Here is a 72,089-nt window from a genome sequence, read left to right on the forward strand (position 1 = left end):
TTGGCAGAAAGAATTGATCTAGTCAGAACAAATAAGTTAATTTTCTGTATGTTTTGGAAAAGAATCATAATCTTAATCTTAAATCAGAATCTTAAAAAAAAAAATTATTTTTTTCCTGCTTTAAAAGTGATTTATACTCGACGATTTATCTTTTTTTGAAAAAAAAATTCGTCTTGGTGAAATTTATTTGAAAAAATGGAAGAATTTAATTAAATTTTCGTCTGCTGTTTTGTGAAGCGTAATCAATTTTCCTATATAATTATTTGGCAAACGAATACCCTGGTATGCACATTAATTTAACACGTGTCTTCACGTTTTTATATCCATTTAATATTCGCTCCTGATAAAAATTAAAATGATGATTTAAAAAAAAAACTAATCGATAATTTGTGGATTAATCTTTTCAACAAATTTTTTTTGTAGTTCAGAAATGAACTCGTATCCTGATTATATTATTTAACATGTTGAAAATGGAAATCCTATCTCGAAAGTTCTGAATACATTGAAAGAGAGTTCATCTTAAAATTAACTGCAGTTTTTATATTTTTGCATGGCTTTGTTAAATTTGATTTGTTTCGAGTTTGTAAAAATGGAATGTTGCAATTGCTTTTCATTGTCTTACTTATGTGCTAGAATTTCGAAATTCTTTTCAGCAGCATATATTCGATTGCAATTTAATATTTTTATAATTATCAAGAAAAATCTAAATTTTATTTAGTACTAATTTAGGTTTGAAAGGCTCAATTTAACAGTGAATCTGAGGGCAAAAATGTTAGGAAATCTTCAAATTAATTATAAAAAAGAAATATGAAACATCTTTTAAAAATAAAATGTATAAAATGATGCAAATGAAAAAAAAGATTTTGAAAAGAATGCTTCTTTTAGTGCTTTAAAACGAAGAGGAAAAAAAAAAAAAAAAATGTGGAAATAAAAAATATCTGGAGATTAAAGCAAAAATTCTAACAGTCTGAAGCACTGAAAGTAGAACAATAAGAAAATCAAACAACAATGAATATAAAAATTTTTTCTCAAATATTCATTAAAAGAAAGTTAAAGTATATTATAAATGAGATTGAAATTATAATGTAGGCTCAGTTAGGGTAACTGGAGATGATTTTTGCAGGCGTTTTCATACCTACTTTCTCAGATACAAATTATAGAGAAAGAGCTGTAATAATCAAAAAATTCGAGCACTAGAATTTTCACCAATCTCCACGTTTCAGACCACCATGAGTTCGAAAAACACATTTTTGGCATTATGTCTGTATGTGAACACGATAATAAAAACCACTTTCAGCTAGACGGATGAACTTCGGTATATGAACTTATAACCGAATTGCAAACAAGTGAACTCTATATATATAAAGGTAAATAAAATTTGTTACAGAAGTTAAACATCTAAAATTTAGAGGTTAAAATACAGAGTCTGTACTTTCACAAGCATGTTGTTGTTGTTTCTTATGGCACTTGCCATGGACAAGCCCGCTGTTCGAAGACAGCCGATTTAAGCCTGAGGGGGAGCGCCTCTTGTTTCTATAGTAGCACCATCTAGGGCCAAGAAAACGACTTAGCTACACACACGTCACAACCCTTTTTACTGGGCGGACTTCATTCACGCATTTCATTCACTCAACCACAGATCGTAATTTAGACCTGAATCAGAGAACGATCACCCCTGATCCAGTACCCCCAGTGGTATTACTCTCGACATGGATGACTTTGTGACCACGACAGATTTAACGCGCGTCAGCCACCAAGCACGCGGGGACGACACTCTACCAACCAGGCTATCCCGGCTTTTCACAAGCATGTGAATGTAGTAATTCATAAACTCGATGGCTTACATCAATAAAATATTGTATATTATCTTGTGAATACGAATGTAATTCCGCGCCAACTTTTGGTGTAATTGGTCTGCAAAAAGGCATCCAAAACACGTATTCTCACGATAGATTCTGTAAAATTGCTAGATTCAAACCAAAGATCTATATTTCGTAACTACCTTTGAGCAATGCCATGCTAGAAATTCGTAGTCTTATTCAAAGCCCAGAATTTTAAGCGGAGAGAGGGGAATGAAAATTTATTTTAGTGTGTGCGAGAAAATTTCAAGGAGACTACTCCCGCTATTTTCAATTTAAAAGGATTCTATGACATTAGGAAGAGGTTTATGTTTTTTGCGAATGAATAATCATTTTTTTTTCAAGTTTTATTAATAATTGCCCTATTTTTAAAAAATAAGTTATTAATTATCCAATCTCATTTATAGGAGCATTCTCAATTATGTAGGCATAATATCAATTATACAAAAGTCTGACTTAGTTTGGGACACGCGTTTCGGCTTCTAATCCTAGTAATGAATTTGTGTGATAAGAATAAGTTTGAAATGATGAGAAATATTCTTTAATATTGTCTCAGGCTTCATTTTATCTTTTGTGTTTCCAGTTATCTTCAAATTACTTATTTTTTTACAGTTTTTCAGCAAAAATATTTTTTTGTTTCTAGGAAAATGATGTATTAATTATCATAACTACTTAAGGCAGTCATAAGATTCTTAAACGAATTACTGTTGAGTAAGAGTTATCTTTCATTTATAAACAGGTTTAGAACTGTAGTGTATTACAACATAAATTGAAATCACAATTATTTCTAACGAGTGTCCGAAAATTAACGCAAGATATGAATTTGCCACCATTCGTGCAGTAAAGTGTTAGCAGCCTTATTTAAAAAAACAAACTGACAGCTTATAATTTAAAATTAGTAAAAATGGAGTTTTATAACATAAAACAAGATACTAACGCGAAATTTGAATTACATAAAACACACACAGTTTTTCTTTAAATCGTTATATTTTTATTGAATCGTAAAGTACACTGAATAGGGTTATGTATGGAATAACACATAGGGCAAATGGCCTCCACGACTTTGCCACATATACATTCTTTTGTCAAAATTTTCCTACACCATTTTGCATAAATGTGGCTGAATTTTGTTGATGCAGTGTTGACTTTTCTCTTTCAATACACACGTACTTGTGGACTTGTTGGCACAGACCCCTGACTTCAGATAATCCCATAAAATGAAATCCAACGGTGTTAAATCACGTGATCTAGGGGGCCAATTCTCAGATTTTTGAACTGTGGTCGCCAGACTTTCATTATTTTTGAAAAATTTTTCACTATGAAAACACGTTGTTCTATCTCATCGCTTCATTTTTACTAACAACAAACTATCAGCTGACTAACATTTTTTTAAAAATAGGGTTGGCAACACTTTACTGCACGAATGGTAGATAGCAAATTCAAATCTTGCTTTCATTTTGAGACGCTCTTTATAGTGGTTAAACAATCATATAATCAAGAAATTATATAATATTAAAATTATCGTTATATATAAATAATCAAGTCTAGAATTATAATCATAATAATTAGTTATTATTATTAGATTCTGAAATGATCTATGAGTCAAGAATAATAACTCATATCTTAATTTTTCATCTGACTTTCAATTTATCAGCATCACAAAACTGTTCTCCATAACATCTGTTTGTCTATTTTTAGTAACATTAACTAATTTCTAATCCATTAATCAGATAGACTAAATTAATGCGAATATTAATCTTTTGCAAGCTATACGTCTAGAAAATAAACTACTTCGGGAGTACTAGTACATTTCTACTACTACAGAAGAGAAATCGATGGAACTTCTAATCTGTTTTAAACGTTAACGAATGAGGCTATTAGTCAGTCTTGGAAGGGCCATTGAAAGGAGATTAATTAGGGGGAAATTCCGATGAAAGAAAAGTAGTAGACAAGTCCTCTAAATATTGTCCCAAATTTAATGAAATATTTGAATTTGTCACCAATCGTATAGTAAAGTGTTGCCAACTCTATTTTTTAAAAAAAGCCAGCTGATAGTTTAGGGTTAGTAAAAATGGAGCGTTATATGGTAGAACAAAGTGTTTCCATTATTTGAACAATATTTCAAAAATAATGGAAGTCTGGCGGCCGCACATCGAAAATTTGAGAAATGGTTGTCTAGTTCGTGTGATTTAACACCATTGGATTTCTTTTTTTTTTGGAGTTATTTGAAGTCCAAGTTCTATGCTAACAAGCCCACAAGCACGCGGGCTTCGAAGGAAGAAATTCAACGCTGCAGCAACGAAATTCAGCCCCATTTATACAAAATGGTCATGGAAAATTTTGCCAAAGGAGTACGTATGTTTCAGCAAAGCTGTGGAGGTCATTTGTCCTATGTGTTATTACATACATAACCCTATCCTATGTACTTAAAGATTCAATAAAAATATAACAAGTTAAAGAAAAAATAACCTGTGTTTTTTATTTAATGAATTCAATATTATTAATTTTCTTGCGTTAACACGTTACTCTATCGTGTAATGCTCCTTTTTACTAACCCTAAGGTATCATCTACCAAACAGTTTTTTCAATAGGGTTGTCAATACTAGGGTTAGTAGGGTTGTGTACAAATAGGGGTTCAATAGGGTTGTGTACAAAAGGTACTAACGCAACTATGCACAAGCGTACTTGCACAATACTATGCACCAACACTGCATAATTTTTTCTTTATAGGGTTGCCAATACTTTGCTGCACGAATAGTGGCAAATTCACATCTCGCATTAACTTTGGAACACCCTTTAAAATTGTAATATTGCATTTCCACATTTTGAAAGGAAATACGTATCGAACCAATGTTCATTTTAAGAAATACAATTGGTGCATTTTCTGTCGTTTATAATTAATTATAAATTACAACCAACTAAATTATAAATACTTTGTAATTTTCAAAAAAAAATCATTATTTTGATGATGCCATTACAAAATAGTAATGATGATCTTTAAAATGTATTTATTATCTTTTTTCATGCAATTAATCATGCATGTTATTAATGAGATTCATGCGTCTCGCTTATTTAGAAAATCTGTATTCCAAAGGTTAGAAAGGATATATTGGAGTGAATTTTATGTATAAAACAAGAGTGTTAGCACTTTGTTCTCTTTCATTTGCCAATCCCGTTGTTGTCTTCGAATCATGTATGCCCTCAGGTTAGTGGGGATGTCCTGACGAATTGATACCTTCCCTTCAGACAACAAAAGCAAATGGAAATAAATTCTTTTTAAAATGTCATGAATATAAAGCTCAATTCGAAATAGAAAAAGAGATATTTTATCATAAGATAAAATTCAGAAGAAATCCCATAATTTTTATTTTTGGGGTAGGAATGAAGAATTAAAACATGAAATTAAATTTTTTTTAAATTTAAAATTTTTTAAATTAATTAATTTTAATTACATTTTTAAAATTAATTTAATTAAATTTTTTTTAAAGAAATTAAATAAAAACTTTCTTAAAACCGGTAAAAGATACTTTCTAATATAACATTTCATGTTGCTTAATATTTACTAACAAAAGTATCTTTAAAAACACTATTTTTCAATCAGCCTACTTTAGTCTGAATTCTAATTCTTACTCCAGATATTGCTCTAGACAATGCTACATACAATTTACCGTGTGAGAATATTTCATTTTCATCATTAATTATCAGACCAACTTTGCCAAAACTCTGACTTTCTGATTTAACTTTTCTGCCAATGTAGCAGCTTTTCTTTTACATTTGACAAATACTAGCTCGGTTTCCCTTCATCTGAATGCCCCATTATTATTTAAAATGCAGGGATAACATGTGCATTGATTAGGTTTCAGAGGATTGCTAGTCGAGAGATGAAAAATCTCCGTTACTTGAAAAAGATAAACAAATCGGAAAGCTATTCATCCGTGTAGTCATAAATTATGTGTCTAAAAGTAGAATTGACAAATAAGACTGTTTTAAATTCATTTGGTAATAACAATAATGGCAAGACAAACTTCAAATACCATGTGACTCAATATCTACCAATCACAAGGCGAATAAAATGTAATATTTACATAATATTTTTTAACGTGATAGAAAAATATTCTTATTTCTATTTATTAAATAAATGAGAATTCGAACAAAAATGATTGGAATTTCCTTTTTAAGAAGAGATAAAAATACTATTTGAAATTGTCAGACGATAATTATGAACAAAATATTCACGCAAAGAAATGTTTTGATGTTAAACTGCTATAAAATATTACCTTTTCTTTTTGTAAAATGCAAAAAAGAACTGAAAAGAGCGTTGTAATAAATTTAATAATAAATTCTTTTTTTTTTTACTTTCTTATATAGGAAATATATGTACAAAAGATAGAGTTATCATCGTTCATTTGAACTTGAGACTAAAGTTAAAGCATACGTCTAAAATAATCTGTATAGCTGAAAAAATATTTTTGGAAACCCTTTTCAATGGTTATAAATACCAGAACTAAACATTTCAACAGGTGAGATGACTGGAATTTGGTATGTTATCTATATTCCATAGGCCCTTATCAAATTTTGAATGAAATTTATCAATAGCTTGTTTGTCTGTACATTTTAGATCATAAATTTGTTCACCAAATTTTATCTTCCTTTACATGTTGTAGTTATCGAATTCGTTTGTACTCGGATAGTAGGTTAGAAAGACTTCATCTGCATGGATTTCGTTCAAAACTTTATAGAAATCTAAAAAAATTTTGTTAAATCCATATGCCAAATTTCATCCGTCTTACTCGAAGAAACCTTGAGTAATTGTGTTCACAGACAGATAGATATAACTCCAAAAATGAGTTTGTAGAAAGTCTGCAACTTGGAGATTGGTCAAAAACTCAAATTCGACTTTTCATGACGATTACAATATTTTCCCTTTATATACGACGTATACGAAAAAATGAAAATGAGCAACGCTTCATCACTGAGAACGAACAAAGGTCATTCCTGAGCTTTCCCCTCAAGAATAACATATTATCATATATTATCGATCATTGCATAAGTGATAAATGTCAACTGCGTATTAAAGTTAAGTAACGTGTTCTGATATGTTGAGGACAGTAATTAACCTAATGGCAGGCCAAATATGACAAGCGGATTATTTGTATCAACGAGTTGACCATCACAACTTTAAAGATCTATGAAAATTATATATCAATTAGAGAAGGTAATGAATGAAATATTTTCTTTCGTTCAAGATGTTAAGAATTTTGATGATCTTATTTTTATTTTGAACGCAATTTTCAATTTTCAGTCTTTTTAGGATAAATTTTATTTAACATAAAATGAGTTAGGTTTCGTACATTTCAAATTTTGTTTGAAATATGATTAATATGCATAATCTTTTGATTATTGATATGGATAAGTATAAAATACGAAAATTATTATTTGTATTACAGGTGTATTATTTTCTGGCAAGTAGTTACATTGTACTCTACCTAATGAAAAATATTTTTAACCTGTACTTACCTATAAATAAGATATTTTTTGATAATTTAAGTAATTACGTTGTATACTGTACCTAAGAATAAATATTATCAACCAGTACTGTACGTTTAAATAAAACATTTTTTTGATAATTTTAGTAATTACATTGTACTGTACCTACGTTGTACTTACCTACTGTACCTAATTATGCTGTAAGTACCTACCTATCTTTAGTAATTGTTGTACTGTACAATCAACCGGTATTGTTCTACGAACAAAACGTTATTCGCAATTGCTATAGCTATATTTAAAACATTATTTGAGGGTTCTATACCTAGGAATAAAGCATTATTAACTGGTATTGTATCTACGAATAAAAACAAAAAAAAAAAAAAAAAAATTTAAAAGAAGGGACCCCAGGTGCACATTCCTGGCCACCAAGTTATACATGTACCAAATTTGGTAGCTGTAGGTCAAACGGTCTGGGCTGTAGAGCGCCATCACATACACACACATTGAGCTTTATTATAAGTATAGATATAGATATATGAAAATGAATGTTTGTTTTCTCGACTTCTATTTGTTCCTATATTATTTCCTATATATTATTCCTATATATATATATTATTCTTCAGATTACGGTGAAACTTTGGTGAGTTATTGTGTGCGTGCCCATAAACGTTTCCAAAAAATATTTCGTTTAGGCTCATCGTAATATTTTAACCATTTCGAGAATATAAAGGGAGGCATATTTTTTGCTAGATGTTAAAAATCTTTAGTTTTGTTTTTGCTTATATTAGTTTAGTTTAGTTATATTAACGCACCATTTTAAAGCAACCCTAGGGCTACCGGCGTAATTTTGAACTGCGGTCAGATGATGAGAACGATATCTGAGCTGGCACCCCCTCCAAACTTCCGCACCACACTAACGGAAGGACGTTTTTCCCGACGGATGAAACGTGCACTAGGCCCGCTTGCGTACACGAGGTTCTTCAATGGAATCGGGTCTCGATCCGGAAACATTCCAGTTCCGATGCGAAGACCTTATCACCAGGTCACCGCGACCCTTAGTCTAGTCTTTGCGGTCATTCATTAATTTAAAGTGCATACAAAATATAAAGATAGCATAATAATAATCGGGATATTCTAAATATTATAAAAATATTACATGAGCCAAAGTAGGTTTCTTATTAGTTTATTTATTAAATTTAAAGCGTTTTAATTTAATTTATTTATTGAATAAAAGTTTGTTATTAAATTTGTTTGCTTTTGAAATTTTAATATTTTATTGATAAACATTAATTTTTAATTTTTATTTATTTTTGCCAGAAACCCTCGAGAGCGCCCACTACAACTCGTCTTAGCATAATGGGATGAATAGAATAGGAAAGTGCAGAAATTGAAATTCTCGGTCTAAACAGTATTTTAATAATGTAATATTAAAAATAGCAACGATGGTGCCACTAGATAATATTTCTGATATTGAAGTTCGCGAAGTTGGAAATATTTTCTCGCATGAGCAGAGGCAATCACAAATTGTCTACTCCGACCAGCCCTAAGAGAAAAACCACTCCGACCAGACACGGAGGAAAAAAAAAAAAAATTTAATGACCGTATTACCGCGACAACAATACTGGCGTCAACGGTTGTTGAGTCCAAAGGCCATCATCGGCCACAATATAACCCTTCCCTTGAGAAGTACGTACCGTCATTGATAGGAGATAGCCAGCCCCCACTTTTACTGTACCCGCCAGGATGGCGAGAACCAGCCACCATACCGGAAGCCATCTTAATTTTTGAGTTGCCCCCTCCCCCCCCGTGGGAGATGCGCAGAAGTAAGCTCGTGTGCATTTACATTTTAAATTTTATGCAATGGAAGTTAAATTTTGTGAAGTTCCATAGCGTTAATTTTTTTTAATGTTTTGCAAATTCCTTAATGTTCGATATTCATTGTGACGGTTTTGCTGAATTATGAAATCAAATCAATCATTGGAAATATACGGACTGAATTCGGAGAATCCATGCTTTTATCATGGACAATTACAAGCTGCATGCTCCGTGTAGGAAAACCAAGTGATTTGTTGGTAAATGCATACACCAAATGGAACCACCAAAAAACATTATGTATCCAAGAACATTACAATGAACTTAAAGCTGAATGCAAATTAATTACAATTTATGTAATCTAAAACAAAAAAAATAATTTATAGGCAAATATCTAATTTTAACGAGATATAATAATTAATATCAAACTTCCAAAAGCATCCATTTATTTAATCTATAAACATACTTAAATTTAGCAGTTACATAAGCTTTGCCGGGTTCATCCAGTTAAATTATAGAACAATAAAAAATTTCAATGAAGCTTTATTTTAATTACACAGTGCGTTTTTAGTAAAAATTTTGAAAGATTATACCATATGCTTTACGTTTCGTTTCTGCATTTATTTCAATTTTGATGGATTTTTAATAAAGAAAAAATTTCTAGAGTTCTTAAAAAATTTTTCTCGAAGCGTCTTTACGTTATATTACTATCCAATTAAATATGATGAGTTTTATCTTTAAAATAGTTTTATGAAGCAGCGATGCGTGTGCATCAATATTAAAATCGACGAAGAGCAATTTGTGATAAATATAATGCAATGAAAGAAAGCTTAAAAATAAATTTTGTGAAAATGTTTAAGAATATATAATGTTTATTCTAGGATTTCTCTCAGTTTAAAACGATTTTATTTACTTAAAATGGAATCATTCTTTCAAAAATAAATTGTTTACTTACATCTAATGCCACATAATGCGTAAATACACATAATGCGTAGACGCATAACTACATCTAATGCCACATAATGCGTAGATAAATTTAAATGCTTTTGGAAAAATCGTTTTCTCCTAAAACAAGTAGTTTTTATTTTCCCTTACATAAAGTATACAAAAAGAAAATATTGTAATCGTCAAAAGTATTCACCTTCAAGATTTTGCTCAATTTTACTGATGAGAACACCAAAAAGTATGGAAAAATATTTTTATAATTCAATCCGTCTCTGAATACATTAACTCAAAAGCAAAACAAACAACTAGTTTAGCTTCGTTTAAATTAGTTAATTATGCCTACATGATGTTTCGAGGTAACATAGGCTTATTTTGGGATAGATCTCGTCATTTTGAACCATAGGTAGATAATGAGGAAGCCACTTGACACGGTAATACCTGCGTCTTAACTTTCGGGACACTCGATGTAAAATTATGTTTAAATCTTATTTCCTTTATTACCAGTGAAAAATTACCGTAGAAAACAAAACAAAAAAAAAAACATATTTCAAATCTTAGATACCTGATTTTTTTTTTCATAGTCAAATGAATATCCGCGATATAAAAGAACAAATTCTTACTAAATTCCCACAAACAGTTTTTCAGGCGACATATTAAAACCACCGAAAGGCTGTCTAAGTTCTTTTTTTAATCTAGTTATTCGACTTCTACAAGTAAGACGTTCCAAAATGTTTCCATTGCTCACATATCAATGTGGAAACGTTCTAGTAATAGAAATAAAATTATCAAAATTGAAATTTCAAAAATTAAAATGTTACTGGAGCTTCAGACCTTTTTAGATCATAAATCAAATTAAGGTGAAAATTCTAGGGGGAAAATTCATTGTTCCGAGTGTTTTAACCCTTTAGTTAGTATTTGCTTTTAATACTTTTAATGCAACACTCAAGATGGAATTTCAAGCAATACTCTGCGATATTTGTTTCCTAGTCACATAAAAGGAGAAAATATGCCAAAGTTTTTTTTTTTTTTTTTTTTGTAATATATGAACATACAACGATACTTTTACGATATAAATTAAGCTAGGAAATAAAATATAGCATCCTTAAAAATAAATTTTGAATACAAACAAAAAATAACGAACAATCTCATGTTAGCTAAGGTATTTTGCTTTCAGAAATATTTGATAACAAATAAAAACAGAAAGAAAGAGCCACAAGAATTATATATAATTATAATGTATATCTGAAAAGTATCCCAGAAAACCTTATAATAGGCAGAAAAGATATAATTCTGAAACTATAAAAATTATAATGAAAAAAAAACAATATACAGATTAAAATCAAAAGACCAAATTTAATTATTATTTTCAAAAAATGTATATGTTTTATTCCTCTTACTTATGTAAATGTATATGTTTTATTCTTCTCATGTATTGTTATGTAAATGTCTCATTCCTCTTACTTAGGTATATGTATATGTTAATGTTATATAAATATTTTATTCCTCTTACTTATGAATGTGTATATGTAAATGTTTCATTCCTCTTACTTAGGTATATGTATATGTTAATGTTATATAAATATTTTATTCCTCTTACTTATGAATGTGTATATGTAAATGTTTTATTCCTCTTACTTATGAATGTGTATATGTAAATGTTTTATTCCTCTTACTTATGTGCAAGTTTTATTCTGATTTATATATATGAATATGTTATGTTATGTAACAGTATATGTTTCATTCTTCTTACATATGTATATGTTATGTAATTGTATATGTTTTATTCTTCTCTCCTATCCACATATAAATTATATTTTACATGAAATTGAGTCAAAGAACCTTTAAAATAAGTAATTCAATAAACTTTTATCAAACTATTAATTTAAAAGAAAATTCTAATTGAGTTAATTCATGATTTAGATACACGAATCAAGAGAGGGGACGGTTTATAATTTTAGAAGCTACAATTTTAATAAAAATGGCTGTACGTTATATGAAAATGTTTATTTAAAGTCACAAGAAGATAAGTTCTAATTCGAATCTTTTTTTTAAATTTTTTTTTTATTTCATGATTATTTCTTTGTTTCCCCCCCCCCACTTCAGTTCTTTTTATCATTAAAGTGATCAGATTTTCAACGCAACAGCTGTTTCAAACCCAAAATATCGATTTTGAATTGTACAAAACATTTAATTTCATTTTAAAAAATCCTTCCAAGAACTTTATCAAATATTATTACAAGTCTCCTTCCTTTCACCTACGTGTGAGACTTTAATTCTTACTAAATCCGTACCAACCCTTTTCTTCAGAATCAAGAACCCTTTTCCCAGAAACAAGATGCAATTAACTTTATTACCCAAGACAGAAATTTTCCATTTTTCCCGTAGCTTCTCCGAAGCACGAAAGCTGGCTCGCTATTTTTAATTTCTCCCATACCAGTTCCCGCCGCACCAATATCATCTCTCCAAATAAAACACGCCGCGTGCCCTTGGCCGAGAGCACTCACCACTCGGTACGGGTACCGTTAAGCCAATGCTCCCGCCACAAAAACGACGCAGAAGCCACCTGACCTTGCGAGCCTTCACCTTTTGTTTTTTTTCACTCAGGAGGGTTGGCAGTCGAAGACGCAACAGCGGAGCGCCACGAGTTTTGGTTTCGCTGCGCACAGATGTTGATTCAACTGTTGGCTTGGGATTTATGGTGGCACGACAAACCCAGAACGCTGTGGGTGAGAAGGAATGACGCCAATGGAAAAGGAAGGAATGTCCTGGTGTAGGTTTCTTTTTTTTTATGTAGCGATCGTGGTGCCAGTAACCTGGAGAACTTTAACATTTGGTAAACATGTACTCCAGTGACGTAAATTTTAGTGTCGCGAAAAACAGTATCCCATATCTATAACTAACCGCATATTTTATGACATGCCAACATAAAAATTTATAATTGCGAAAGAGCATTAAAAAAATATGCATTTTGTGAGCCAAATGTTTTTTAGGAGAAAAATAAACATTAATCAATCATTTTAGGAAAAAGAAAAATTAATCACGGTTATTCTTTTTAAATATTTTATAAATATAAATAAAGAAAAATATTTTCTAAAACAGACTTTCCAACATATTTAAATATGGAATTAAAAAAAATTAATTACTTTTTATTTTTAATTTATTTTATTGATGAAAAATTATGCTTAAAATTTTGATTAATAATTATAACTAAAATCGATTTTGATGAAAAATTATACTTAAAATTTTTACTAATAATTAATGCTGAAATCAATTTGATATAAAGTTATACTTGCACATTGATTAATAATTGTATTTGAAATAATTTTGATGAAGAATTATTATATTTGCAATCTTGATTAATTATTTTTCTTGAAACGAAGTGGGATGAAAATTATGCTTGAAATTTTGATTAAATGTTATACATCAAACCAATTTTTCTGTATTTCACGAACAAGCGGCACTATCATATGAAATCAAATATAAATCATTTAATCGATTCATTAATAATTAATGATAAAATAATTTTAAAATGTGAAAATGGGGTGATTTTATTTAGCACACGCAAATACGCAAACTTCTAAAACTCTAAGCACCATGAGTAAAAAAGAAAGTGACTAAAAGATTTCATCTTTAAACATTGAAATAAACTAACAATATGCTAATAGAACAATAATTACAAGAGGAGAAATATAAACATTAAAAAAAAAATTATAAATCTTTTTTTTCAGAGCACATACTGACAAAAATGAAAGAAAAACTAACGAAAATGGTGTCCCCGAAACTTTCTCGCATATTCTCCAATAAATACGTTATTATGAAATATTTCGTTATAACGTTGTATTCGTTATAACGAAATATTTCGTTACGTTATTACGTTCATTTTCGTTGACGTGAATCTAGCATTTACTGAATATATGGAGAATAGGTATTCTGGATGACTTTTGTCGGCCGATTGACACTAAAATTTGAAACAGAACTACAGTTGTGTCTCAAAATAACAAACCGAATTAAGTCATTGCGTTTTTGAATTATTGAGTTTACATGCATATGAAAGTACAGACCGACAGATGGTCAATCATTTGACAAATTTGGCCCAGAATTTGATAAGAATCTACATTTTAGATGTTAAACCTCTGTATTAAATGTTATTTACTTAGCTCTATATGTTCGGTAATTATTGAGTTCACTTGCATTCGAACATCTAGACAGACAGACTTGCTGGGAATGGATTTCGTTCACAATTCGATAGAAATCTACTTATTTGATGAGGATGATTATGTCGTGTCCACGGAAAGGGGATGCAGTAGTTTCTGTGGGTAAAGGCCCCTGAGCACCCGAGGGCAGAAGCCTGACTTCTAACTCATATGAAGATGAAACTCACACATTCGCTTGCACAACCCCTTTTTACAGGGGGGGGGGGTATATTCACACACCTCACAGATAGAACACAGATGAAGAACAACCATGCCTAAACAGGGATTCGAACCCGGGACGCCCAGATCACGGGGAAGATGCGCTACCCCTATGCCAGGACGCCGGCTACTTAATTGATCATAATTCCTTTTTCCAAATTTCAGGCGTCTGACTTAAAGCATTTTTGAGTTATCGTGTTCACAGACAGTCAGATAGATATTAACTGGTAGACAGATAGGCTGACTGACTGACAGACGGACAGACATAAATTCAAAAATAAATTTTCGGATTCAGGGAAGTTTGAAAAGAGCAGATACGTCAAAATCTTCAATTCGAATTTTTTTTTACGATTACAATAATTCCTCTATATTTCGTTTACGAGAAGAGTATACATGTAAACACATATCATTAATTGATGCATACGTATATACCAATAAAATAAATATTTTGTGTGGCATTACAAAAACCTTCTTTCATTTTTGATATAAACCAATATTTTTTTATAACGGTATTTAGATTAAATAAACAGGGTTGAAACAATAATATAGAATAATATCAATAATAACAGAATAAATATGAAGTACTTGATGAAAATTAATATAATTGATTATTGATGAAATTTGATATATGGACTCAACCTAAAATTTTTACATCTCTATAAAATTTTTAAAGGAACCCATTCATATGATGCCTATCTCTCCGATTGTTTGAATGCAAATGAATTTCAAAACATAAAAATCTAGATAGATAAAATTTGGTTGATAAATGTAGCATCTAAAGTGTAGGTCTGCAAGAAATTTTAACCAAATCCATCAAAAGATTGACTTTCTGTCGATCGCATGCATATAAACGCAATAATTCATAAAGCAACGACTTAAATCAGTGAAATACGGTATGTTATCTTGTGACTACAATTATAATGTTGATTAAAATCAATCGAAAAAAAAGTGTCCAAAATACATATTCGCACCATATATTCAGTAAAAATATTAAATTCATGTCAAAAACTCTATATTTTCTAATCTAATTTCATTCTAATGCTCTAATAATTAATTTTTATAAAAATATTGAACATTGTAGATACGAAAAGCACTTCTTATTTTAAAATTTTATTCTACATTTGCTGTATTCAAAATGCAGTATATTTTTAAATTATAATTATTTATCATCATAATTAGAATTTAGAATTTTCGTCACTTGATTTATTAAAATGATTAAGTATTTATTTATTAAACCTGTCCGCTATTAAAAATAAATATTTATAGTCATTTTTAATTAATAAACTGTTTTTTCTCTTGTTCTAATCATTGTTAGATCCAGTTTTTCTTAATTCTTCCCTTCAGCTCCGGATTAACCAAATTCCAATACAAAAATATCACATTCATCCCCAGCATCATTTCACGAAAAAAAGAGCTTCCAAATGAGGAAATGGCCGAATTCAAAATTAAAATTCTGCGAGTAGTATTATCGGAAGTAAACTGCTACCACTTCACAACAAGCGTAGATAACAATTATCACCAGTGTTATTCTTGAGGACTGCTCACCTGGCGTACTGAAGCAATGCTCTGTTAGCCACTGGAACCACGATTTAAATCATAGACTGCAAAAAAACTCTACTCTTTACCTGAAACGTGCGATCTTTTGTCATGCCCTCTGAGTCTAATGTTATTGCCACTTGCACTTGTTTCCTGCGATTCGATGAACCCTTTGAACTCACTTGATATATGGATACTTTTATTACTTGTTGTATGTTTTCTTCGACATCATTAAAGAACCTATTTGGATGGGGAAAAAATGATACCTCATTTTAATTCGAAAAATTTTGTCAGGTTCATAAAAGAATGAAAAATAAATCAAAATTATGTTACGTTAACTATTATTAAATATATAGCAAGAAATTCAGTATGAAATTATTTTAATAAAAGATTTTGTTTCGTGGTAATTTTTAAAATGTTATTTTTTATAATAATTCGAAACTTTCCAATCTAGAAAAAATATTCGCAATTTTAATATTGTGCAATAAATGCACAGTTAAAAACGTTTCGATCTACACATAAAATTCGAGATTCATTGAATTCTTTAGTTAGATAATCAGAATTCACACTATTAAATTACACAGAACAGCTTTATTGTGTTTTGATAACTATATTTATGATATATTATTTTATTTTCATTTATTATTTTATTCTTCTATGGAATTTCTATCATTTGAATAAGAAACAAAATTCTACGACTATTTAATCATTAGACAAAAAAATATTAACCCTCCTATTTTTAATTAATGACTTTACTTATATATCAATATGAAGATATCAAAAAGTAAAGATTAACAAACAGTAAAAACTTTAAAAAAAGGGTTTAAATTATATAATTTATGTTGTTAAATTGGTTGTTCATTATCATAAAATGTGCGATTCACTTAGATTGTGACGATTTAAGGCCCGTTCCGATGGCCCATTCGCGCCTTTCCGGCGCATTTTGCCCTCTTTCCTTTCGCCTGTGGTTTTCCTGGCTTCTTTGATTCCTGCTCATTTTACCGACATTTTGCAGTCCTGATCGACGTTCACAGGTGAGAGTGGTCCTACAATGAGTTAGATGGCAGATTTACGACCATACCTGTAAAGGCAACGGGAACCATCTTCCATATAACAAAACGAAGAATAAAAGCTTCAGAGTACAATATCAGTGATTTATCATAGAAATAAAATAATTTCCAATGATTTTACTCGTATGTATGTGATATCGTGCAATGAGTAGCACCAGTTTAAATCTGGGACTGTTGCATATATTGTATTTCCTGCTTAAAGTATGTCAAAACACAACAGAAGACAAAGTCGATAAGTGGACAATGTATTATGGAATGCAAGTTGGTTTTTCTATTACCTCTCTTTCATTCATCCAATAAACACTCACAGTTTCCACTTTTTAGAATCGATTTGACATGTGAAAAAGAAAGCCCCCCTCCCCCAAAGAAAAATACTAGAAACAAGCGACTCAGTATTAGATATCTTTGTTTACACAGTGTGTGAAATTCCTTTTTACTCCAATTCTTTAACATGTATCTATTATTTGAGCATTAATAGTAGTTTTGTGTGTTAAAATTCTATTTTTAGTATGTAAACTAGATTATAAACTGTCTTAAAAAGCTTTTATCTCATTTAACAGCATTTTACTCATAAACTGATTTTTCATGAAATTTTGCAATAATAGTAATAATAAACTTAACCACATCTTATTTATCTTAATCCTTTCTTTTTTACATTTGTTAATAAAATATGATAAATTACTAAAATTTATTCTATAAATATTTCTAACAAAAAGATTAAAATGAGTAAACGGAAAATAATTATTTCCATCTGACAATCCTATCCCTGAAAAATAACGAATAATCTAGGTATTAAAAATCAAGAAAGATACTTAAATTAAATGAAAGCATTCCAGATTTAAACAGTGTCGCTTTTTGTAATATTTTCTCTTTTATCAACAGAATAATTTTATGCTATTTTATATATTGAATAAATGCCCTCATTTGGAAAGTTCGCACACATCTGTTATCATTTTATAATTATAATTTGTATTTTTTCCGAATATGCATGCGGGTTCATCCCAATGTTTAATTCCATTTGCTTTTCATATTTTCAGCTGGTTATTTTATTTCGAAAGAATAATTAAAGACAATAGAATTTTCCAGCTGCTTCATGAAGGTGAACCTTCAAAATTTTCAACAGGTTTTCGAATCACGTTATTACAGTTGAAGAAAAAAATATTGTTTCCCTGCAGATACAGCTCGGTGAGACTAATATGAGCAGTTAAAACAAATTATGGAAATATTTATCACCATGCTTTGGCAACATCAAACGCAAACATCCGTGTTTCGTAGACAAACACGTAAGTTGATTGCAGTGTTAATCCACCCTGTCCATTGGTTTATCAAAAACAACTGAACTGAAATGAACTTAATTATATGTTTTGTTCCAAAAAATTTAATTTAAAAATGTACAAATTTTTAAATTTCATATTATATTTCCTCAATGTTTTAATTGTATTTTGTTTTTCAAAAGAGTAAAAAAGAGGAGAAAAAAAATTCAAATAATTATTTATGAATGAAAATTAATTGCTTATCATCTGATATATTATTGAATTTTCCAACTCGCCTTCAAAAGTTAATATATATTCAATAAAATGTCCCCAGAATGGATTAATCATAAAAAAGTAACAATAAGAAATATAAGTATAGGATTTTTTTTTTAACTTTTTAATTTAAAATCTTCCAACGATTTATATTTCCATTTTTTTATTTATACTTAAATTATTATAATTGCATTTACAATAAAGATTACAATGAAAATAGTTTTTATAATTTTGAAAGAAAATATTTATTTCAAATTGCATTGTCAACTTTAATTTTAATATCAGGTATAAAAAAAGGAGTAAAAAACTTGAATATATTAAATATCCGATAATCTCAGATTAAATTCATTGAAATTTTGACCTTCATTTATTATATATTTAGATCGGATTCCAAGTTCCAGTCTTAGGCTTCGACGGTACAAGAAAGAAAATGATTTCAAGAAATTTAATTTCATTGTATTTGCCGCAATCATTTTATACTGTGATAAAATATGATTATGCATTTTTTAAATGTTAATTAAAGTGGTAAAAATTATCACTTTTTTTCTTTATTTATTCGTTATATTGCTTTCATTTAATAGTGAAAAGATATCTGAATTTGAAGCGTTATTTTAAAAAGAAACTACTTAAGTGTTAATGCACAAAGAAAATTATTTTTTATTGTAATTTAAACACTGGCTCAAGTACGCGATTGAATGTTTAATTAAATAATGAAAGTAAGTTGAACTTCATCAGAGCAATAAAAACGTTGTTATAGATAGCAATTACGTACTTCTTACATACTTAAGAAAATAAACTTTTCAAATGAAATGAAAAAGTATTAATATTAGAAAAAATTATATTGAAACAAAATGAATGTAATTAAAAATGCAATTTTTACACATATAAATGAACTTTTTTGAGGTTATATTTTTCGAAGTTATCACTAAAAACATCAAAAATCTTCCTTAATTTTTAATTAGCGGATGTTTTAATTAATATTTTGAATATTTGACAGTAATTTTTTCTTCGTCTTGAGGGGTTCATGTACCGAATTGTATCAAGATCGGGACAAACTGTAGATTTGTATAAGACGTACAAATAAACACTCAACTTTATATAGAAGGTGCCCATTTAGATCTCTTATCCCCTGCCTCTCCTTCTTAATTTCAGTACAGTACGCCAACAGTTATATAATGAAAGTGCTGCCTATGTATTGTAAAATAGCTATGTGTTAAGCAAAAAAAAAAAATTCTTTTACAGCGACTCCAAGTGGAAAATGGTGTTTGTGTTACTATTTCAAAAATAGTGTAAATTACAAAAATTAACATTGTAACACTAAATTAAATATGTACATTTCATAAAAGTTCATGGGGGATATCGGTCACAAAGTTGTACAGAGTTATTGGTTTAGTACAAAAAGATACGTGGTGCACATTAATACTAAGAACAATTAAAATGCATATTAGTTATTTCGCATTTTCCGAAATTGTGAGATCTCGGGATATGGACAAAAGCAGAAAAAGTTATTTTTAATAAAAAAAAATAATAAATAAAGGTTCACTATATTTTTTACAACCATAATTCAATTAGTAATAGTGTACGCATATAGGAAACCAGCATATAGGAAGACGCGTTACTGTTACATACCATATGACACAGTAAAATTATGCCAAGTAAAACTCTAGGAAAATATCAAGAATTTTGTACTACTCATTAATATTCTTCAAGTGTTTTAACGAAACTGACACCTCCCTCTACATCTTGTACCATTTCCTAGAAAGGAATAATTACTCTGGAGTCAACCACCAGGTAGCGCTATGAATCATCTCATCATTTCGTTATACCTAGACACCACTTTCATTACTTCAGCTGTTATCATTCTGAAGTTAAGATGGGAGATATGAAATTTATTACTTACGATCTAATGCAGGTGACCCTGCATTAGATCGTTAAGTAAGTTTTAAATTTTATATTATTTAAGTTTTTACATGCATATCAATCAATCTATGTTACTGGCTTACTACATTTTTCGCATGTATATTTGCTATATCAGCTGTAGATCTGGTCTAATATGTTACTAAGTAATATTTTAATTCTTGGGAGGCGGGGGTTGCCTTTTATAAATAAACTTTAAATTACATAGTTCTTTTCGAAATTATTATTACAGCAACCTAAAAGATGCAAAATGGAATATGTTTGGCACTAAGGCTGCAAATCAGCAGAATTTTACTACTATTCATTTTCAAAAATTTGTTGTAACGAAGTTAAACTGGGGTAGAATTGTTGATCTTTAAATCAATTAAATATATGTAGGATGTTTTAGGTAAAAGGATAATTGTAATTTTTAAGCTGTGCTCCTAAATTTCCATTTAAGATTTTTAAGGTGTGTATATGCAACAGTCATATTTAAAAGTTATATCAATGTTGATATTTGAGAGTAGAACAATTTAAATTTAGGAAAGGTAACAAGATCATTAAGATATCATAAGACATTTTACGACAGAAATAAGCATATATCATATATGAAATGTAAAAACATAATTTTTAAGTACTTCCGTGGCCGATTAGAGAAGGCACTTTCGAATTTTTAAACTGAATTTATTCTATCCCTGGAGGCATAATTTATGTACAAGAAGCGATGATCAAACTGACGTCCCTTCATAAGCGGTACAAATGAAAAAGAATGAAAGAGACCAGAATTTTTTTCCCAGTGATTTTATATTATGAGATTTTAATAGGGATTTCTTTTACACTTGCCGATTTAAGTAAGGGAATTTAGGTATCTTTAAAAGAATGTTGCAAACATTAAGGATTTTTTGTCCCTTTACTCAGAGCTTAGGAACTTACTGATTAAAGCAGTTTTGGATCGTGTAGGATTAATTAAATTTAAAAAAAAGTAGAATCATATCAGGAAATAAGAGACCATTTTAGCATGCAGTTAATATTGGCTAAATTAAGATAAAAATTAGAAAATTGTTTTAAATTAGATTTAAAAATATCATTACATATATGTATTTGAAATCTAATATAAAAAAGATGGGGAGAAGGAATTTAAAAATTATTAAAACCGGAAAATTAGCTTGGGAAATATTTAAATTTTAAAATTAATGTTAAATTTAAATTTCTAAAAGTTTTTCATTTTTTTTTTTCCCATTCCACATATAGGGTGCATAAATGTAATTGCTAATGTGTGTGTGTGTGTGCATATATATATTAGCTTCCCATCTCAATTTCAGAAATACATAGGCGAAATGCTCTGAAGAGACATACAAAAGGAGTTAGATTACGAAACAAGACACCTTGACTTCAATTTGAAATGAAGTAAAATGATCGATAATGTTCCTTTCTCTCAGTATCAAATCCCTCTATCTGCTTCCAAAATGAGGGCGACATTCCTCATTTCCTAGTAAGTGCACATCCCTTATCTTTCGAATTATTATTCTTCCGCATCATTGTCAATTATTATCTCTTCTAATATCCCCCTTTCCCCTTAAAAGGTATTAATGTCGAGCAGAGCGCCATCTTTGAAGAAGGGAAAGAACTATTTTGCCAAGAGACTGACATTGATTAGTTCAGATCACGAGGGGGGAAATGATTCAGAGAAACAAACAATAAAAGGAACAAGAACTGAGAGGATGGGACAATATATTAGTTCTGTGTTTTCTTATTTACAGAACTTACTTGACAACTGGAAGAGAAGAATTCGTAATTGTACTTCTGTGATTTACGAAGAAAACATTTCACTTAGTATTTTTAGTTATCACATGTTTTTGTAGCGTATTATATTAATTAAAAGTTAATATTTCATCTATTAATTTCTATATTTCCTTGATTTTTTTAAAGTAATAAAGTCGTTCTATTAGAATTAAATACGAAATATTCTTTTTAAATTATAAGGATAAAGCAATCGATCAATTTTCCTATGAAATATAAAATAATTTATTTAAAAAATGTGGCCGAATTATCTGAATAATATTTATTAAAATGAAAACTTTCATTCCTAAAACTAAGAATTTTGTTTGATTAACATGGCAAAAACTATTATGAATATTCCAAATAAATGCATACATTTCATCAAATCAAATATAATTTTATCAAATGGAACTCAAAATTGGCCATTTGGGAACAAACACATTCTTGTAACATTACATTTATTTATTTATTTTGTAACAACTGTGTGAACAAAAGATTAAAAACCTATTTTATTTTTAAACATTAATAAATCTCTTTAAAAAGCAAAAAGTTATGAAAACTAATTTCGATAAAGAATTTAGAATGAATATTGAGAAGATAAATCCAATGTAATTTAAAAAGATTATAGCATTAGCATGAATGAGCACAGGTATTTATTATTACTTAATTTTTAACTACAAAAACATCAATTTGTGTAAAAAAAATTATTTTAGAATATTATTATCATTATTATTTAAAATTCCATTTGAATATTTGTGCAAATTATTTATAACATCCTGATAAGATCTGTTAAGATATTTTGAATCATAAAAAATTTAAATAATGTTTTTCATTAAACATAACTAATTCATCAACAGTCTAACTAATCATCAACAACAGCTTTAATCTTTTCATGAAGTGTCTTTTGTAATAAACTTATAAAAGAAAGCCATAACAATTGTTGCTATTTCAAGCATCTTTCTCAAATCAACAAGATCAGCACCTACTATCTAACAAGTAAAGTTTAGTAGCTGTATATTTAATAATCTGCCTACAGATGATTTTTTTTTTACTTTACTTTTCACATCACGTATACACGTACTTTACACATCATGTATACAAGTACTTTGTATGTATACTTTATGTATACAAGTACTTATGTATACAAATACTTATGCATACTTCATGTATACAAGTACTTTGTATATATAATTTCACGTCATGTATACTTTACACATCATGTATATACATTATATATATGATAGTATATCAGTCTGTAAACACTATTATGTTAAAATAGTTAATATCCAATACATTTCGAATATTTACTGTTTCTGACATACAGTGTGACTCTCACTCATATTTTTCTGTTCAATAATAGCCACTTGCGGATTAAAAAACTATTTTTTGAAATAAAATTTTAATGTTATACATTTATCTTAAATTTAATGAGAGCCTGATTGATATATGCTTCTAACGCTCATTTCCAGTTTTTTTTTTTTTTTTTTTACCCCGAGTTCTTTCAACCCAGCTTCTCCATTTACAATCAAAGAGAAGCATTTTCTGTTGAATAAAATAAAGAGCTCTAAGTCATTCCTTCGCGATCAGCACAATTCGTCCAGAGGTTGCCACTTGACCGCCACCGCATTCGTTTCAGTGACATTTCAGACATTGATGACTTTTTTCCCTCCTGAATTCCTCTAAGGTTCTTGGACTTTGTCAACTCCTCATAAATTATTTCGTTTTTTCCCTCGCCACGAGGAAGCGTATTTGCAAAGCTTCATTTCAGCTGATACTCGAAATGAATGAAACAGAGCACGTGGCTCTGACCCATGGGAGAGGAGGTCCACTTATTACATGTTTTATCCTCTTTGTCGTCCCCGCCTCTTCCCCTCTTTAAGGAAATGCAAGTCTTGATAAGCCATATAAAAAAAAAAGCAACATATGCAGTATTTTCCCTCTTATTAATATTATTATTTTATTTTTATTTTTCAGGTTGACGCACAATTTAAGATGGGTCGTCATCTAGTTGATGATAATATCTTAAATAGTATATTCTAATCACTGAAGTTTTGCCCATAATGATGTAGGTTGTTAAAATCAAAGGTGGGTAAACTTTTTCAGGGTACGGGCTGCTTATAATTTTTTTTCAAGGTACTGCGCTCCACCCAGTGGCGTAGGTCCACAATATTTATTATAATTTAATAATAAATATGGAATATGTACTTACCTACATTACTACAAAAATAATAATAATTGTCACAAATATAATATTTAATATCAAATGATGCGTTTAATATTTAAAAAAAATCAAAATACTTTAAAAATAAATCATTTTCATCTAAAGTTAGTTTTTGTAGTTATAGTTAGCAGAAGACTTCGGATCCATACTGTCCACCAAAATTTCAGTATATAATTACTAACTACTAATCTTGCACTGGATTCTAAGTGGTCGTCTGTGAGGCTGGAACAATACGTTATATTCACCGTTGAAAATACAGATTCACATAGGTAGGCAGAACCGAAGAACGATATTAAATGATATGCAACTTTTTTAAAATCAGGATACGTCCATTACATTCCATATTCTTATGTTCTGAACAACGTGCTTTTAAAATTATATCATTTTGAATAAGAAAAACTTCGTTTTCTTCAAGAGACAAAGAGAATACAATATTCCATAAATATGTTTCTTTTAGTATGCCTGTCTTATGTCTTAGTAAAGGCGGTCACTTCAAAATATCTTGGTGGTCCATCGGTCGATCGTGATCGACTTTATGCCCACCTCTGTTGTAAACATTGGCGGTTTTTCGACTAGGTTGCTGGAATAAGGCGACCCGCAAGCAGATCGATTAAAAATTATTATTATTCCCGAATCGTCATATAAAAAATTTGTAAAAAATATAACTTTCATGAATTATTAAATATTATGATAATATTAATACTGCAAAATATAATTAGACTGGTTCCTACATGTTTCATCGTATTCATTAAATTGTTATAGTACTTTTAATACTTTCAATGCTACCGACGAGATATCTCATCTTTCAGATACTTCCAATTACAGGTTTCTGTGAGCTAAAATTTGTCTCTTATGCCAGTTTAGATAGGTTGACCTTTCTAATATATATCTGAAGAATACTTTTACTTTTTTCATTTATTTTTTGTATAAAATATGTCAACAGCCTGAAGAATTGATATTTGTCTTTTCATGGAGTTTTTATCTCGTTGGTAGCATTGAAAGTGTTAAACACCAAGTGTTTTATAATTGTATATAAGCACAGGAGCATAAGATATAATAAATAAAAACATATATATTTTCTCAAAATGATTAAAATAGAAAATTAATCTAAATTAAATCATTAAATTGATGATAAAAATGTGTTGAAATGCGAAACTAAGTTGATTAGTTTATTAGAAATGAGGTCCTGCATGATGTACTGCTTTGGGCCTCCTCTGGGTGTAACCAACCTTACATTGCACAATAATTTATCTCAGCACGACTTAAATGTTGCTTTTTCTAATCGAATTTGTGCCTTTCTAATAATAATTCATTATTGCTCACTCAAAGATACTAATATTTTGGGCTTGATGTAGGAAAGCTTGTACAAAGAAATTACTAATTTTTATTAAACAGAAAACTTTACAGGATACGTTTGCGAACTAATGCATTCTATTATTATCATGAGCAGAAATGGGACTATTCTTTCAACTTCCCCTGATACTTAGGGAAAACAGGGGTCATTCCATTTGAATATGAAAGTGACCATCTTCAAAATGGGACAATATTCTAATAAATCGAAATCAAGAAATTAACTAATACTGCTAGAATCATATAAGTAATTATGACTTCTTATAAAAAAAATCTCTTTTAAGTTTCTGGGGTTTCAATGAATAGGTCAAGATAGCTAAGATACGTTTCTAAAGGTGACGAACTCCTGACGGGAAAAAGCCAGGCAACCCGCCTAGCGCCGCTAAGTTGAGTTCAGTTATATAACGTCCCGTTTTTAAAACAACACAATGGCTATTTTCTGGTGGACGAAATTTTGAGCGTTTAGGTAACGAGGACGATACCTGATCTGGAAATCCTTTCTCCAAATTTCCACATCACACCAGTGGGACCCGACTTATTTAATGTGCACCATACCCGCTTTCACGATGGTTCTTTGGTGGAATCAAGTCTTGACCCTGAAACCTTTCGGCCTCAAACAGTTAGGATAAAAACACTTCATTTCCCTTGTTTTCAAATAAATAAGTTTGTAAAAAATACAAATTTTATGAACGGTAAAATGTTAGGATAATATTAACACTTAATCCTAATTGTTAAGAATCCTATATGTTCACTTAATTATTAGAATATTTATAAAACATAATATCTACTTTAATAATATGTGCTAAGTAAATATCGGATATTTGGAATCATAATAATAATACATATTCTTAAAATTAATAAATTAAAAAACAAGTAACCCAAAATAAATCATTTTCATAGCTTAATTTCATTTTTGAAATATGAAACTAGTTTGACAATCCTATTGAAAGGAGGGCCTTATAGTGTGCATTACCTAGAGCCATGAAATGCTTAAATATGCCCCTAATAGTCAGTGCAAGTAGCACACAGCAACGCCTTTCGACAAGGCATTCAAGAATAAGATTCAGGAATTATGCAATATATATCAAAAATGGGAAAACCTTTTTATAAGAAATTGTACGATTAGCAACTTCTGTGCTAGAGTTCTCACGAAAACGTATAATGGGACGTATTATGGAAAAACGTATAAATGGAAAAGTCATTCATTTTCGCTAAAATACACCGCAATAAATCGTGTGAATCTCCAACAAAATTCACGTTTGTTACTGGAGCGAATTCTACTTAAACGTGTTTTGCAGAGAAAAGAAAATTATGTGTGAAATCGATGTTGGAAATGATGTCTTCTTTGAAAAGGGTGGAAAAATGGTTCACAGTCGAGTAGTATTTCCTCCCATACATAAGTGGCGAGAAAGGGGACAGAATTTTAAAGATAGAGCAAATGAGTAACATTTAATATGATGAAGAGCTAGGATATGGCGATGCTTTCGACTGTGAAATTTCCTTTTTGGCATTGTAATGAGTTAATGGAGGATTTTCGATTAGTCTTCCGCTTAGGGTCGCAAGAACGAGGCAGATGAATTAAGAAATTTTATTTTTCTAGTAATCAAATAAATATAATTTAAAAAATATAAAATCTATGAATTATAAACTACAAGGATAATATTAATATTTATCAATATAAATACAGTACACTCCTGAGTATCCAGTTCGCGACTCTCCGGCTTCCGTACTATCCGGCTTAGTTTCCTTTATCGTAATTAATTGAGGAAGGCAAGACATTGCTTTGGCAACATTGCCACGGCATTGTAAGAGGGTGTCTGCTACGATCGTCCTACGATCGTGTCGTGTTCAAAATATAAGTTGTGACAAGAAAAGAGCAGCGTTCTGCTCGTTGTTCGTTGTTTCGTCAGTGCGTAACGGACTACAGTTGTTGCCGTTGTTCCTGATTATAGCTTCACAGTACGTACAGGATTCATTAAATTGTTCTTAGGGTATGTTTAATGAAGTGCACCGTGAAGTGTACTGAATTCATATTGAAATGTGAGCAGTTTGTCTTTTAACTTACTTTTTCTCTAATAAATTCTTGCAGTGCAGTATATAAAATGCCAGTAGGCAGCCTTCTATTCGACACGTTACCGGCAACTGCTTCTATATTTACACCGAGTTGCGGCCGTGTTCACCTTTTATTTGGCTTGAGATAAATAGAGGGCTTAGTACTCAGTAAGAAGTGTGAATATATGTATTATAACAATGTGTTTTTGGTACAAAAACTTTGTCTTCTGGTACTGGCAAGCAAAGAAATGATTTCATAGATCTCTGGTTTATCCGGCTTTTTGTTATCTCGCCTGTCCTTCCGCCACATTAGGCCGGATACTTGAGAGTGTGCTGTACGAATTCTGTGGTATAAATTGTAACTTCCAAATTTAGTGCAATCAAACTTGGATGATAGAAATGTGCACCTCAGAGTGATTTTTTTAAAAACATTAATAAAAATTTGCATTATATAAAAATGAAATTAACTTTTAGCTTTTTCCCGTGATAACTCCCGTAAACATTTTCTGCACAAAATTTATTTTAAAAATGTTAATTTAATTGTCCAAAAATTTTTTACTAAATTTAAATAATTTTTTATAAACATTTCTTCTGCATAGTTTTCAGCATTATATTTCATTATTGCAATGAAACCCAAACCGTTTTTAATCCATAAAGAGTCAGAAAATTGAATTACATTGCCACAAAAGAAAATGTTCAGTTTGTAATAAATTATCCAGCCTCTTAATTCCCTAATGATACTATGATATTATGATATTCGTCTCCATGCGGAAGGTTCATGTAAAATAACATAATAAAAAGAACATGTTCACATAATAAAAAGAACATGTTCACATAATAAAAAAAACGTGTCAGACTATTAAAATAATACGACTTTAATTTCTATAATCATTTGATGCTAAAAAAATACTTTTTTTGAATGAATCATTAACACAAAATTTAAGTCAAACGGATCGAAACGAAATTTAAAAAAACTGAAAGAACCGAAGTACAAAGAAAACTAGTAAAAAATAAACCAGAGCAACATAAGAATATGCATTATAGGAAACATCATTCGGATAATAGAGAGTGTATTTACATAGAGATGTAGAAATGGCAAGCCGTTTAATGGTTGAAATTCTTACTTTGACGATATTATAACTTGGACAATATGTGAACATATTTTGTTTAGCAACCTCTACCTTCTACCAAGTTTTTATTGCTACAGAAAACTCTTGGTAGTGGTATGTTGAAAAAAATCTGACCAGCTGGATAATGCGTAGAACAGATAGAATGCAGCTATAGCACTCAGAATTTAAGTAAATAGCTCCCTCTCAACATTCAACACTTCTAAGTGATAGGGTTCGGAATTTCCTAGAAGGATCTACGGATCCTACTTCCTAATACGTCACTGAATTCCCTAGTAAGTCGCCAAATAGTTCCCAAATGTGTCGCTTCAGCCGATCACTGATCTGGCATTCAGCAACCATTAAAAATATCAGAATTTTTCTCTACTTTACTGCAAGATTAATTGTTTAGAGAAATAATAAAAATTTTAAAAACATAAATAATACACTAGAAAACATATTTTTTTGGTATTACCCTCTATCATCTATAAAGTATTACACTCCTCTAACACTTTATACAAAGAAATTTAGATCCTGTTAGAGAGGTCCCTGATTTTTTCTCCTGTGCAATTTCTTTTCTTTCTTTCTTTTCTTTTTTTTCAGTAAAGGAATTTCTAGTGTCATTTGATCTAGGCTATGTTTAAAAATTTCGTAGGATCACTTACTCCGAGATTTAAAGAGAGAGAGAGAGAGAGAGAGAGAGAGAGAGAGATTACATAGAGATGACGGCCATTGATATACGATTCTCCACCACTGGAAGTTCAATTTCTTCAATCCTTCTTTATTACCAGACCCTCCTGTGAATGGAATAAGAAGTTTCTATTGCAACATTCGAAGTTTTTTTTTATATTTTCTCGTATATGTATTGTATAAAGAGGAAGTATAATAATCATTGAAAAATTTGAACTCCAGATTTTGACGAATGTCCAAGTTTTAGACATATCCAAATTTAAAAAAAAAGTGCATTTAAACTATGTCTGTCTGTTAATATGATAACACAAAAATGATTTCAGCTAGACAAATGAAATTTGGTATAAATAATTTACATCACTTTTTAAGATTTCTGTCAAATTTTGAACGTAATTCATTTAGAAGAAATCTACCTGTCTGTGTACGAGCTAATACGATTACTACAAAAGGTAAAAAAATCTACATAAATAAAAGTTGGTGCACGGAGAGTTAGTATCTAAAATATAAACTCTTATGAAATTTTGTACCAAATTTGACAAAGAGGTTCACTGTCCATCCATCGATACTTTCTGATGCAAATAAGCGCAATGCCTTAAATAAATGAAATCTTATGACTACAGTTTAACTCTATGATAATTTTGTTTAAAAAAAAGGCGTTTGAAATAGAAATTTGATTTTCAGGTACTTGTGTATTAACAGCAAACCAAGAATGAGCAGCCAAAAAAATCTGATAGTGGATGTAGCAAAACCACTAGATTCGCGCCAAATATCAATATTTGTAGCTATTGTTCGCCAATGTCATTCACGGCCTTACCCAAGGACTAAAATTTTATGAGGGAAAAGGAGATGCAAGAAAGTATTGCGGAGACCATTCCCTCTAATTGCAATAGTCTGGGGTCGCCTGGAGATAATTGGTTATAATGCCTATCAATACAGTGATCTCTAAATATAGCTTCCATCATGAGTTTCAGTTAATAAATTTGTAACTCACTTATACCAGCATTTTTTCAAGTTTATTAAGATTAATGAAATCAACTCATGATTATTTACAAGAAGAGAATTCTTCAGAAATTAGCACTGTTAGAAATGAAATCTTTTAAATGCTTTTACATTGTGAATCATTTTTTCTAAGTACACAATGGACTATCTGTTACATTTTATTTAAACAAAGAGCGCTTTTTCAATTCCTACTATTAGTTCACACTCTCCCTATATATATTTTTCTATCTTGTGCAAATTTTCAATCGTTAATAAAATATTTTTTATTCATCCACTCAAGTTCAAATACATTTTTTAAAACTTGTAATGGATGACACTCGATCTTAATGCAGTTTTTTCAAATATTAATTCATTAATTAAATTTAATTAATTTTTAATACTTTAAATAGAGCTGTAGCAATTTGTAATGAAAATTGAAATCAACAGGCAGTAGCTCAATCTTTAAAATGCAAGGATTTCAGTATTTTTCACGTGAAGGTGAAGAATGCGAGTTCAATTCTTGCGAAAATCAATAATTTTTTTATATTTATTTTTTTGATAATTATTTAATAAAAAGTAAGTAAAATAAAATGTTTCTTTGTTGACCTAAGTAGGAATTGAATTAATTTTTTTTTAAATATTACTTGTTTAATTTAGGACAACTTTTGTTGGAAAGACAAAAAATTAATTATCGAAACGTACTTTACATATCTGATATCTAGTCGCTTTATAAGAGGTTTATTTTTTATGTTTATAGTTATTTATGACTATTAATTAATGTTTTTATTCATAATGTTATGTTTATAATGTTTATTATTTATGTTATGTTATTATAAAGTTATAATTTATAATGTTTATTATTATTATACAAAAGAATGAAAAGTTTATTTATATTTACATCACTTTCAAAATTGACCGTTTCAATTAATTTTTAAATAAAATGAATTAATCTTATTTCTAATGCAGACTAATTATTTACAAGCTCAATACAAAATATTTTTGCGAATTGAAATTAACAATTAAAATTTGAAATTGGCCCTATTATCCTGGGACAGATGAATAAAGTATTCTTCTAATGTTATTAAGTGCGATATATTAGAAATTAGAAATTTATCTCGTAACCATGATCATAAGAATAGAAGATTTTCTCCTCCAATAAAGAAATCTTAATTCAATCTTTTAAGTCTCTCCTTTGAGCAAATCATTAATATTATCCAAAACAGAGTGAAACACTCCCCTATTTCCCGAGTCAATAGACTGGGGAAATGAGCTGCATAATGAACGAATATTTTGCAACGTTATTTGAAGGAGATATTAAATTCTCAACTGAATCCATTTCCGAAACTAAAATTTATTCTTGTCATTCATATTTACTCAGCTCGCTGTCTCTTGATTTAACCAAGAGGTAAATTTCTGTTAATTAATGTTTGTATTATGTATTGTTGGCACTGATGACGGACTTTATTCGGCTGTCCCGCATTGGTCTTAATTTAGAATATAATGTCCTGGATTATCTGGTATTTTTACAGACAATCCAATCCTTGACGATTACTGTACTTTTCCCATACTACATATAAAAAAAAAAAAAAAAAAAATTAAAAAAAAAAGAACGTTCCATAATCTGCTTGGATCTAAACTAAGTACAGTATCAGCTTCGATTACATTTTTCTTTTGTTATACGTCGTTTAATTACAGTATCGATTTATTCATAAGTATTATGATGATATTCATCAATCATATGATGTAAATGATGAATATCATTACCATTTTATGTCGTTTTCGTTGTGAAAGAGGAGCAAAGATCATTTTTGAATAGTATATTAATTATGACAATAATATCATTACTTTTCGGAATTATTGACAGTTGATTAATTAATAGAAGATAAACGGTTGCTTATTTAAATGGCAATAAAGAAGAACGTATTCAACCTTCTTTTAAAGATTCTACGGAAGTTTAGTTTTGTTATATTAACGTCACGCTAATTTAACGCAACATTAGGGCTATTCTGGATGGACCTCGTAATTTTAAACTGCTGTCAGATGACGAGGACGACGCGTAAGATGGCACCTCTCTTCCCAAGCTTCCAGATCACCTCTCTTCCAGATCACAATTTTTACAGACAAATGATTTGATTACAATATTAACTATATTTTCAGGAATTTTCCAGCTCAGTCTTTACTATGAATAGAATACATTTCTTCTAATAATAATAAAAAAGAAGTGAATGTGTTGGCAATCTACAAGACAAAATGTTTAATGGAGAACTACCAATTTGGTACAGGTATGCTTTGGAGATTGGAAATATATAATTCGGAGTAATTTTTTAATCTAATCTGCTTAAAATCAGACGTAAACAAAGAAACGTATTGCATTTGCTATATGCGCATGCGCAGTTTCAGGTTTTTGCACAATCGCGGAGAGGTACAAAGCACAGATATTGCTGTCTTACGTATGTGCAAATCTTAGTAGGAAAATAAATGAAATCGCAATTATAAAACTCCTTTTTTTAATTTTGATTTGACTTCAATATGTTAAAAGCTTCCCCAATAAATGCTCTACAAAATGGTACAAATGGCATCTCCAATATCAATTAAGTATTTCTCGAGTTTTTCTCTTTCAAACATACAGAGGCTTCATTTTATACTATCTATACAATGCATCTATGGCATCAGTGTAAACAAATACACCGATGCCATAGATGCATTACTGAAAGGAAATATAAATAAAATCCATAGTATCCTTTAACTGTCATTTCGAGGCATTCCGTTGAGACATGGAAGTGTCCGTTGGTCTATTTCCGGGATGGGGATCCCGTTACACGACGTTAATTAGGCTCAAATCGAAATTTGAAAGCACTCAAGCTTGTAATGACAAGGTATCGTGATAGGCTTCATCTTCTCTACTAGGCACTTAACTTTATAACAGACATTAAATAAGCTACTTAGTTTCCACACAGGATTTAAGGACGTAATAGTCAAGTGTAACCATCATGTCATAAAATTAAACTGGTTTATAAAGCTTCTGGAAAAAAAATGGGGCCTGCTGTGCCTCGAGAGATAACTGACTTATTATACATGCAAAGCCATAAAATTATTGACATAATAATTACTGACCAAATTATTAAAAAAAAAAAAAAAGGCTGTCAAAAATGACGTTTTTAATGCGATATAAATGGTTCTCACGCTGCCACTTAGATCAAAGCAGTTAACTTTTTATTTACTGACTGTACTTTAAAGTGCCGTTTAAATGCGGCTGATATCTTCACAGTATGACTACTTTTTTTTCTAACAGTATTTGAAAGAACACGAAGAACGTATTTACAATCGAAAGTAGTAGATGTGAACTAAAAATAACATTAAAAATATTTTTTTATTAATTTAATTAATTAAATTATTTTAATTAATTAAAAGTTTTTTTTTTCTTTTCTTCTTCCTGGATTTATTCTGTTTCAAAATTTAACTAACAGTTAAAAAATAAATTTAAAAAATTGATGGTAAAATAATTCGGTAAATAAAGGGTTAAACAGGCGCAGCGAAATAAATTTTCTCCTTTTCATTTCTATGTGGATTAGAAATTTACTCTCGAAAGAATGGTGAATTAAATTACTTCTTAATTTTATGCCTATTTCGTTCTATAATTTGATACATGGAACTGTGCAATATCTTAATTCTAAAAGGTTTAATTTTTAGTTTATTTTAAAAAAATTCAAGCTATATATACTTGACTATATCAAAAATTTCTAACAATAACAATTCATATGTTCAGTGTGTCTGGCCAGTAAAGGACAGGGTCGTAAGAAGTTATCGCCCGAGGAAGCACAAATAAGAAAGAAGGAATGAACTCAAAACAGAGAGGAGAGATATCGAAAATTATAATGTTTTTTTAATTTTAGATTCTTCTAACTAGCATAAAACGTTTTTGAGCTCGAGTGATTTTGAGATGGTCAAAAATCATTGCTTTTCTGAATGTTGGTGATTGCGAAATATAAATCATGTGAGAAGACGGCGTTTTTCAGTGGGAGTGATACCACGTGACTTAAAAAAATAATGTCACAACTTAAATGCGAGATAACAGATTTCAATTTTTTTAATTTTCATTTTGTTGTAATTATTTTTTTTTAATTTACAATGGTGATGACATTCTAACGAATATAGCGATTCCAAAAATATTCTCTTAAATCATCCAAAAAAGTAAAAAAAAAAAAAAAAAAAAAAAAAAAATAGTGCTAAAATAAAATGATGATACTGATAAAAAGCTGATGCTAAAGTAAGATGCTGTTTCAACTTGACTATTCGACTTATCGCCTATTCGTCTTTAAATTTGTTTATTATACAATCACGAATGAAAGTGTTGTTAAATTTCTTTTTCGGTTTAGACCTGAATCTTTTTGGAGTCACGAAAAACGACTTTATTCTTCAATTCCGTTTCAAAATGACGGTCGTTTTCATAGTTTTAGTGTTTCCCAATCAACAGCGAATTTGGATCCATTAAAATCTTTTAATCATTTTGGCAATCTCCAGACATTTAATTGCATTTTTTAAAATATTGATAAAAGCAGAAATTTGATTTTGATTATTTTAATATTGATGAAATTTAATTAATTAATTAAATTTTGTCAGTGCTGTTAAAAATAGGCATTTAATATCATTATGTTAATGCTGATAAAAGCAGACATTTAATTGATTATTTCAATGCTGATAAAAGCAGACATTTAATTGATTATTTCAATACTGAAAAAGCAGACATTTAATTGATTATTTCAATACTGATAAAAGCAGACATTTAATTGATTATTTCAATACTGATAAAAGCAGACATTTAATTGATTACTTCAATACTGATAAAAGCAGACATTTAATTGATTACTTCAATACTGATAAAAGCAGACATTTAATTGATTACTTCAATATTGATAAAAGCAGACATTTAATTGATTATTTCAATACTGATAAAAGCAGACATTTAATTGATTATTTCAATACTGATAAAAGCAGACATTTAATTGATTATTTCAATATTTATAAAAGCAGACAGTTAATTATAATTTTGTCAATACAGACAAAAGCAGACATTTAATTATAATTTTGTCAATACTGACAAGAGCATACATTTAATTATAATTTTGTCAATACTGACAAAAGCAGAAATATTGTAATTTGAAATAGTGATAAAAGCAATATTGTTGTAATTTTATCAATAATGATAAAAGCAAATATTTAATTGTAATTTTGTTAATACTGATAAAAGAAGCACTGAACTCTGGTGCTCCTGAAAACAATGTTGTTTTCACAGTGAATGCAACATCGGCTAAATCATTAAAGAAAGCAATAAAGAGCAATTCTTAATTTTTTTTTTGTTGCGAAATTTATTAGTAATAGACTGTTAAAGTTAATCATACTGGTAGGTTTAATGACGAAACAAAAAAAAAAATTAATTATTCCATGTGAGGCAAGCTTCTAAATAAAAAATATAAAAATAATGCAAATCATTTTGTTATTATTTGACATCATACGTTTCGAATTCCACGCATAATATTCTTTCCACAAAATATCCAAGACTGGTTACTAACTGTCAACTAAAAACAATCTTTATGGAATGCAACATTTCAAAACATTGCGTAAGTCTCAGAATGTTCGAGCGATTCTCGTTTCTTATGAAACCGAGAAAAAATCCGCATCAGCATACTTAATGACTTCATTACGAATAGTCAAACACATCGCACTCCGCAATGAGTGACGGCCACCTTCGCAACAAACCGCTTCGAACGCGGATTTTCGCAGTGGTTCTCATCAAACTATAAAATTAACCCAGGGGTGGAGTAGAAGGAAATGTCCTTGGATGTAACCGAGTCGTCGACCGGGGTTACGTCAGACGGCCGAACGAATGAAAAGAGGAATTGAATTAAAAAAGATATGTAATAGAAGGCAATCTCGTATGCAAACTCCGGTCGGTTAGGGGAATACAATACAATGCAATGCCAGTGCCGGTACCTAACATGTTCCTGGTATTTTCACTGGGAGGTTCACTGACTGACGCAGAGATGTGCAAAGACTTCGGAATCCGCCTGATGGGCAGGTAATTGTGTAATAAGTACGATGACCATAAAACTGGTGTAGAAAATGAAAGACAAATTAGTAATTGTTTCGTGAAAGGATCAGCAATCTTTGACATTTACAGTACTAACTTCCATGAAATACTATTTAATGATGGTATTAAAAGAGTGAAGAAAGGCAATATCGTAAAAAATCAGTCAAATTATGTGAGAAAGGGTAGTTTAACAGACTTTTTTTTGAAAACAATTACCATATCGCGTTTCATAAGGAAAGTTATTTTATAACATATCCAGGGAAGCGTGTTAAAAACTGAATAAGCTCACAACACTATATCTAGAGAAAATATTTATTTAAATTCATTTTCTAGATTATTAATTGTATGTAACATCAGATTGGATTGGAGGTTTGAGATTTAATAATGCAGTCGTCAAATTTGACCAAACTGTGCCAGACATATGGTTTAATCAAAGTATTGGTTCATTATATTTAGGAATTAAGTTTGCAATAGTTCAAGGATGTGTACCTTCTGGACATTCGTCTGATTCGCATTTTGTCTCAATAATTCGATGTATAGCAGTTAATTCTCATAACATTGGGAAATGTTCCTCACATATAAGCAACAACTGCGGCATTCACCACATTTGATCTTTTGATTGCCAGAATCCATCTTCACATCTGTATTACATAGAAAAACATCTTGGAAAGCAATTGATATATATTTCCCACATGGGGGAGGAGAAAATTGGAAGTTAGAGCTATGGTCAGAAGACGAGAACGTCTTTCAACCCAGCCCTCGAATCAGCAAAACGACATTTGATTTTACCTGTTTCAATACAAGGATAAACTTTGGTGAAATCGGTATTGTAATCTAAGGTCCTTCGGCCTTTAAAATGGCATTCTTCCAGCAGAGCAACATGGCCTGTATCCTAAAACTTTCAAATAATGATTTTTTGAGCGATTCTTATCATTTTCTCTGTAACTATTGACGCGGAAGGATGTTTTTTAAATCTTTAAAGTCGGAATTAGAAATTAATAATATAATTGGAAAAGTTATAAAGAAATGCTTAAAAGTTCTGATTTAAAAATCCGCAAATGAATGTCCTTATCTCTTTTACAGGAAGAAAAATCCGAATCGATACCTTAGTTCTATTTTGGATTTAATTTAACATCCAGGTGACAAATAATGTGAGAAGGTTATGTAAACCAGTGGTAGTGGTCTCGCCAAAACTTTCTCGCAATAAAGATATCCCGAGAACGCTTTGCATAGCATTGGCGTGTAATTATTAACGAAATATTTACCCTTGACGTTAATTTACCATTTTTACTGAATCTATTGTGTCATCCTTGACGAATTTTTCGGATATTAATTCCATGTATGCAGTTGAGAGTATCCAAAAACTGAATTATTGCTTTGGATACATTTTTTTCCCACCCGAATGAAATAAAAATTTGAAACAAAACTTCATTTGTAGTCACAAAATCACATACCAGATTTGATGTATTTACATAATTTCGTTTTTGAATGATCTTTTACATGTTTTTACATGAATTACATGCTTTTAAAAGTACAGACTGATAGACAATCAACCCCTTTTTGGATTTGGTTCAAAATTCGTTTGGTGCATAGTCTATAGGTGTTGTTGTTGTTTCTTATGGCACTTGCCACGGACAAGCCCGCGGTTCAAAGACAGCCGATTTGAGCCTAAGGGGGAGCGCCTCTTGTTTTTATCGTAGAGCCAACTTGGGCCAAGAGTACAACTTGACTACTCACGCATCACTCATTCGCTTGCACAACCCCTTTTTACAGGAAGGCTCATTCACACATCTCACAGATAGAACAGGAAGAACAACCATGACCAAACCGGGACTCGAACCCGGTATGCCCAGATCACGGGGAAGATGCGCAACCCCTATGCCAGGACGCCGGCACTATAGGTGTTAATTCTTCGTACCGAATTGTATCCATCTAGCTCTCTTCGTTTTTTAATTATCGTATTAACTTATAATCGAATAGCCGGACAAATAGAGTTCCTCAGAACGGATTTCACTCAAAATATGATAGAAATCTGTAAATTTGGTCTAAAAACCGTATACCAAAGTTTATTCATCTAGCACAAAGCGTTTTTGAGTTATCTTTGTCAAACAGGCAGACGACGGACATTTTCCAAAAATGTGTTTTTTGAATTCTGGACAGTCAAAAATGAGGAATTTCGTCAAAATATCGATTTCAAATTTTTTGACGTTTATTATACCTTCTCTATATACTATGTATAGAGAAAGTAAAAATTGCTTATTATTTAACATCTTATGGACTGATATGACGTCTGATATGACGTTTTCCAATAAAGAAATGGATTTTAAAATTAAAACAGTGTTTTGCATTGGATGTATATCACATGGGCTTATATTATTTCCATTAAGATAGAGTTGACCTAATCAAATTAATATATTCTTATACCGTATACCGTTGTTTATCAGCTTAGAAAAAAGGTTTTGATTCATTCAGGATATAACGATGTTTAAGATGCTTAAATGATGTTTCTTCGACACTAACAATAGGACTATTATCATATTGATTCCGCGTTGGATTTCTTACAATATAATTTATATGGGGTCGCCGATCATCGGTGATCCCGTAGGTAGTCAAAATATTTTCAATTATACGTAAATACTAAAGAGGACTTACTCATTGCGGCACAGTACAAGAAGAAAATCTCTAAATAAATGATCTCATCGCAATCAAAAAGTTATAATATGCTGCAATTCTTCGGTAAGGTGCATTTGTTTCCTCTAGTCCATTGAATTTCCTATAGACATAATGTAAAATTTTTACATGTATTCTGAAGTTACTTTGTTTCAGTTCAAATCAAAATTAAGAATTAAAAATATTAATGTTTCTGAATTATTTCCATTAATTAAATGTATTCTTTTATAAAAAAATACATTTCCAATAACAAATTTCTCCTTTTTTTAAAAACAAAGAATTAAACACATTAAATTAGTGAATTTTATTGTCAATTTTGAAATTTCTTTGTAAAATTTAGCACTAAAGGGAATACTTATTTGTGATATTTATTATTTTAAAAATAATAAAAAAATCTTAAAACATAATTGTTATCACTTTGCTTCTAAACTTCGTTTATTTTTCATATACATTTTATTAAAATCGTTAAAAATAAAAAAATAAAAAATAACTTTGTTGTCATTTTGAGCTATATACATGTTATGATCAATATGAATAATCGGTTATTATTAATACTAACCGGCCATTATTAATAATAACCAAATAAGCCGATTAAAGTGAATAATTTATGAGCATTTATCACACTATCCGGTTACTATTAATAATAACCAATAAAGTTTGTTCAATGTCAGTTTTTCGCGTTTTATTTTTATGTTTTGGCAACAGCCAGACAATATCAGTTGATTGTTTATTTTACAAGTTAGGCTCCCGATTTTTTCGTTGTCAATTTTTGGCGTTAATATTGTTTTTCACAAATTAAGATAGTTCAACACATTTTACAACGACACAATGGATGACGATTTAGAAGTCATGAAGTCACATTTCAACATTCATTTAGACATGCTCAAATCAAGAGCAAAGAGAAGACTTGTATCAAAACACCAGAAGATTATTTTCCCTTCAACATATAGATATTGGAATTGTTCAATGCCTAAGTGAATATTTGCGATATTTCTCACTTTGACCAAAAGAAGCGGCCATTATTAATAATGACCGGTTAGTATTAAAAATAACCGATTATTCACATTGAGCGTAACATATTATATATATATATTTATTTTCTTTTATCTTCTTAGTTCGAATAACAGAATAAACTGAATATTTACGGTATACCTTCAACTTCGAATGAGTCAAATAATTATAGCGATCGAAAATAAACAGCATGAGTCTGAAGAAAACAGATAAATCACTACCTAGTACAAGTGCGTCTTATTTCAACAATACAATTCCGAGGAGGCCCTAGCAACCATTGTCCAAATCCCGGAAAAGAGTGGTCACTCGGTCACGTGACAGGCGATCCATTTCAAACGAGCGGGCCATTTGACGGGCGCATGATGCACGATTTTTCCCTATCTCGAGCATTGGTCTTCCGGACAATGCAATTGGAGGCCGTCTTACGCAAATATTAGAGACAGGGAGGACGGAAGGAGTGTCCACTCGGCTTCCCAGAAGGCCCTAGGAAGCACGCGGAAAATGCTCATTTCCTGTTGTGCTTCCTTAGAAGACGCACTTCCTCGGTGGCATCTCTTCGGCTAACCTTCACAAAAGGGAATCTCTTCTCTGCTTTCTGATCTGTCCTGTTGGCAATACGAATAACATGACGAAGTCGCAAACAAATGGTTGAGATCATGTTTGGGACGCTTCACGGTTTTTTTTTCCACTTTGTTTTTCCTATTATCTTATTGTCATAAACAGTTTACGTGACTTGTTTTTCGTGGTATTAGACTCGGTTAGGCTAAAATTACGATATTTGACAATTTTTGAACGATTAATCGCTGGAATACGATTAGTATACAACACTAGAAAAATTGAATATGTACTTTGGACGCCTTTTTTTTTAGACCGATTGAAACAAAATTATAACTGTTGTCACAAAATCACACATATTTAGGCCTTCACATATCACATTTCTTACACATATCACATATATTTAAGTCTTCCTTTTTTTTTTTTTTTTTTTTTTTTTTACTTTTTTGAACACGAACTATAGCGGAAAAAGTAAAATCGTCAAAAAATTCGAAAATTTGACGAATCTTCAAATTTCAGAATTTCGCCAAGTCCAAAAAACACATTTTGGCTTTCTGGGAACCCGATAACTCAAAATTGCTTTGAGCTAGATGAATGAAATTTGGAATATGAAGACCAAATTTTAAACGGAGTCTATTCACAGGAACTCTGTCTGTATGTCTATTCGGGTTCAAGGGAACTCGATAATTACAAAGGACAGTGAGTTATATAGATAAAATTGGGTGCAGAGTTTAGCATCTGAAATATAGATTCTTCTGAAATTTCGAATCAAATCTGTCAAACGGTTGACTGTCTGTCGGTCTGTACTTTCGCATGCATGTAAACACAATAATTCATAACGCAATGATTTGAATAAAAAAATTCGACTTGTTACAATTATTGTTCTGTGCGAAATTTCAGTTTCAAACTGTCGGCAAAAAAAAAAAAAAAAGCATAAAAAAAATACATATTTACAAGATATATTCAGTAAAAATACAATATTCACGCAAAAGATCTACTATATTTCATAACTAATGTTTACCATTACCATGCAAGGCGTTCATAGCTTTAGCTAAAGTCCACAATGTTATGTGGTGTAAGGAAGATAAGACTTTTGTTCGGGAATATGTGAGAAAGACTTAAGACCACTTCCTCTAGTTAGATATCGCATTTGCATGCTTGTGAAAGTAAAAGCTGACAGATAGCCAATCCGTTGACAAATTTAGTTCAAAATTTTTTTGGGTTATCCGTTAGGTGCTGAAACTCTAACAAATTTTATTCATATGACTCCGTCTTGTTATAACCGTGTTTGTTTTGACGCAGACAGAGAGACTAACTTCCTTTGAAAAGATTTTTGTTCAAATTCTGATAGAAATGCACAAATTTGATGAAAAGACCATTTAACAAATTTTATCTGTATAGCTCAAGTTCATATGAGTTATGGTGTTCATAGATAGACAGAGGAATATAATTGAAAAAACGTCTTTTTTGGACTCAGAAAGATCTGATAAGTGGAGATTCACAAAAATCCAGACTTTGAATTTTTTGACGACTACAATATTTTTTCCCTCCATACCTTGTGTATTAGAAAGTGAAAATTAATCTAAATAAATAAATAAAATGATTATTAAATTAACTGAACTGAACCACTTTATTGAAAGAGGAGCCTCTTAATATGCATTGCTAAGGACAATAAAAAGCCAAAAATAATATTTACAAAAATATTACCTCACAAAATAATATGTACGAAATTATAAAGCTTTACAAAAGAGAAAGTTGCCATTTCAGAAAATAAATAAGCCGGAGTAGTCTCCTCGCAACTTTTTCGTGTACTCCTTAATAGCCTTTCCGCATCGCATTAAAATTGTAATTCTTGGGCAAACCATGACCGCCATGAGTACTCAGAGTTTTAATTTTAAATTCCCTCACATCAGAAGTTTGAGCTTCGTAATATAATGAAAAAAAAAAAAAAATCGAATATGCATTTTGGTCACGTTTATATCGATGGAGTGAATACAAAATTTGACACAACTATAATTTTAGTAACAAGATTACATATCAGATTTCATTTTTCCAAATTTTTGCATTTTTGAGCCATTACGTTTATATACGTGCAGACGTTTATACACGTTTATATACGTGCAGACCGACAGATAGTCAATCCGTTAATGTATTTTGTATTTGATTGAAAATTAGTCATTTATCTATGCTTTAATAATAAGATCATATACTAACAGTTTTTATGTTTCGGAGTTAATAAGATTTACATACCCGTGAACATACAGACCGACAGACAATCACTCCATCGACAGATTTAGTTCAAAATTTAATTCTGATCTAGATCTTCGATTAGATCCTAAAATTGTATAGCAAATTATATTCTTTGAGCCCTTTCAGTTTTATAGTAATCGTATTCGTTTGCGCATGAATAGAGCGATAGACAAACTTCCACTGAATGGATCTCATTCAAACTTGGAAAGAGATCTGCCAAATTTCACCCGTCTTTGTGAAAGTGTTTTGAAATATCTTGTTTATAGACAAACAGATGTAAACCAAAGTTCGTTTCAGATTGTGGGAGGTCTGAAGCGTATTCATTCATCAAAATCTTGAGTTTGAATTTTTCGACTACTTTGTATATTTCGTGCACAAGAAAATAAAAAGAAGTTGCCAATGTAGAGATGCTTGGCGATTTCTCGCCAAGTCTGATGTTAAATTAAGGTTTTCGAAGTAACACAAAAATCACATTGTAAATAAAACCTTCAGAAGTTGCAAAATATTCTGGAATGCCTTTATTACGTAATATTCTTAAATGTTTTGATAACTATTTAGGAATTTTATGAAGCCTTGCCTTTTGATCAATTTTAGAAATAGGATATTGAATCTGAAATACTAGGATGAATGGCGACCATGAATCGCCAAGTTGTTTTGATATTGTCGACTGTTCCTTTCACAGATAGCGTGCAAGGATCTATTTTTTCGTTTGTCCATTAAGTTAACGTTTTCCTTTTCCTTTTTCTTTTTTATCGACTTGTTATTCGTCTGTAAGTTCATACATCTACAACAAGAAAATATCAAACGATTATTTAAAAGTAGGAGATCTTAACTGTATTTAACGATCAGATCTTATGCAAACAATCTTTAAAAAATCTAACAAAATTCTGAAATATCTAAGAGTAGTTAGAAAACAACGATTTTGTTTTTAAGCGAAATAAAAAAAAAAATTGTTAGAGAAAAGAATTACTAGCCTCGGTGAATAATCATATCGATAATTGCTCCTGGTGCAAATTTTTAATCGCATGTTTCTAAATTTTTCTTACAATGTTCTTTCAAAATCCTGTCAAGTGTTCTGGAAACAGTTCTTATGAATTTTTAAAACTAATAAAAATTGTTGCCAAAAATATTTAAACAAATAAAGCAGAAATAGCAAAAAAATAAAAGTAGAATTATTTGAAATCTCACCATTGCCTAATAACGGAACATCTATAAATTTCCCTTATATCAAAATCGTCTGCATCTATTCAATTATTTATTACGTTAAAAAAATAAGGAATATTGACAGAAAAACTCGTAGTAATGAAACTGATACCCTTAAAAAAGTATAATTTTGAATTTTAATACAGAAAAATTATTTCTTATAAGATAATTTGTTTCGAAGTGATAACGGAGAAGCTGCAAAATACTATCTCTTATAAATGGAATCTTTCTTCAGAACTCGTAAAATCTACAGAATTTTTTTGTCTAGGCTTAAATAATAAATGTACAAAGTTTGGTTGGAATATTACTTATATTTAAATTAAGATAATAATTAAGAGTTTTATATTACTTCAAAACAATTTGTACCTCATTTTTTTTTTTTTTTTTACTTGAGAAAAAAAATCCTAAATTTTCGTTAGAATGGGGGAATGGCATTTGATATCCCACTTCTACAGGGAGGAAATTTATCTTTCTTGTCCTGTTATTTCCAGATCTTGAGGCATATGAGAATTACATATTGTTTTCATTAGAATCCAGTTGAATAATACAGTTTTTCCAAATAAATCAACGCATTAAAATCATTTGTCAATCAAATATTTCTGTATATGACTTAAATAGAACCAAAGGCAAATGGCTTTACAAATCAAAGATTATTAACACAAGTTTTTGTTAACAAAGTTGTAAAAACAATAGCGAACAAATTAGAACTGTCTTATTTGTCATTCTCCGTACATTTCAAGTTGATAATGATAAATTAATTATTAATATATCTTTTTGTAGATATATGTAAATTTATGTATGAAAGATATTAAAAAATATTTTATTTATTTACTTGGTTCGTGAAATATAACAATTTCATGACGGACCAAAAAAGGATGATCCATTGATGCATCTCAGCAGCGACATCTCGTGTTAAGATATTAAAAATGCATGGGTAAAGATTACAGAATTTTTTGTAGCATATAAATGAACATAGCTTGCTTATATAACAAATTTACACTAAATATGTAAGTGGATCTAAGCTCAAAAATTTAGCGTTATGTAAGTATTTTATTTGATGTTTATGTAATGGGGCAGGAAAGGATTGATAAGATGATCAGGCGCCTTTATTTCAGAAGTTTTTTTAAAACTTATTATTTATTTATAGCACAAAACAACTACGTTATTATTCATTATTCTATCATTTCCGTATCTTAAATTAATTCGTTGACGTTATAAATTTAGTGATAAGTAGCAGCTTTTTATAAGAAAAATACGAAAACGATACTAGTTAATGTATTGAATGGAATAAATTCAAAAGTGTTATAGAAGCCTATTGATATAGAAATAGGAATTTCATGAAAATAATTTTGACTATAATTCAAAATCTTTGTATAATATGTCATAGAACACCTTTCAAACTCATATATCTCTATTCAGGATTTTTTTTTAATTTTTAAAAAAATATATGTAAATCAAGTTTCTTTTTTCCCCCCAATAAAGCCGAAGAAAGGCGAACAACACGTGAAATTCAAGCATACACTAGAAAATAAAACAGGTCAACAAAGTGTAATCTAGTTGTAAACAAACATTTATATAAGTTAGAATAAAAGTAATCTACTTATATTCGCTTATAAATTGGAACAAATTGACAAAGATTCAAATAATCAAACACTTTGTAAAATCCGTAATTGTTTTCGAATATTTACCGTTATTCGCAATTATAAGTTTAATAAGCTTTGATGCGATGTCAGTTTCCTGTGTCATTAGTACATTTGAAATCCTTTTGTAACTGAATTGAAGAAAATTAAATTTTTATACTAAACATTTATATACAATTGACCATCTCAAACAAAGATTTTGATTTAAAAAGAAAGAATAAAAAAAAAAAAAACACTTCTGTGCAGACTTTTACAATATGATAAAAAGAACATCTTTCATCACAAAAACTGTTCCTTCTTTTATGGTCATAAATTTTTATAATGATAAACATTCATTACGAGAGACACATTGTTATCAAGAAGCAATTATATCACCTATAAAAGTATATTTTAGAACATTAAACACTAAACACAACCAGTTCTGTCGAATCTGGCACACACACGACATGACTTTACGAAACCGATGTAGGGCGTTCTTCCTGCCAATGCTGCTCTGATTTTAAACGTGATAACTTTAAAAAAAATTCAATTTTATCGCGATTTTCTCTTATGGAAGTTGCGACATAAGAGAAAGAAGCGTTACATAATAGACCAAGAGGAAAAAAAAATTGTAGAGAATCTTAGATGCCGGCCAAGGTTAGGCAAAGGAATTGACAGGAAACTAACTTTGCCTGAAGCTCTGCGGAAACGTCAGTGTCGCCCAATACCTTTCTTTTTATCTCCACAGTTGCCAAGAGTGATAGCGATTTTTTGGTGGCGCGGGGTGGATTGTTGTTTCTATCGGTGGGAATTTCTCTCGCACCAAGTCCGCACGACGTTCGATGCCTCTCATTGTTTCTTCGTTAAGCGGAAATGTTATTAATTGAACGTTTACCCAACTAAGATTTTGGCCAGGAAATGGGATTACTCATTGCATTTTCCTGCAGCGGTCAGTTCGTCGGAAAGGGTACTTTCACACGGTCAAATGTTGTGGTATGGAATGGTTTCCTTTGATGTCACATGTCAGGTTGCGAAATAGGATTGAAGGAAATTATGAAAAGAAAGGGAGAGAGAAGAAAGAAAGAAGAAGTCATTTGGAATTTAAAAAAAAAATACAATAACAACAGTATCCGTCGAATTTTTATTTTTACAGGAAACGAGTAGGAGGGAGGCTAGTTTTTGAACTTGGTAATTTTCTTTGAAATACGTATGCAAAGTAAAGATTTAAAAAAAATCACCTAAAAAATTCACTTTTCAAGTCTCTAATGTGTGCTAATACTTGATGCTAATCTCGCTAAACTTCACTAAACATTCTAATATTTACTTTTAAAGTCCCTAATATGTTAATAAAAATAATTGTGCTAATACCTGATGCTAATCCCGCTAAAATCTTAAATATTATTCTTGTAGATTAGAAAAGAACGAGCATGCGTGCACAGTAAGATCAAATCATGAAGTCATACCATACTTCAACAGACATTTTCATAAGAAACCAGTCAATTATAAATAGTATAAGTGCATTCATTTACAGGAAGTAGCTTTGATCACACCCATCTTTATTACCACTTACTCTTTTATTATTATTATTGTAGTGAATAACTTATAAGCCAGTTAACAGCTACGCTACACGAGCAATTGCTTTTGTATTGTGGTCATGTTACTGGGCTGCGAACCATAAGGTCCTAGGCTCTATCTTCGCTCATTCCAATCCGCCACATTATAAAGGCGAATGTATTTATGCGTTGTGTGCGTGCGTCTTTCTATTGTTAATATTCCATAGCCAAGACCATTTGACTTAGAGCAACCAAATTTGACAGAAATATACGAAAAAGAAGATAGAAATATACACCTTTGAGCAATTTTTAAAAATTTTAATTTGTAATTGAAATTTAAAGTTAGTTAAAGTTAACAATTTTTTTTATAAATTTTAAATTTAAAAAAAATTTGCATAATTTTTAAAAATATATCCCATGGTTACAATGTAATTGAAACCGTGTTCATTGTTTCATTAATTATTTAATAGAGTGATTTTTTTTACCATTTTATGAAAGGAAGATATGGTTTTCTTCCGAGTTCTTATTCTTAAGAATAAGAAGATGGAATTATAATTTCGCTAAAAACGATGTGCAATTAGAAAAATAATTTACACAAATAATTATGTTATTAATGCCTTTAAAGTGTCATGCAACACTTGTTTTCATTATGAATGTTCATGTACACATTAAATAGAGCAGTATAAGGTTATTGAAATAATTTATATTACAACTTGATGCTTAAAATATGTTATTGAGTGTATTATTAGCATCAAATTGTAACAAATATCATTAGAGACTTAATTGAAATTATCTACATCAATATTCCTAACGTAACACTTATTCCTTAGGAAACGCATCAATATTTCTAACTGGTAGCCAAAGGCGGCTAATAAATAATAAGAGAAGGCGTGGCAAGCAAAATTTCATCTTTCATAGAAAAAAAGCTAAAAAAAATGATGTAAATAATAAATATTGAAAATCAACAGTAAAAGTGAAAATAAAATGCAAAACTGAGTGTGAAACATTGGTGATTGACACATTAATCGTTCATCAGCGGATGAAAGTAACGTGGATTGTAAAAGGAATTATACCATTTTATGTAAATAATACCAAGCAATTAAGTGAAAAGATATTTCCAATCGCTCCAAATTTCATAATAGACCAATGTAGAAAGATTGATAAAGAAATATGGCTTTTCCCATTCTACAAAACAAAATAAAAATTATTATACTTATTAACAAAAGTATTAGCTAAATAAATGGCAATTATATTCATCCTCAAAATGAAATTAACGATCAGTTTCTGAACATAGAAATAGGATAAGTTCAGATACTGATATTCATCAGTACTGCTAGATCTTTTGTCGGGAACCGTCGGACTAATGACAGTGAGACATTTTAACTGAAAAATTTCATGTTGGAAATTCATGGAAATTTTCATGGAAAAATTTCATGGAAAATCGTCCAAGAGATAAAAAGAATTAAAGTAGTTTGTATTATTCATTATATATATATCTGTCAAATGATATTGAAGGCTTTAGAAACCTAAAATTCACTAACGGCGGGATTTTAATGGAAACCCAATGTTTGTAATTTGAAGTGTTTAACTGAATAGCTTTTTACATTTGAAAAAGAAAAACAAAATATCTTGCTTTTTGTAATATAAACAGTTTTGTTTCACTTCGATAGAGTTTTTAATTCGGCGGCCTTATAATTTTTTTCATCTAAAAAATACAATTAATAAGTTAATGCTATTGTTAAAAGAAATCCTAGGTTTTCAATAGTAAAGTGGCATAGAATTTGGAAGCGATTCTAATCCCATTTAGTCTAATCAAGTCCATGAATTAAAGACTCGTAGTGTAGGGAAAATTTGTTGATTAAAGCCAATGAGTAGTTCTAATCCCATTTGGTCTAGTCAAGTCCATGAGTTCAGACTTGCGGTAAGGGCAAAGTGAGCCACCTTTTGTTGATCAAAACGTCCAGGAGCAGATAGTAGTTTAAATCCCAATTAATCTCAAGTCAATCCTAATTAAGTTAATGAATTAGTCCATGTTAATTGAATTAACATGCTGATTAAGCTCCTATATACGAGAATAAGTTGACTACTTGGAGAATTCTCTGGAGAGAATAGATTCCTACATTTGTATCTTACTGGGTGTTAAGTCAGAAAAGTGTCCTATAATTAAGATCGTAGCAAGTAATTCGTTATTAAAATACACATTGTTTATCAGGTTCCGTATATTGCTGGTTAAGTAATAACTAGAGAATAGAATCCGTAACCTTTTACCACCGATTCATACTTCCCGGAAAAGCCATAGATTAGCCTACTATAAAAATAGTAGACAGCATTAATATTCTTATTTTAATTTTATTTGATTACTTAAATCTGCGCACAATTTTGGAACTATTAGGATATAATTTTGATTTGATAATCACAACGCATCTACCCCCGCGTTATTTAGGCATTCAATTATAATGAATATAAGGAAACTGAGGAAGGAGAACTAATGGCAACCCCCCGACAAGGTCCCAATCCTTGTGGAATGGAGTTAATTCAACTCCACATCACTGCTATACCTAACAGGGAAACGTAAACCTATTTATTTATATTCATATATTCGTGGTGCCACTGTAATGGGATGTTTTGATTTTGGGATATAACCAAGTAGCGTTCCAAACTTTACATTTTCCTTCTACTTTAGTATTAAGTTTGTATATCAACACCAACCTCTTCTGTAAAATAAATATGGACGAAAAATTTTGAAGATCTATTTCTCATAATCTTACGACATTAACTCCTACCATGCAGCCTTTAGTTTTTGAAAAGAAAAAGAAGAGAATAAAAAATTGATGAAAAAAAGAGAGTCAAAAAGAAAAAAAAAATGATAGGCTGGCATTTTAAATAAGGCTTGTATTGAATACCAGCAACGATATATGTAACAATGAAATAAACAGTAACGAACTGAAATAAAACGACGTACTAATGAAAAAACGCACTTTCGAGCAACATATTAAAAGCGATTTCAATGCGTCAATAAATTCCCATATTAGTTGAATCGGAACTTAAGAATAAAGCTAGACCTGACCTTTGAATAACTTGAATGCGCGTAGAAAAAACAATCGTTTTATTTTGAACGTATTTGAGAATTCAGAGCAGGTGGTGCAATATAAGGTGCTGGAACTATATAAGGCTCTTTATTGAAACTTTGAAATGGATAGAAATTAATCGGGATCAAACCAAAAACGATGTTTCATCGAGTGACGAGCTAAAAAGATTCGAATGTATTAACAATTTCCGATATTAGTTGAGCAGAAACATGACAGTTACACAATCTTTAGACAAACCTATTGTGTGAGAGAAAAAAGTATGCTGCCGCTTCTATTTCTACTTATTTGAAGTACAGACGATTCAATATCGAATAATTAGTACGAAATTTTTTATTTTTATTTTGAAACGAACAGAAATGATGATAAAGTAAAAATGATGTATTATAGAGCAACGGATTAGAAGCGTTCCATTGTATTAACGAACTCCCATATTAGTTGATCTGAAACATGACAGTCAAGCCTATCCTTTTAGTGACTTTATTGCTCGAGGAAAAAAAGAACAGAATTGTTTTTATTCTGGTGTATTGGAGGTCTATTCTTGTAATGTTAAACTGCCATTTTGACATTGAAGTAGATAAAAATGCCGGTATCCTGGCATAGGGGGATCTAGGCATCCCGGTTCTAGCATGGTTGTTCTTCATCTGCGTTCTATCTGTGAGGTGTGTGAATGTGCCCCCTGTACAAAGGGGTTGTGCAAGCGAACGGTAAGTGTCATCTTCATATGAGCTAGAAGTCAAAATTCTGCCCTCGGGTGCTCAGAGGTCTTTACCCTCAGACCTACTGCACCCCCTTGCCGTGGTAACGCGGACGAGACATCATCAGTCGATAAAAATTAATAGGAACCAAAGCGACACGACGTATTAAAAAGTACACCATATTAACAGTTTTCCATACTGTTTAGATAATACAAAGTATTTAAACAGAAATAATTTTTGCTTAATTTTAAAATGCGAAAATATTGAGTTTTAATAATTCTAATTTCGGCATGGCAGAAGTTCAAATTAGGCTATATCGAATCCTATGATACCATAAAACTTTTTTTTAAAACTTTGAAATGAACATAAATGAAACAATTCAAATTAGAAACGACGTACTATCGAAGGATGTATTAAAAAGGCTCATTATATCAATAACTTTTCATATTGGTTGAGCTGAAACAAGACAGTAAAGCTTGATTAACTCTATCGTACGAAGGGAAAAAAATTTCCTCTCGGCAAGCTAGAAGGTAAAAGGTATATTCCTTTACATCTAAGTTATTATCTGTCAACATAAATTGTTAAAGTTAGGAAGAGTCAATATTAGTGCTTGAAAATCACTTTCCAACTCTTACATTTTAAGATATTGCAGGTATCGAAAAACTTTAAATACAAAAGTTGTTCATCTTAATGAGGCGCTAATTTAGCTAATTGGATTTGATGTTTTATCTTCAATATTAAGGAAGTTACAGCGAAATGAAAATTTCAATCCCCCCATCATTTCCACCCCCTTTAAGATAGATGGGCCATTTTTCCGAAGTCTTATCATGAGAACCATTGCAATAGGTAGTTTTCCTGTAGGAATCTACCTAGAAAGAATACAATTGTTTTTATTTCGATGTATTAGAAGTTCAGATAAGGTAACATAATAGCAAATACCTGCGCCACTTTCATTCCTTTCTAAATCTGAAAAAAAAAATGAAATGAATTGGGATTAAAGCAAATCGTCATACTACTGAGTGACGTACTGAAAAGTTTTCACTGTATTCACAATTTTCCATATTGATTGAGCTAAAACGTGAGATGCAATTCGATTCTGCCTTTCACCAGTCTGCTCAAGACGTGTAAAAGTTACACCAGGTTGAAGACCCCTTATCATCATTATAAAACAGTTCTGATGGCGACACAGCTCGTATAAGTCTGACTTTGCCAGATTTAGTACTTTTCAGAAATCTTAAATAAAAAAAGAACATTTTTCGTCTCTTATGGAGGAGTTTTCGGTAGCTGTTTTTCTGCAGGCATGCGGCCGAACTGCTTTCGCCTCTGTCGTTTATTATCCATTCATTTTTCCTCCTTTTTGAAGAGCCAGCGCTGACGTAAAGATGTCTCTCTCGCACACACTCTCTCTCAACGTGAATTCCGAGCGAAGGGGCGTTGGACTGATATCAACCGACAAAACGCGAACAAAAATGCCGGTGTTGCGCAACAGGATGTTGCATGGGCTCGTCTTCCTTCAATGTCGCCCCGGCCTGCCAAGGTTCTTTCGCTCAATTAGCCCCAAGATATCCACTTTATCTACATCTCCCCGGAAAGGCGGTGCTCCGATCCTTTTCGAGGAAACTTTGCGATGCGAGTGTTCAGTTAGGTGTAATCCATTTGCATTTGGTGAGAATATTTTCCACCTGAAAGCGAAATCGCTTGTTTGGGAAATCAAACGTGCATAGATTCTGCGGTGTCGTCTTAGGAATCATTCCGCAATCACGTGGTTTAAATAGAAATCAGGAAAAACTTTTTGAAGAAAAGGAAAAGTGTTTCCCATCCGTTCACCTTGCTTTTTTATTATTTTTTGTACGAAGATTATGTGTTGTTTATTTATAAGCTTCGTTTGTTATGAGTAATATTTGAAAATATAGTTCTAGCTTTCCATCTTGACCATAATATTCAGATTTTGGTTTCACAATATCAATCAAATACTAATTATTCTTCTAAAATATTTATAACATTATCATTAAAAAAAATTTCGATATCAAATATACATATACACTATTAAAAAGAATAAAGTATTCGAACGTTAAATTTAAATAAAAAGAATGATGCAATTATTTGATACTTCTAATAAAGTGGTCTTATCTAAATGATTATTTGAAAGTAATTTCTAATTGCTAGCATTAAAGAATCTGACAAAAGTATGCGTTAAAACTTATTCTTTGAAATCGTAATTTAAGAAGCCTTAGTTTTCAAATCAAGGTTTTTATAAATTAGGGTTCCTAACTATGAAATATTTAATATGCCTTCGGGTTCAATAAAAAATAATGAAAGCAAGTTTCATTATGTCATCAGGTAGCCTTGATCTTTCATTTGCATTTTTTAAAGCTATGCAGTGGTGTGGCAGCGGGCCCCTCTAACAGCACAATAATGATAAAAAAATTAAAGTATTCATACTCTTTTTTTAAAAATGGCAAATATCAATCTGGAGCGGGAAAACAATATCATGTCTGGGCTCCACATACTCTGGCTACGCGTCTGAAGTTATGAAGGAATTATTTAGAAATGAAGTTCGTAATTTCGAACAGGACTTAGAATGAAGAGGAAGAGGCCCATTTTCTATAATTTCATTCAGTGATAACTCGTGTGTTACAAGATTGCGGATGTTATAAACTATCTCACATGTAAAGTGTAATCCCATCACTATACCACATTAAGCAGTAAAGTATTGCGGTATTACGTAAATTTTCTCTTTTCAGATTAATTTTGAATAATATTATAGTTACGCATATAATAAGATTTTTAATTTAATATATGTAATTTTAATAAATAAAGAACTAATTTTTAATTAATTTTAATGGAAATGAAATAAGTGTTTTCTACGACTTTTCTTCCATTCCTTTCGAAACATTTTTATACTCACCTATAATAGAACATGAAATTTAAATCATGAAATTTTAAGATTCAAATGAACACAGATGTAGGGTTGTTACTTTCGTAATTATATACAAAAAGTAAAAAAAAAAAATGTAATTAGTTAACTACAAGATTTAACTTTTTTTATTCATTAATTTCTTAAATTTTATTTAAATGTATGGATCGCAACTTTTTTTAAACTCCTTTCTCATGATCTGTGTGTGGTACGGGGAAAGATGCCTCAATAGCTGCAGTACATTTTCCCCTTCGCAAAATGTGAAACAGAACGAATACAATTGTTTACTACGCTTGCGCAGTAGTAGAAATCGGTACTTGTTGATAATTTTTCTTCTGCGAAGAAAGGTATACTGTTTTTAATAGTATTTCCTTTAAACATTGACAAACCGTAAAAATTGCTGTTAGATTGTTGCGAAATTTAGATATCGTGCGCAAAATTAAATCATTGTTGTTAATTTATTTGTGCAAGGCAAATATTTGGAGGTGTTTCAATTTCGTAGTTCTATATATATACAAAGGGACCTTGATATTACATCTCTTGATCTAATTCCCAATAATTATCTTACTTTTTGATTCAAAGTTGCAAGGCACGGTTTTATCAAAATATTCCCAATTTCTTCATATCGCTTTAAAAAATCAGATGAGCATTTAATATCACTCTCGAATTTCAATAATAAAAAAATAATTCCAGTTTTGAGGGAATTTGAAAAAAAAAAAAAAATCGAAATTCTATTCTCAGACAGATAATGTAATCTTTGAGCAGAGTTATTAAAATAAACTAATCGTAGGAGAAAAAGAAACATCCAAGGTCTCCGATAAGAAACTCGGATTCATTTGACTTCGCAGACCGAATATAGCAAGTTATGTGAGATGGCCCTTTTTTTTTTTAAATCAGTAATGAGAATAAGCGGATAATGCTTTTATTTCTGACTCATGTAGAAATGTTGTTGGAAAAACAAAGGCTATAGTGAATTATTTGCCTTTTTTTTATTTTTAAGCTATGCATTCAGTTTTCGGTGAATCGTAATTTAGATTAGGTACCTCTGGCGATCATTTATTTCGCCAGAGGTATATATTGATTGCGTTGAATTTCAATTAAATTTCTTGTGTATAATTTGATGCTTATGATTCTCTGAACAAAGCTTTTCTAGGCATGAAATTGTAATAGACAGTAAAGCCGTGTTATTTTGATAGCTATTTATTGTGTATTAGAGTTGTCCAAAAGATTCGAATTCCAATATTATTATTAGAATCCATTAAAGATTTATGTATCTAGGTAATTAATTCGTTGAAAATTGGACGCTTTTTTTGGTGGTATCATTATTTAATTCATAATTCATCCTTTCTAAACAGATAATAACCAAAATTATTCTTTTTTAAAAAATTCATCAATGAAAAAAAAAATCACGTGATTATATGATTGACAACACAATGAAAATGATACGAATTTTACAATTTACAGCAACGATATAAAATTGTTTATAAATTTATTCAAAAAGTATTTTTTTAAAAAAAATTTCAAAATTTAGGAACAGAATTTATAATTTTCTAGTAGAATTGGAGAAAAATATGAAGCTTACGAGATATATTGTGAACTTTCTATAGGAAAATACCCGTCAAAAGCAAGCTATTGGATTTTCAGATTGTTATAATTATATGTATCCAACAAGCAATTATGACGCATATACGGTTAAGAGATTTTAAAACGTTATAAAGAACTATTATAAAAATTTAAATGTAGGATAGATAGCTCATTAAAACTGATCTTGAAAGGAGAAGCGCTCAGTAACAAGGAAAACAATTTACTTTTATCAACTGATAATCGAATTGACGGGAGCACTGACGGATATCCATTCAGGTGCCAGACGTGTCTTTGCCGAGTGGGAGGGGTCATAAGCAGGTCTATTAAAAATATCGTTAACTTATTTAATAAATAAACAAATTTGTATAAAATCCAAATTCTGTGTATTATAAAATAATAGAATAACACTTTGATTGAAATTAATAGTTATAATCACTATTAAATAAATTAAAGGTTACTTACTATTTACAATATATTAGAATATTAATTATTCATTTAATTTGTGCGGGTATGGGATATTTCCTCCACTTAAAATGTTAGAGCGTCAAGAAACGCTACTGCATTTTTAACAAGAACCAGAATAATTTTTTTTATTTTATACAAAAAGAACAAAACAACAACAACAAAAAAAAAAGATAACAGAAGAAGTTGAAGTAGCTCTTTCGAGCTGGGAAAGAAATATTAGATTCTTGCCGTCCAGATTACATAGTGAGTAGTGAAACAACAGTATCCATAAACCGATTGTTTTATTCCCCTTGGCAAGTCCTATAAGATAATAATTTGTAATTTTTATATTTAAATGCAGTTTATTATTATTATTATTGTGATGAAGAGATGTTTTTGCTTATAAATGAGGTAATTATGAACTAATGATCATGTTTAATTTTTCAACCATTTTATTACTTTAAACATTTTTTCCATGTTATACATATTAAATAAAACAAATAAAATTCATATCTATGTAGTTACAATATAATTAAGATAAAAAAAATACTAAATTAAAATAAATTTTAAAATTTTGACTAAGTTAAAATTAAGTTTGAGGTGCAAAACGAAAATTACTAAAAGAACAACCTCATAACGTGCATTGCCTGGAAGTGCAAAATGCCGAAATCTATCAATCTATGTCTGAGCGAGTAACTAAATACATAATTCAAACCCTGTTACTTTTGAATTAACCCCTTCCTCATGCATGATACTAAATGAGAGATGTTTATAAATGGATGATATATCTTTGAGCCCGCTCTTATCGCGTGGATAACAGTTGATCCTGTTCTCCATTCTCCAAACTTCCAAGCTTTCATTATTTGGATGCGTTTGAGCCGCAGGGTCAAATTTAACTTGTACTTAGCCACATAAAATTCTTGAAAACCTGCGATTTCTATCTCACTTTTCCTAACAAAAATCTTTGTTATAATTTATTATAAGCATTATTATTATTATCTTTCTTGATGCTTACATCATTATAGATCTGATGCTTTATGTAGACCCATGTTATGTAGCTCTATGTAGACCCATGTTATGTAGCTCTATGTAGACCCATGTTATGTAGCTCTATGTAGACCCATGTTATGTAGCTCTATGTAGACCCACGTTAGGTAGCTCTATGTAGACCCACGTTAGGTAGCTCTATGTAGACCTACGTTAGGTAGCTCTATGTAGACCTACGTTAGGTAGCTCTATGTAGACCTACGTTAGGTAGCTCTATGTAGACCTATGTTAGGTAGCTCTATGTAGACCTATGTTAGGTAGCTCTATGTAGACCTATGTTAGGTAGCTCTATGTAGACCTATGTTAGGTAGCTCTATGTAGATCTATGTTAGGTAGCTCTATGTAGATCTATGTTATTTACAATAATATCAGTTTATGTAAACCTGATTTAACAATGATGTGTGCAAAAATAAAATGCTGGGAATTGATTCCCCTCCCCTCTTGTGTTAGCAGTAGCGTTAAAGATGAGAAAAGACAGGGGTGTAGGGAATATTGACAACCCGACTGCAACTCATGAGGACTGACGCGAAGATTATTAGTAGGCTCACAAAACGCTTTAAGAGAAAATATAAAGAAAAATGAAAAAAAAACTCCTCTTATCTCTTGTTTACCTGTTAGACATTAAAAAGCAACAAGTTAAAACTGCCGCCTCTCAATTTGGTAAATTTGGTAATAGTTACACAAAAAAACATCTATTGTAAATTTTATGCTTTTTCCTTAAATATTTGTGCTGTTGTAAGATTGATGCATATGATGACCCGTATCTTTTCAGAAAAGGCACCAAATGCGAGCATCTGCTCAGGCGGTTTTTGAAAAATATCCCACATCCTTGACTTCTAAAATTATCGAAGAAATTGGTGATCTCGAGTTTCCCGCAGCAAAAACAGTTTTAATGCTCCGTGAACAGGCCCATCGAAACATCTGCTCGCGCTGTGTATTTATCGCTGCAGCATCTGCTGTTTAGAAAAAAAAAAAAAAAATCTTTCCTTTTTTTGCTTCTGAATATTCGTTCTGCGAAGGGGCCCTTTTTTGGGAAAGAAGAGGCGCAACTTTCATTCGTTCAGACAACCGTGATTCCGCGGATAAAAGAGCACTGCGAATTTCGTCTTGGGTTTTCCATCTTTTTTTTTTTTTTTTTCTCTTTTTATTTTTTAAATTATTCTTCATACCTTTTAGAGAGAAGAAATGCTTGTACTCTGTTTGTATTTTGCCATTTTTGTTTTAGTTTTCAATAGACGGTTATTTTGGTTATAGGAAGGTTCGTGAACTGCTTGCGTTAACTTTTCAGGAAGTATGCGATCTATATTTAATGGAGATATGCGATTCTTCATGCCTTGATTAGCAAAAAATAACAGAAAAATTTTCACTTGCAAATTTTTCACATGGCAAGGGATGGATTCTTTAAAAGTTGAGACAGAAGAAATTTTGTCCAAATCTTGATTCAATAAATTCTTTAAGATAGAGAAACAAAATGATAGTACATTTTAAAAAAATTATAATAATTTTCTGAGCTCTTATTTCTGTATTGAAGCTCTTTCTTCTTGAAAGCGAAAAATTCATAGAAAAACCTATTTAAAATCAGAAAAAATAGAAAGTAACTAGTTTTGTGCTGAACATTCTTATTTTTTATTATCCTTTATTTTCTGTTTTTATTATACGTGTTTTGTTTGAAAAAGCGAACGTTTTATCGCTTAACAATGGCATTGAAGAGGTTTATTTTTAGAATGGCATCATCAAATATCTTTCCAGGAATTCAGAATCGATTACTTCTACGAATAGTTAGTTCATCAGGGCTTTTCTTCTTTAAATACTAAGAATCGCTTTTGTTCACTCCCTCGACTTCGTAGATACTAAATTCCGTTTTTGTGGCATTAAAGTCAGAGGAATTCTTTAAAAAATTAAATACAGTACTGAAATATTCATATAATTAACTGATTCAGTCTTTTTTTACATCATACTCTTGGCCCAAAATAAATAAATAAAAATAATTTTAAATGAGTTTAGCAATATTAATATGATAAAAGATTCCAAAGCGCTGCTTTTAACTAAAAATATATAGAACTATTAAATTTAAATTATTGGTGTAAAGGATTGTGTTGCGTTGCATACCCTAATTTTCTTGCTAAATCTTTTAAATCTATTTTAGGGTTGTTCAAAAAGAAGGAGCAGATATTTAAAATATTTATTTCTAGCGGATAATAATAGATAGAGATTGCATGATTTGTTGATGGAGAGATCAAAGTTTGATTTTTATATTCTGATAATTCCAGTTAAAGCAACTATACTCTTATTTACAAGAAAATGGCTCAGAAAAAACTTGTTTGTTGCAGTTTGCAAAGAGTGAATTCAATGTTGCATTGCATGGGTCCATTGCAAATTCAATAAAGAACTGTCCCCTCACAAACAGATTAACAACTGGCACAAAACATTCGTAGAAGATGGCGGCATTTGCAAAGGGAAAAGCAATGGTCATCCTTGCATTTAGATGACAATGTTTAACGTATCCTGACAACTCCCGATCGTTAACTGTAGAAAATCTGCAAGCAGAGAAGGCAAAGAGATTTGAGTTTCCCAAGCAGCTGCACGGCATGTTCTTGAAATCTGACTGCTTCTTCTCAAAATCGGCATCATCGAATTATTACAGGAATGAGTTCGAAAACCAGGGATCATTTGCATCACGTATGACATGAAATGGACTTCCGATTCGATGTTTGACACATAGAATTCATGTCAATGCTTTGAATAAATCGTTGAATTTTCCTCTATCTGGAGATGCCTTGTATATGTCCATGTCTATTGTGGTTCATTAACAATAAATATTTTAAATCTGCTCCTTTTTGAATTATCCGGTGATCAAACTTTTAATCTCAAATCTAATTATACTCTTCCATACATTTTTCTGCATATTAAGACAATGCAATCTCTTGTTAATGCTTCAAAAATATCAAAATCTATAATGAATAATTCAGAAATATCTCGTTGAAAGGGAGTACAAAAATTTGCAAGGGAGGAAAAGCAACGCATGAAGTTGTAAAAAAGGGAAAAAAATAACATATGAATAACTTAGATAGAAACAAAACAATTTCCAATATACTTAAAATACGTCTTCAATCTAAAAAAGGGGAAATTTCACTCAAAGTGGATGACTTCGAGTGACTCTTGGCAATATTCGAAATTGAAGCCAGAATCTCTCTTCATTAAAACATAATCAATTCTCTAATTTGAATTTATGAAACAATTTCCCGAAATGACTTGTTTTCGTTATTTCATCATAATCTTCTATTCAAACTATTTGTTATTCAGAGAGAGCTTTCATGTCATAAATATTAACGAATTAACTACGCTTCGTTTACTTTATAACATAGAGTGCATTAGAATACTTGTGCTTTATTCGCTGTTTATTGACTTATGATAAATATGCATTAATTTGAAACAATCTGTATTTAGATTACTAAGTATTCCCATGCCAAAATATACGAACAAAGAGTGAATATCTAAATGAAGGTCACGATTTACTTTATTATTATTCCGCGTTTTATTTCTATGTTTTTAAGAAAGAAATACTTAAGATTATGTCGTACCAGTTATTGCAATTGAGAACACATTTTGAAGACGCTGTCATTACAAATCAAATTAAAATGCTAGCATGAAATGAATTATATTTTCGTTGAATGATTGTCTCATTGTACATCTGCAATCTCCTAGCTAAGCAATACCCCTTTTTTACTAAAATAACCGTATTAATTAATTAGTTTTGTTTATAGGCAAGTTCCCAGTTATTCCACTGTATTTCAAACGACCCCAAGTACTGTAAAGCAAATAGAAACAAATGGTTGGACCTTTGAACACAATAATGAATTAGTTTAAAGAGAACGCATCTGAAATAACTGGAAACTACTTTCTTGCATTTTACTGCCTGCTCCTAATTGGAACAAAATACTGTTTTTCAGGAAATGTATTTTTATTTCATGAAATATTTCATATAACTACTTAAAATCTTTCATTCGAAGTAACTTTTAATCATTTATGAAATGAATTATATTATATTTCCATTATGTAAAGAAAAGAAGAGAAACTTACGAATATAAAAGGGATTCAATGTTATGGTTCAAAAGAAGGACATATTTAAAACTTGTAAACTCGCATTATAATTAGAACTAATAATGTTTTCTACTCATTAAAGTAGAGAAACTTTTACGAATATAAAATGATTCAATGTTATGACACAAAAGAAGGACATATTTAAAACTTATAAACTCACATTATAATTTGAAGTAATGATGTTTGCTACTCATTAATTATATAGAATAACTCTGATAGTCTGCAAAATCGGGTGGTGGCATAACTGCGTATAATCGGCGAAATGACTGGGTAAGAACAAACTTCAAAACAACATTAGTTTGGAAAATAATTCAATAAAGAGTACATTTCTATACTTACAAGTTCCTGGTTTACTTTCATTGCATATATTTTTAATATTTATGAATTCCCTAAAGATTATTTTTACTAAGAATCAAGTAATAATAGATATTAGAGCCGTGCAAGTTTAATAGCTTTTCACTTGTTTTGTTTTATTATGTAAACGGAATTCCCTAATAGAGCCAAATATCATAACACTTTCGTGCCATCAAATGTAACTGCAGTAAGTTTTAATTGCATGTCGTCTTTCGCGGTATTGTAACTTAATTTCCCTACTTTTTTATATAAATTGCGCAAATAATAAATTGAATCTTTAATTTTCTGTCACAGAAAAGAATCACGTGATTACATATCTGATGAAACAATGAAATCAAATATTAATCGTGTAATAATATCCATAATAATGAAATGCAATGTAGAAAATTATGTCACAAAAATTCTTTTACAAAGTTATTAAAATTCAGGGAAGGAATATTCGGCAACTAAATTGATATCAGTACAAAGAGGATTTCTAAATTCGAAAAAGGGATAAAAATAACTTTTATACAATGATATCGTGGAAATGCATTAAAATAGCACTTAATTTCTTATTACTAGGGGCGTTCAAAAAGTAAATTACACTCAAACAATTAGGTCAAATACTTTATTGACAAGTCCGCTACAATGCAAAATCACACACACATACTAGCACACTATTTCCCTACATAATCTCCCAGTCGCTGGAGACATTTATCGGAACGTAGCAGTAATCTTTCGATGCCCTGACTATAGAAAATCGCTCCTTGGTCCCGGAACCAGCTTAGAACAGCTGTCTGAACCTGGTCATCGAGAGAAAATTGTCTTCCACCCAATGTTCTTTGAGCTTGCCGAATACGTAAAAGTCCCAAGGTGGTAGATCAGGACTGTATGGTGAATGCTGCCAGATCTCCCATCCAAAACTGCGAAGCAAACTCTGTGTTATGCTTGCCTTGTGCGGTCTTGCATTTTCGTGCAAGAGGACAATGCCTTTGCTTAACTTTCCACGTCTCTTGCTTTTCACAGCTTTGCGCAAACTTCTCAGTGTTTCACAGTACGACTCAGTATTAATGTCCGTACCCTTCCTCATAAATTCTGTGTAGACAACTACTTCGCAACTGAAAAAAAACAGTAGCCATGACTTCATCTGATGATGGGGGAACTTTGGATTTTGTTCTCGCAGGCGATGATGTGTGTCTCCATTCCATTGACACTTGCTTTCTTGGGTAAAGTGCTGCACCCATGTCTCAACGCCCGTAATGAGACGAAATCATTACCTTCTGCAGAATAACGTTGAAGGAATTCCAGGGAAGCCGCTCTTTGAGTTCCGCTTTGTGTTCGGAACTCAAAGAACAAGGAACCCATGGTGAACACAATTTACGATAATCCAGTTGGTGATGGACGATGGAATGAGCACTTCCAAAGGATATTCCCAAGTTCTGTGCAGTGTGCGATTGCTGAGAATAATGTCTCCCTCCCGCTGCACCATGTCTGATGGGCTCACCGTTGTTGACCTTCCTTGCCTCCTTTCAACTTCGGTTAAGTCTGTCCGACCGTGTTCGAATTGCTGGCACCTTTTCACAATGGCTGGATGCGACATTGCATGTGGACCATACACTCCCGATATTTCGCAATGAATTTCCGTACTTGTTAAACGTTTTGCCCTCAAAAACGTACTGTTCCTCGTATTTCAACGTTAGAGTTAGTTTCCAGCTGACGTGCCATTTTTTTTTCTCGTGCTACGCAGCAACGGTTTTCACTATCCGAATGAAATTGCTATCGTTGTAAGTCGTGAAACTCAATTAACGTCTGCGCAAAACTTCTGTTTCGGCATGATGCTCTCTGTGGGGGAACAAGTGTAACTTGCTTTTTGAATGCCCTTTGTAATTAAAACTAAAATTAATCATTTAAGTTTGATAATTAAATTCTAATACAAATTTCTAAAATATCACTCCGAGGTGCACACTTCCGTCCTTCAAAGTGTAATATATATAATTTGGTATGGTCAGATAGATTCATACTTAGAGCGTCAACACGCAGAAACATACATTCTTCATTTTGATAGAAACAGCAATCGAGAATTTTTAATAGCACTTTCGATTTAATAAACAAGGATAATAGCGAGTTTTATTATATTTCTGCTGTAGATTTATCCTTTTCTATTAATTTTATTTTAATATCCATTTTTGTTCCACCATTATGATTGTTTCTTGGTCTTGATGATTTTATTGATAAACCAGTGGGAGTGATCTCAAAACTTCGTCGCATACTCTTTTATTTTAGATGCGATTCTACCACCCGATTGAAGCCAAAATTTTACACCAAATTCCACTTTTAGTCACAAAATCCCTTACCAAATTTGATATATTTAAGTCATTTCGTTTTTGAGTTATCGCGTTGGCATGCTTCTGAAAGTACAGACCGACAGACGGTCAATCCCTTGTTGTATTTGGCTCAAAATTTGATAGATGTCTACACTGTATATGTTAAATCTGTGCACCCAATTTTATCTATCTAGCTCTCTTTGTTTTACAGTTTCATTGTTAACTTACAAACTTTCTCTGAATTATTTTGCTCAAGATTTGATAGAAATCTACGAATTCGGGATAAAGACAATGTGCTAAACTTCATGCATCTAGCTCAAAGCGTTTGAGTTGTCTGTGTCACAAATGGACAGACAGACAAAATTTTCTTTTCTAACTCAGAGATATATAAAAAGAAGAGATTCGTCCATTCGAAATTTTTGCTCATTACAATATTTTCTTTATACTTCTTTCAACGAAAAAATACAAAAATAAACGCATTAAATGCCGAAATAGTATTATTTATTATACTTCGACAATTACTATTTCATGATTTATAAAAATATATGTCACGGAAACAGCGTCAAATCCATTTAAAAAGTTTCCTCCAAAGAATAAAAATATTGCCTTATGAGGAAAACTAGAAACAGAAGCATAGTTTGTTGCTATGGGCTTTGTTAATAACGAGAGTTATTCTCTTGTGAATAACGAATCCTAACCTTGTAGCCATGACCCTAACTATTGCTCGGGCTTTGAGCCAAGATCCGGCAGCTTGCGGTCATTATCTATAAATTCCGCGGTTTCCTCTGTGTCACGGTGATTGATTCATGCTTGCAGTTCACTTTCAGAACATTTTTTTTTTTAATTTCTATACTTTACATAGACAGGAAAGAAATTGTTTCATAAATTCTTAAAAAAAGAATGTCTATTCACATACGAAAAATGCCTGCGAGAATATTTGTTTTTCTTAATTTACTGCGCATATATGTATCTAGAAATATGTCCATACATAGCGATTGTGGTGTAACATGTTCTGTAATTGGGTGAAAGACAAGTACTCCCTTTTTAAAATCAATTTTCTAATAAAATGTATTTTATATATTTTCCCTCCACCCCTCTTAATATTATTTCCAAAGAAGTAACTGTTATTTCCAAAGAAGGATAATTTTTTTGGCTGAAAAAAACTCACAAAAATTCAATGATAGATTTAAATTAATGGTCTAAACCAAAAAACAAATCTCTCTTAACCCTAACCACTGGCATGATTTCACGAATTATCCATTTATATAAAAGCTCATGACCTCCAAGTATATCATTAATGGTGACGTGCACTCCACAGCAGAACACTTCTCTGAAAAATCAAATAAAAAATAGTACTTCCTGTACATTCTCTAAGGGGAAAATTTCAACAACGCTCCCCACCCATAACCAATTTATCGTATTCGCCAATTTTTATTTCATATGAAAGCTTACGAATCTTAAATGTTATTGATGGCCATTTAACCCTTCCACTTTCAAAGGAACTCGCAAACTAAAATTTTGGCAAACCCTTCCCCCTTTTTCCACTGGCCTTAACAACTGAATAGATTTTGCCATCTGATTTCATAATTTTGCCAACATAGCTAATCAGTATAAATGCTCGATTTTTATTCTGCAAGTACAATTTAAAATAAAAATTTCTTTCCTTATGTTAAGAAGGAATTCATTAAAAATGATTGGCGAGGCTATATTAAAAATATTAACAAAACATCCAGATGAACAATTGGTCAGAGAATATGACCAATTAATGTCAATACGAAGACATTAAGATAGCAATAACTGAAAAGGTTACCATCTTAGGAATTTCATATTTGTTATTTTAAACTGTACTAAAATTGTTATTTTAAAGTACCGTTATTTTAAACTGTACCAAACTGTATTTCAAACTGTACAGTATTTAATCATGTAAATTGAACCTATTCGAATTCACTATGGAGCTTAATACGAAAAAATTATTTTTTGAGGCATGCAGTATTTCGGTTTTTTTAAAAATCAGCTTAAGGCTGTTTGCTATGTGAACATAAATTGTTTGGAAAAACAATTATTTTAATTGGTAGTATTTGGGTGCTAAATTTACAGAGTCCTTGAATCAATAATGTTCAGCATTTCTTATCTCAGAAAAATTTGATTCTTATCAATACAAGAACGGCTGTCGAATAAAATGAGTTGAATTTTGTCTAAAAGGTTTCTCGGGCACTTTTCCGTTTGCAGATACAGATTGCTTTTGATTTGGTGCTTCGTCAAAAGTCAAAGACACAGATTTGGCCAAAATGTCGCTCTTATAAGAGTTTGGATGTTTAGTTAAGTTACATTTTACATCTTATTTTGGGATGGACCTCGCCATGTTGAACCGCGGTCAGATAACGAGAACGACACCTGAGCTGGCGTTCCTCTCTCCAAACTTCCACACCACACCAGTGGCAAAACGTTTAGCCCCGTAGGATTTAACGTGCACCAGACCCGCTTACACGACGCTACTTCGGTAAAATCGGGTCTCAAACCTGAAGTTCTCCGGTTCCGAAGTCGAAACCTTACCACTAGGCCACCGAGGCCTCAAAAGAGTTTGGGTGAATTTACTCCGAGTAAATTTACTCCTAATAAATAAAAATCTTTGGGTATAGATTGGAAGGCAGTGTACCAACCGTAAATGGTTCTATAGCCATGTTCTTGCTTAGATGATGGAGTTGTTTCAAGTAATGAAGCTGCGCGAAGGTAATTCTTCAAACTTGAGTGGGACTGGGGATATTCCCAATATGGCCAAGTTAAAAAAATCAATATTGGGCAAAATTGTCCATAGATCTCAGAGTTTGAGCTTTGCTATGACCATATACACTAAAACATCTACATTCTGTGGATGAGTGGAATCATTGTGGGTAATGTAATGCAAACATTGACCCGATATTGGCCAACTTGTGGAAAGTTCCGATCGAGACTATCGTCTGTATTTTATTAATCCAGGCGAATTGTCATCAAAAGTATCAAATTATGGCTAAAATATAAAATGGTATTTTCAATGCTTTAAATTTTGGGTTTGGCCACCGAAATATGATTCTATATCACTCAGATGTATATCATGCTGGGTAAAGTAGTATTGGCGGATTTACACATTTCATCGCCCTAGAGAACCCCACACCTCGTTTAATACAGTAGCCATATATTTAACATAATGTATTAACATAATCGACTGTTAATGTTTTATATCAGGTTAATTTTCCATTTTAGTGACTTCGTAAAAATGTAAATATTCTTGTTTATTTATATGACCAATGACAGGACAGTTCATTCACGTTTATAGAAAATATTTAATTAGACATTCAAAAATAATCACTCATAAATGCTGTAATAACATGAATGAAATAAGCGTAAGTGAATACACTAGTGAACATAATGAAATAGATAGGGACATGACCCAACAAAGTTAATACTATTATAATATTTTATTATTCGAAATGTTCATTTTTTACAAATGTTTTATTTGGCTAATGACGTCTTTTTAATCGATTTGCTTGCATCCCCCCCCCTTAGACCAATGCTCCTACTCGACCTAGTCGAAAATACGCCATTATAAAAGGACGAAGGAAAAGTTTAAATAATAAAGTTATAGGGTTTTAAAAAATCGATTAAAAATGCCGTAGAACTTTAAAATAATATAATTAGACCAAGTATGAATTTAAGTTAGTAATTTCTTTTATTATTATTTGAAAGTTTCTGTTCTGTTTTTTTTTTAATTTGTCTAAAACAGGATTATACAAAAGATATTATTAGGATATTATTATAGACCGATCTGCATCATTCTTTTTACAGTTCGTTTCGTTTTGTTTTGTTTGGTTTAGTTTAGTTATATTAACGTCCTGTTTTAAAGCAACACTAGGGCTATCTTGGGACGGACCTCGTACTTTTGAACTTCGGTCAGATGACGAGAACGACACCTGAGCTGGTACCCCCCCCCTCCCTTCTTTACACCACACCAGGGCGGTTTAACGTGCACCAGACCAGCTTACACGATGGTTCGTCGGTGGAATTGGGTCTCGAACCAAAAACCCTCCGGTTCCGAAGCCGAGACCTTACCACCAGGTTCTTAAAGTTCGTTTGAAAAATGCCTATAAATACTTTTCTTTCTTTTTGGAATTCACACGGGGAATAAATGTTGCTTTTATATTTGTGTTCGCGTCAACATATGCCCAATACCGCTTATCGTTCTAATATCTGATCGGGCGACTAACACAAATCTTACTTCGTTTGCTGTATACTACTATCGCTTTACATTTCGCATATCTATTTTTTAAGCAACCTATATCACTGGTGTATGATGGCATGCAATCGGAATAAAAGAGGGCAAACATAGCAGCTTTCTGGATTCAAAGCAATCCTAAAGAGAGTATTTACGAAAATTCTTCAGTCATTTAACTCAAGGAAATCTCCGCTAATATAATCCCCATGCCATTAAAAACCTGAAAACCAGCAACCAAGTCATTATAAGTTCTGTAAGCTGTACAAAATGACTCCATCAAAGCCTACTTAACGGCATATTCTCCCACCATCTCAGGACAATATGTCCAATTTTCGGGTTACCAGCTTATTATCTCAGCTAAGACCAAAACACTAGTTATTCAGATTTTAAATTCACATTTAAGTGTTGTTTTTAAAATTCTACAAGACTATCAAAATTTAAGAAAAATTAGGTACTGCCTGTATTTGATCTGCATAACTCTTATAAGCCGCCTTAGAAAGTGATTTTATTGCTCTTCTCAATGTTGAAACATTTTTGCTATGATAAAAAAAAAAACCTAATAAAAAATATTTTAAAATTTAATTTATTTGAGGAAGTGTTGACTCGAAAATGACTGATAAAACAAATATTTTCGGTTTTATTCTATTTCGCATTTCAGTGACTTAAAAAATGTCATTATTTGATGTTCAAAATATCTGAAAATTTTATTATAAGCTAAAATTAATCATTGATAATTATATATAACGTAAGCAAGCATGTAGTTAAGAAATTACACTATAAACAAAATCCATTCATTCAATAAATTAAAATTATTTACTTTAATCAGTTTGAAAAAGAATTTTTTTTTTATTATTAGGTTGAAGGTCTCTTTGTTTTACTATTCCAACTGTTGCAAAATATTCGAAAATTGAAATTTACAATCTGGCTTATTAAATATGTTTAGCTGGCGTATTGTCATTGACTGTTTATCGATTCTAAAAGTAGAAACGCAAGCGATTAGCAATTATGTCAAGGCCCCGGTAAATGTCACGATGTTTACTATCACACCTGTGTTTCCTGGTCGCGTTGTTGACAAACATTTATTATCCCCTTTTTCCTTTAAAGGATATATTTTATTTTACTTATATCGTTACTTCTGCTTTATTTTAAAATGATTATGAAATCATTTTTGAAATTCTCTTCTCACACAAATGTGTGTGTGTGTGTGTGTGTGTGTGTGTGTGTGTGTGTGTGTGTGTGTGTGTGTGTGTGTGTGTGTGTGTGTGTGTGTGTGTGTGTGTGTGTGTGTGTGTGTGTGTGTGTGTGTGTGTGTGTGTGTGTGTGTGTGTGTGTGTGTGTGTAACAAATTCAAATCCTGTCGGTTCTTTAATATGTAAGCATTATTTGTTGTGAAGCAGGATGCAGTTTGAAGACAGTGAAGAGACTTTTTATCTTTTTAAAATTCTTTTTAATCCATCGGGAAAGCATAATTATTTACAAGCAGAAACGCGGACATTGTGCGTCCGCCACAGCGCAGCAAAAAAGCGAAAGTGGGGAAGAAGGGGCGAAATAAATTAACCGTAATAAATTAATTCTTAATAACTTTAGTTTTTGATAGGGAAAATATTTCTCCACAGTGCTAATATATTAATAAGATTCTGATAGGGATTTCTGACGCATGTCAATCACATGTAAGTGAAACACAGGGATCTTTTAAGAAAGAATGTGCTTACTGGACATTTTTTACCCCTTCACGCCGAGCGTGTGAAAGTATCGGCGTTTAGCTGATTAAGCGATTTTATGAAGCTTCTCTTGAATTAATTAAGTAGAGAAAGTGGAATTGGATCACGAAATAAGAGAATATTTTAGAATGGAATTACTAGGGTCTAAATTAGGATAAAATCTTGGAAATTAATTAAATTGAAATTAAAGTTTAAAATATCATTACATATATATATATATATATTCAGGATCTCAAAATTAGCACTTTTCGGTGATTGAACTTCGGTAAAAGGTTGTACGTAGAAAGAAGTACGGTTGCAATTCCTTTTAAATCCGCGAATAATCACTTTATTGCTAAATGTAAACATATCCTTTCATCTTTCCTGTCACTCTCTTTGTAACAAAATAAACGCCTCTTGAAGTTATATTGTAAGAGCATAATCAGCGGGAATGTTCCCCTTTCAACTCTCTCGTATATTAACACAACACGGCACATTTCATCTTTAATGTTTTGCACATCTCTTCTTTATGACTGAGTACGTCCAAAATTTATATAAAGTTACAACTTTCGTTTACAGATCACACCAAATTTCATTTACCTATCTTTATAATTTTTTGAATTATCAAGTTTATATACGCACAAATAGACAAATCGGTGGCTAGTGAACTCTGATATAGATACAAAATCAAATTTTATCCGACATCTGATACAGATACACTATTTAAAAAATCACATCCAAATTTCATCTACTTAGCTCATTATATCCACATCGATTCAGAGATAAATTTTCTGTTTAATAGTGATAGATAAATTATTACATGTCAAGAGATTTCTGTCCCGCCATCGCAAGTTTTAATATATTAGTAAAATAATTTAAAATAATAGTTTAAAAGTAATAATCAATATATTCTGGTTAGGCCCATATTATGAAGAACTTTTACGAATGCATTCATAATTCATTAATCGCATTGATATTAATAAATAATATTTTTTTGAATCTTTAATTTATAAAAAAAAATTATATTGTTATATCCCTCCCTCCCTCCCTTCTAAATAGCTATTAAAATTCTATCTTACATCGATAGTATAAAAAAAAACTTAAGTAAAGTACACATGCTTTACTTATTATTATTTAAATAATAACATCTCTTAGACAATACAATATATAAATACACGCTGTGACATCTAACGTCTTTCATCTAGAATGTGAATGATACGTTTTTCTAAGAAATTATCAAAACAAGGTGTGATTTTTAATCATCAAAGCAGAAGCAAACGATAAATTTACGACGAATTTTCTTGGAAACGAAACAAAATTTCTGATAAACGAGATTTTCAAGGTTTAATTCCAAATGTTTTCGTTTATTTCCTTTTTTAAATCGTCAATACAAGAACATAAATTAAGAAGAGCAATTTGAACAGCGAGAGAGCTGTGCTTAATGATACCCTGAAAGCACTTTACGTTGCCAAATTGCGAAAGAATAAAAAAAAATGCCTTTGAAATCTTTTTGGCCGAGAGCTCGTTAAAATTTCTAATTAATGAAGTTGAAACAGTCGGGAACGGTGGGTGCAATGAGTTTTTATTTTTTCCGACGAAAAGATGCAGCATGCTGTTTCTAGAAACTGTATGTATAAATTCATGTAAAGTGACCTCCTTGTTTTCGTTTGTCTTATAAATATATTCTGAGGGTCATTCACAAATATTTCGTTAGATACAGTGTGTGTTTAAGTTATGTAATCATCTCAAACGAGGAAGGGATTCTCATTATGGTAAATAATTTTTTAAATTAGTTTTTTTTTTTAAGTATTGGTGTCACATTTAATTTCAATTTACATTCAAAGCTTTTAAAATAATGTGGCATTTATGCATTTCCTGAAAATTTTAATTAATACTAGACGCCTTTGGCGACCCGTTTGTTCGACCAAATTAACTAAT

This window comes from Argiope bruennichi, chromosome 1 (assembly GCF_947563725.1).
Source record: "Argiope bruennichi chromosome 1, qqArgBrue1.1, whole genome shotgun sequence".
Lineage (NCBI taxonomy): Eukaryota > Metazoa > Arthropoda > Arachnida > Araneae > Araneidae > Argiope > Argiope bruennichi.